The sequence below is a fragment of the Tamandua tetradactyla genome, chromosome 8 (assembly GCF_023851605.1).
Source record: "Tamandua tetradactyla isolate mTamTet1 chromosome 8, mTamTet1.pri, whole genome shotgun sequence".
Classification (NCBI taxonomy): Eukaryota; Metazoa; Chordata; class Mammalia; order Pilosa; family Myrmecophagidae; genus Tamandua; species Tamandua tetradactyla.
The window spans coordinates 19319711-19391799 of NC_135334.1; the positions used below are offsets into that span (position 1 = coordinate 19319711).

A 72089-nucleotide genomic window follows, 5' to 3' on the forward strand; every position below is an offset into this window, starting at 1 on the left:
TGCTATTGAGATGGCCTCCTGATGTTCTACAAGTCCTTTCCCAGAGGACAAGTGCAGCTTCTTCTTCTCAAAAATGATACTACAAAAAAGATCTCATCTTCATTTAGGAGGATTCACTCCTTATAGCTCAGAAAATTGAATTCTGCATAATGATGTTAAAACAAGGAAGCATCAAGTTTGTGTTGCCCCTCTCCCCATAGGAATGAAAGTATGACTTATTTATTCTATCTAATTTTTTCAAACATCATTGACTCTGTATATTCTTACTGGACCACAGAGATATTTAGCATACACTTAAAGTAGATATCAAGAAAATACTCGCTTATTGCCAATATTTAATATCAGTATCTAAGTTTATCATGTTAACTATCCTTCAGTTCAATAGTTTATTTGGCTATCTGATTTTAATATAGTCCTACTGCAATTAGTGACTACGTACTCATTCAATTGCTCACCTAAAAAAAAATTCAATCTAGATAGGTAAGGTGGATTGTTTCAATTCACCTAACCCATCATAATTGACCATAATTGTTTATTACAGTAATATGTACAATTTCAATGTTTTTTTTTTTTTTTTTGCCAAGGCAATAAAGGCATTTACCTAGGGTGTTAGAATTTCAATTTGGGGAGCACAGATCCAGGTAGCAACTCAAATTGTGTTCCTGTACAATTTCAGTTTGAATTGAGGTTTTTAGTGCACCGTCCTAAACTGTTACTGGCCGAATTTTCACAATGAGTATCTTATTTTCATCCTGACTTGACCATGAAATTACATTGGCCTAATTTTGTCTTTCAAAATACAACATTTTGAGAATTTTCTAGCCTGCTCTCAACTTCATGAATACCTTAAAACTTCCTTTTCAACAAGAATTTTAAGCTTTCACCATGGGTACGTAGAAAAAGGTATCTTTAGTACTCTTTCCCCCTCTCTTCAATAATCTTTTCCATCTCTCGCTCAGCTAATGACTACTTGTTAACCTCAGAGAGAAAATAAGACTCACCAGACAGGAAGGCCATGAACTTCTTGTCACTATATTCACAAACAGATCCACACCCATTCTTTCCTTCTTTCCTGTAAAAGCAGCATTTCTCCTCCCATCCAAAGCAATTTCTCTACTTGTCTCTGAATCTCAGTCTCTCCAGACTGCTTAAGAACCTCCATCTGTTCTACCTTCAACTTCTCGCATTCAGTTTGTCACTTCCTTCAGTTCTTACATATCCTTCCAATCTATTACATTTATAAAACTCTCTCCATCATGACCTAATCCCCTCCCACCCACCACTGGCTCTAGCTCTTGCCCATTTGGAGCTATACTTCTTGAATATTCACCTTCAGTTCCTCACCGTTCACTCATTGTACATCCCACTGCTGACTGGCTTCTGTCCCACTACTCTCCCAAAACTGCTCTTGTCAAGCTCAAACATGACCTCCATAGTTTGCTTGGTTTCTTGGCAACATTTGTCACCAGACAGTTGCTTCTTTTTTTTTTTTTTTTTGTTTACATGGGCAGGCACCGGGAACCGAACCCAGGTCTCTGGCATGGCAGGCCAGAATTCTGCCTGCTGAGCCACCACGGCCCACCTAATTGCTTCCTTTTAGAAGCAGTCTTATCTTGGTTTCTGCAAATCCCATTTATCTGGTTTACACCATTTCTCTGGCTCCTCAGTTTTTTTTTTTTAATTAGCGCCTCTTCTTCTGCTTGATCTTTAAATGTTCCTGAGGATTCAGTCCTTGAGCCTCTTCTCACTTGACTCTCTCTTGGGGCCATTTTTCTCATGGTTTTAGTTAAATCCATATGCTGCTAACTGCCAATATCCCCATCAGCCATCCATTAACATAGGAGCCAGGGGGATAGTTCTCATATATAAATCTGATCCTATGAACTCCCTGCATAAAGACTTCAGTGTTTACCTATTGCTCTTCAGATAAAACCAATCCCCTTCACAGAACTAACAAAGCCCTCCAGGATCTGGCTCTTCTCTCCTCTCCAATCTCCATCCCTTCCAATCTTCCCTAGCATTCTACATGACAGCCGTGCTGGACTTCCTTCAGATTCTTGACTGGTCCATGCTTTTTCAAGTCTGAGTCTTCCTCCCATTTCTACTTGGAACCCTCTTCAACTGGCTCATTTACCTATCTCCTTTAGAGTCCTGATAAAGTGTTGCATCCTTTGGGAAGAACTTTCTTCACCCCAGGCTAGGTTGGGCCCTACTGACTTATGATCCTATAACTCTTCTGTATATTCCGTCCAAATATTCCTTATACTTTATTGATATTCCTGTTGAATTGTTCCTTGCTGTATCCTACCTCCTAGCCCAATGCCTGATATATACTAGGTGCTCAAAAATATTTGTTGAACTAATTTATATAAATGATATTACATGAACATTTATTCATATTTAAGAATTTTCAAGTCTTTGCAGGGAGCTAGCCTATGCATTCTCCCATTTGTTCATCAACTGCTGCTTCCAAAGCAATCTGCTCATTCATAACAATTAGGTTCTTTTATAAAATTGCAGAATAGGTTGCAACACCCAAAGACAGCTGTGTGGTTCTGCTGTAGAATACCAGAGTTTAATCTAAAAGGTGTCCAACATCTGATTCAAACAACTCCTGGCTTTTTTCTTGAGACCTGCTGGGTAGTTTGCACCACACACACAGAACACAACCTGTCCTGAGTATTATAATCAGTAGCGTATCATGAATCCATTTCCTTTTTAACATTAAAAAAAATTTACTATGCCCCTAAATGTAATCTTACTAACTCTTAGGCTAGGTTTTTCCAAAGACAAAATCTCTATGATTTTAGATAGAAAAACAGGATTAGATATGCAAGCATTAACTTCACAGATAAAAGTTCAGGAATATACTTGTCTCATATAATCAAGGGAAATCTTTTCATATAACTCTTTTTGGGTGAGACACAAAGAACAAGAAAAGGGGGTCTTCCTGGGGCCTATGAGACATGGTATCTGCCCAAATCTTGCCCTGATTTTAGCACTGCCTCTAATACAGATATTTGCCTGTTTTAACCCAAGGTATATCAAGACTCAAAATACTGGGAAATCTCAATATAAGACAAACAAAATGTTTTACGAGAATCCAGAGACATTTACTAAACCATCAGAATATAGGGAACTACTCTGGCATCCAGCAACACAAAGAATGATATTTTGTTCCATGGGGAAGGAATGTGTGCATGTGCACTTGTTGGATTTTATTAGGGTTTGTTGTTTTGTTGTTGTTGGGTTTAAAAACAATGGCCTGGAATGGAAAAGTGGAGCTTCAGGTGCAGTGGAAAGGAAGTGGCAGCGAAGACACAACACCATCAGGCTGTTTCAGGAGTGATTTTCTGAAGAGCTCCCTCCAGTCTGAAGACGTTATAATTCCATGCACATCCTCTGTCTAGACATCAAGTGTGGATGCTCCTGGTGTTACTGCTACAATGTTGGGAGAAAAAAGTGTAACTGCTCCACCTACAGTCTGAGCCTAGAAACAGCTCAGCTTCAGCTAGGAAAAAAGAAAAACAAAACAAAATAGAGGAAAACCCACTAGAAAAAATGCAGTGCAATTTTCAGAGTTTATAACAAAGTATATGCTCCAGGAATCTATTATTTTTTAATGCAGTTTTATTGAGATATATTCACACAGCATACAAATCATCTTAAGTGTATAATCACTGGCTTGCAGTGTATTACCTAGCTGTGCATACAACCCCATGATCAACTTTAGAACATTTTCATTACTTGAGGAATCTATTTTAACTTTTAATCCAGCCTTTCAAAGTGACTATAACTTTAATATCTGGGTTTTGCACAATCATCAATTACTTGTTCAAATATTTAATATCTAATGTGTGAGAATATTCCAATGAGAAAGGAAAGAGAAAATTTCGACTCTTCCTTTGATGAGTGGTGAATAAAGATCTGGAGAGGTTAGTTAGCTGTCCATGATTACACAATGACTTAAGCCCGAACCAGATATTCTGAATACCAGTAGGACATAGGTGCGACGATTTCTATACTTCTGAGATTGGCCCACCAAAGTCTTCTAACACTATGACTCAAAATCCTTGCCCTTCTCTCCCACAGGTCCTATACTCACATCTCTGTCCCAGGCAATCTGAAAACACCTTTCCCCTTATGGTTTCCTCACCTTCCTCACCTTTGTAGTCACAAACTCCCTCCCATTTCTATTAACTTTCTAGCCTCTATCAGGATCAAGCCAGTGGCCTCCTTATTCTTCCTCAGACACACCAAAGGCTAGGGGCCTTTGCACTTGTCCTTTTTTTCTGCCTTGAAAGCTCTTCTCTCAGGTAACTACATGGCTTGCTCTTTCTCCTTATTCACGTCTCTGCACAAATGTCACCTACTTAGAGAGAGATCCTTATTTTATCTAAAACGGCATCCCATGAGTTCCTTAATTATTTATTGTGTTAAGTTCAATAAAGATGTATTTTAAACATTCACGTCTTCTGAAATTTAATACATATACTGAACAGTTTTTTCCTGGCTGAGCATAAAGCCCTTTTCAACCTGCTAGGGCTCTAGCTTCCATGCCAGCTTACCACTGATGAAGACATCTTCTTTGCTTGACCCCACGAATTACTGAGAATTTTCCATGTCATTTTGAGTCCTCATTCTTGGTACTAAGTTCTAAGGTTGGGCTCATGTAGGCCTTGCACTGTCAATAAGCACACTATTTTTAATTACCGGAAACATGGCACTCCTAAGGGAGTAAGGGTTTCCCACAACCAGCTCCCAACACAGAAGTCTGATAAACAAACTCCTTACTTATCCACTAGGATGATATTTGGAACAATGCAATTTTAGGTATTACCCTAACTCCCCAAGTATTTCATTCTCAAGTCAAGGGCCTACTTTTCCACAACTCCAGAACTACAGAAAAAGTTTACAATTGGAGCTGTTCTGCATATTATTAGCATATCTGCTTTAGAAGGAATTCAAATAAGACCTGCTTTAGTGATGCTTTGTGCTTCTCTTAACCTTCTCAACAGAGTTATCAATATAGCCTATGATTCAACATATGAAGCTGAGTAATTAATTCATTTTATCTCTTTGGACCTGTTTCTTTTACAATTAAAGGGTGGAATTCATGATTTCTATTGTCCTCCAAAAGTCTAATGTTTTGTGATTCCATAAAAGGTTCTTGAAGGACTAAGTTGCTAGTCATTCAGCCCTGTATGAATTAATCACGGGGGGTTTTACCTAGAGAAAGATACTGATAATACTGAGAGTTGCAGAATTTGGAGACTTTCGTCACCTGAGGGAAAGATAAAGGGAGAACGGCTTTGGTTAACAGAATAAATAATAATAATGACAACTAGTAACTAAATGCTAACCATCAGGCACAAACCTACAAATGGTTATTTCAATTCACCTTTACATTATAGCAGTGTATCCTATCCTAGTGCATAACCCAGAGCTGTGAAATTACACTGACCTGAGTTTAAATCCTGGCTTTGTCAAATACTAATTCTGTGGCTTTGGACAAAATTGCTCTAACCTTCCCAGTCACAGTTTATTCATCTGGAAAGTATAACATTTTCCCAGAAGTTTGTTGGGGAGATATAGAGATGCATTTAAAGGACTGCACAACGTAGTACATAATAGATGTTCAATAATGGCAGCTATTTACAATATTGGATATGTTTCATCCTTAATTTGTGGAGGGAAAAATACAGAGCAAGTATTTGAACCCGGGTTAGTTTTATGCCACAATTCTTTCTGCTACAGTGCTGCTTCAATACACTGCCTATTTCAATTTTCTGCTGCCAAAAGCTCACAGGATTTATGGATTTCAGGCCACCAGTTTCATGAATTTCTGCTTCTATGACCCCATCCCATTTTCAGAGTCCCTCTCCTTCTCAATCAATGCCATAACTTTAACATACAAAATTCGGTTGGGTTAGGAATTGTTTGCTATGTGCACAATTAATCTTTGAAGTAGATTTCAAAAATCTTACTCTTAGTTAAAGGAGACAAGGATTTATTATAGAACAGTCATAGAAGCCTTTTGGCTCCTTACTTAAACTAGGAATTTAAAGCCACCAGCTTTAAGAAGTTCTTTCTGCAAGTTCTTTAGACACTTAGAAGCTATCAACCAACTTCCATTATACTCATTTCCATTAAAATGTTCCATGTAGCAAATATGTGATCATCCAAAGCCTTCTACAGGCACTTGATTACAGGTATCTCTAGTGATAATTTAAGTTACTGGTTTGCTATTGCATAGTGGCTATATATGGACCTCCAATATCCCTTTTACTATTGGAAACAAGATCATTAATGACTTTAAATCTTACCAAGCCAGAGGACCAATTCCAGATGACACAGAGACCAATTCAGAAAACCCACTCTTAAGTTTCTGATCATTTGAACCACTTCCAATGCCAAATTTTTATCAGTGTTCCATCAAGAGAAGCAGGGATTTGACCTTAGGCAACTGTGAGAACTGGTTATACACTCTATGTGAGGCCACTGTTTCTGATGTTGGAACCTTAAGCTAACAGAAAAGGAAGTCAGGAAGGAAAAGATTAATGTGGGAGTGACAAGGTCACACCAGAATTTGTGAGGCTGAGGTGGAACTCATGATGTAGTCCAGCACCTCTATCATTCTCTCACTATCTCCAAGTCCCAACTTTGAGATGAGGTGATCTGCTTCATCGTGTAGCAAATCACGTACCTGGTCCAGGACATGGGAGAAGCAGAAGGATTAGGAAGGAGCTGCAATTGTGGGCCCAGCTACTGCCACAGGCCCAACCAGGTGAACCAGAAGATAAATGACAATGTGGGTGAACTGCAATAGTATTTTGTGGACTGCTGTATATCTCCAAGCATAAAAGGAAAGGCGGCAGCCACTCCACTTCCATCTTCCAAATCTCAAACCTCATATAAAATGACTTGAGTGGCCATGCTAGTCCAGAACTATGCAGGAAAATAGCTCTGGGAAACAGAATTCCAGCTCAGCTGGTCACCTCCGACACACACACACACACCATTGGTCGAAGAAGAAATCTCAAGGGAAATAGAAAATATTTTGAACTGAATAATAATGAAAACACAATATATCAAAATTTGTGGGATACAACAACAGTAGTTCTTAAGGGGAACTTTGTAGCTTTAAATGCTTACATATATGTAAAGAAAAAACCAATAATCTGCCCTTCCATCTTAAAAGAGGAATTGTTTTCAAACAAGTGAAAGAACAGAAATTAATGAAACTGAAGATAAGTGATAGAGAAAACTTAAAGCCAAAAGTTGTTTCTTTAAAAAGATTAATAAACTTGATATCCCAGTTAGTTTAGATCAAGATAAAGAGAAAACACAAGTTGCTGCCATAAGGAATGACAGACAAAACATCATTACAGATTCTACAACATTAAAAGTATATGTAAGGGTGCACGGGTAGTTCAGTGGTTAGAATGCTCCCCTTTCATGCGGGAGACCTGGGTTCGATTCCCAGGCCACGCACCAAAAAAAAAGAGAGTAGGTAACAAATAACTTTATGGCAACAAGTCTGATACAAATTTCTCGAAAAGTAGAGATTCAACAGTGAGAAGGAATGAAATGAAAAAACTTATATGAAGCAAAGAAAGTGGATTTATTATCAATAACTTCTCCACAAAGAAATTCCTCACTTGCCTTGGGGTAGGCAAAGATTTCTAAATACATAAACTGCAATAGCTATGGAAAAAAAAAAGATAAATTAGTATACATCAAAAGTTTTCAACTTATCCTCATCAGAAGACTCTATCAAGAAAATGTAAAAGACATAGACCTGGAGTAAAAATTTGTAATACATGTATCTGACAAAGGACTTGTGTATGTAATATATAAAGAACACCTTCAAATCTACAATAAAAAGAAAATATCCCAATTTTTTTAAAAGGTCAAAAGACTTGAACAGACACTTCACAAAAGATATAAAAACAGCCAAAAAGCATATGAAAGGTATTACCATCAGTAATCATAAGGAAAATGCTCTCATCATTGATGGTACAAATGTATTGGGAAAACAATTTTAGTGTCTCTTAAAATTAAACATATATCTACCTATTACCCAGCAATTCTACTGGCAAGTATTTATTAAAGAGAAATTAAAACACAAGTCCACATAAATAATTGATCACAGATGTTTGTAGCAGCTTTATTTATAATAACCTAAAATATCCATCAATAGCCACATGGATAACAAATTATGGTATACAACAATGGAATACTACTCAGCAACAAAAAGCAACAAACTACAGGTAATATGCAACAGCATTAATGAATCTCAAGACAAGCTGAACTAAAGAAACCAAACACAAAAGCACTCAGTAAGATTTTCATTATATGAAATTCTAAACAAGCAAAATTAATCTCCAGTAACAGCAGATCAGTGGTTACCTAGAGTTGGAGCTTGGGAGAGAATGACTGCAAAGGGTGACAATGAAAGTTTTTTTTGGTGAAGAAATGTTCTATATCTTGAAGGGGGTGGGAGAGGTGGAAGGAATTATGGTATATACATTTGTTAAAGCTCACCGAACTTTATAAAATGGGTGCATTTTATTATATGCAAATTATACCATCATTAAGTAGATTTAAAAAGAAAAAAAAAATCCTAATGAAGTGGCAAGCAAAAGTCATTACAATAGCTGCTATCTTGACATTGGAATGTGCACCAAGGTCCTAGGTTCCTATGTGGTAGCGGGTCAGTCCAAATTTTCATCTAAATAAATGGCTTTGGAATAAAACTGTAATCTAACAGAGAAAATATAAAGAAGATATAAAGAAATTATGCAATTAATATGAATACTTCCTTTTCCAATGACTAACAAACTTTGTCATTAGTATGGTATTCTGTGTGCATTTATTTGGATTATGACCCATCAAAGTGCTTAGGAAAGTCAAGTATGCAAATCTGCCTTTTTGGGAGTTGAAGTATTTGAGATAATGAGGAAATCAATACATTACTCTCTAATCAAATGTTTAAGAAAATGTGATTAATAAAATATGTAAATCATGTTAAATGTTTAGGAGAATTTGGTCTTTTAGACTTATGAGTTAACTAAGAAATGAGAATGTACTTGCTCTTATTTTTATACAAATTTTACTGCACTTATAATTTAATAACAAGATCTCCAAGTTGAGCTTAGAGATTTAAGAACTACATTTTAAGCATATTTTAATGAAGCAAATCTGGCAAAGCAAATATTAATAAACATTTATCTTTCCACACCAAAATCCTGCATTGACAGTAAAGCTTGCTAAGATGATTGGCCCAAGACTCCTTTCTTATATCTTAATAAATTTAGGTTATTCTACTTTTTAGGGAAACTATGTTTTTCTATTTGATCTCAATCTTATAGCCTGGTCTTGTGATTTATAGCAATGCATTTGTTTCCATAAAATTATATAACAACAAATAATCTAGATATCTTACAGCCCTTTAAAGACCATTTACAGTAAATAATCTATCAATTTAAATTTTACTTAATGATTTTAAGTAAATTTGCACATGTCCCCCTCTAGTTCACCTCGTGCCTTTCACCCTCCAATGTTAAGGTGAAAGCATCGAAGCTTTCTCCCCTGCAACTGATTTCTATTAAGTCCTACCTAGGTGTGATACAATCACTGACCCTAGAAAGACGAGGCATTAAGCACAATTAACAATAACAACCTGAGCTATCATTTAGTTGTGTGCTTCTAGTTTATTTAATCTTATTCGGTAAGCATTATTTTCATAAACTTACAGATGGAAAAACCAAGGTCATGCAATCTACAAGTGGTAGAGCAATGGCTCAAAATCATCTTAGTTAACTCCAAAGCTCTTTGCTACTACAATTTGAGATGGACAATATATTCCAACCGAAGTTATGGAGGTTCTCTTAGTTTGCTCTTACTTTATTCAATCGACCATTTTTTTTTGAGGGTTTTCTGTATCCAGAGCAGCGTGTTGAGTGCATCCATCTCTCTACTACTACTTGTTTTACTGATTCATATGTGGCCAGAATTCAGGGCACTGGTGGTTTTATTTTATTTTTTTATTTTTATTTTTTTTAACATGGGCAGGCACCAGGAATTGAACCCGGGTCCTCTGGCATGGTAGGCAAGCGTCCTTGCCTGCTGAGCCACCGTGGCCCGCCCGACACTGGTGGTTTTAAATTATTTTGTTCCCAGTGGAAGGTCATGAATTTGGGTGGGAAAAGGGCAGAGAGTCTATCTTTGATGCAGGGATTTTTGATTCCTCTTTATTTCCCCCTTTGACTACTCAAGGCATTCAACAAATAGTTACTAAGTGAATAAATGAGAAACAAGTTGTCTGTCAGAAAGACAGCATTCAAATTTGCAGATTAAATATTTGCAGTGTCTGGCACTTTAGTAAGGGTTCATTAAATATTTCATGAAAAGCATGATATTTCTGCCACCTCATTAATTCATTCAGCAAAAATATTTACTGAACCTCAAATCATTTTTTGGGCATTCTGTAACGATGCATAGCTTAAGACAATGGTAACTTTATGGTCTTTACTTTCAAAGAATTTAGGGTCTATAATAAATAGTATACACATAACTATAATGGATAATAGGAAGCAGTAAGTGCTGATCTAAGACTGTCAGGCATCTGTTGAGAGTCTGAAGAAGTTGGGAAAACTAGAAATGGAAGTTCTTTCCCCCCAACAATGGTTTGTTTCTTTGGATATCTTTTTTTTTTTATGCTCTCCTTGGCAATTTCATGGCTTTAAGCTTCTCTTCCATCTGGGTTAATCCCAAATATCTTTGTTCTGATTTTTCTCCCTAGTTTCCATCTTGCTCCCAGACATCATCTCTATATAAGTAAATTGTCTGCACCATAAACTCCTTCTATCACAAATGAACCCATAACTGTCTCTCCTAAATCCATCCCTGATTCTTGAGGCTAAGAGGAAAAATAATTATGATACAGGAGAATGAGAAGTAGGAAATTCACAACATTCGGTATTAAAGAGTCAGAAAGATGAGGACCCAGTAAAGGTCTTTGGGTTTTTGAAATGTGTTCACGCATGCTCTCCATTCACTTGCCAATTTCTACCATTACAGTGGAAAGCGTAACCTTGATTATCCCTCTCTGTGCTATCCTACAAAAGGTTTCAAAGCCAACAGGAAAAGTCTTTTTATTTTCTTCACTTGATATCCTTGTGGAAAGGAAAGTAAATCCTCACTTCTATGAATTTCCTCTGACTTCTCTAATGCAGAATAGGAGAATGTGGTAGTGTAGATAGGTTAGGACTATGCAGCTTAAAAAATCAAAATTTGAGGAGGTAGGAGGACAGAGACTCACTGATTTGATTATTCCTAACACCTTTGAGGGAACCTCCCTCTCACCATAAATCATATACCTTCTTCTCTATAAACTACAGAGGAATAAGAATCTGGAGGAAACTTTAACACTCATAATTGGGGTTATGGAATTAAAGACACTAAGATAACCAGCGTATGGATAACTTGAAATACATCTGAGCTCATTTACCTCTTCAATGCCTTTATTTCCCAAAGGACCCTCAAAAAGAAGGAACATTACATGGATATGGCAAATTGGCTAGTTCTTCAATAAACTGGTTTCCCTTTTCTCCCAGGCACACAGGTAAGATACATTTCCCACATCTCTCACGGTCAGGTGGGCCAAAAGACTGAATTTTATCTAAAGGAATATGGGAAGAAGTTCCAGGTGTTGCCCACTAAAATTTCCCACATGCAAACTTTGCTCTCTTTCCCTACATGCTTCTTAACAAAGAGGCCTCTGTGGACTGTGAAAAAGAGTCACAAGATGGGAGGAGACTGGGATTCAGAATGACTATGTGGAAAGTTGTACACTGACCAGGAACATCTACACTGGATTTTACATGAGACAGAAAAGTTGTTACTTAGAAAAATAACTTCTCTGGATCCCAGTGTCTTCATATGAAGGACTTGTAAGGGTGCCTGACTAATAATAAGAGCTCAATAAATATCACCTGTCATTATTTTTAGAAAAAGTTTACTTCTCTTTAATTTCCTTCTTTCTCTTAGGCAAAGTGGAACACTAGGGGAGGGAGAGCAGGAGTAATGAAAAGCTTTCAGCTGTGTTTACCAGTTACGAAATACCAAATGGTACTCTGGTAAATTGGCACATTTAAGTGAGAGGTCATTCTAACAGTAACTCAATGAGAAAAGACATTCTTTTAGGAATCCCAGGCATTACATTTTATGACTGATCTTTTTCCAAAACACTCAGATCTAATTAGCAGGAGAAATACAGAAAGAATGGAATACCCCCTTCTCTATTCCTCCCCTTGACACTGAGCATCTATAGACATTTTAAAACAGTCTTTTGACAATTCATATGGTTTCTGATTGACACAAAATTTATACAAAGAATTCTCTGTACTATCACAGTATTTAACTGATACAGCTTAATAGCAGTCATAATAAACTTTTGTTGATTTCACATAAGTAGCTTACAGAATGCCTTTGCAAACCATGCTTTTTTCAATATATTTACGTTATGACACACAACGTTTCTTTATGAAACTATTTGCTAAATCATTTGCAGAAGAAGGGGAGAAAAGAGATGGAGAAGAGGGAGAATAAGACCTCAAAGCTAAACTTCACTGACTGACCTAAATATTTGGTAATTATTTTCTTATAGAAAATTATAGGTTTGTAACTTTGAAACATATCAAAAGTGCAGTGCATCGATTTAATTTAAAAAATCAGTAGTGTCAAATATATTATTCAGGTATCAAATTTCCCTTTCAAATATATTTAGATTCATATATTTTTAGACTCATTAAATAATGGTTTTAAATAATAACCATCAAAATATTTAGTTAAATAATCCCATGGATTAAATCATGGTAGAATTGATTTCTTTAAACATTCCAATTTATTTATTCATCAGTAAAATGTAGTACTTGACAACGACCCTCAGAGAATGAGCTTCCTATGTATAAGATGATGGTAAACATATTACACTTGCTACTAAATAGGTCATTTACATAGCCACTAACAGAATTTTTTTTCACATTGATCTTTTCACTTGGAAATCAGTGGAGACAGCCATTCCTGAAACAAGGAGCCACTTTATATGAGTATTTCTTCATTACAGTGCTTAGTCATGGTATTTTTAAGCACAATGAATTTTTCATAATCAATGTCAGTAGAGTAAGGCAAAAGGACATAACCTGGTCGCCGTAATTATTTATTGTTTCATTTTTTTTAATTGTTGTTGAACCTGTATGAACTACAGATCTGTGGACTAGAAAAACACAAGTTGTCCCTTTTATCAACACCTGGCATTTTAAGCATGAGGTTAAAATCTTGGTGCTCACAGCATCTTCTCTTGACTTACCATGAGGATCATTCCTCAGAGGTACCGGTATCCACAATGCTGATTTTCAAATGATACCACTTATTTGCTGTCTCTTGACTGTATGTAGATTATTTTGCCTTATTAAAAATAGTTAAGATTAACTGGACAATAATCTACTCATTCTTTGAAAATTTTCCATTGAATAATTTTCCATTTTTACAATCATTTCCTGCATGGCTGTTGCAGTTTTCCTCTATCATCTTCTTCACATAGCTAAGCGGTCCTGTCCCTTCAAAAGATGAAGGATTTTTGAATGAGCCTCCAATCCTATCCCACAGAGTGAAATACTGTCCAAAGTTATAGTCAAAGAACATGTGGTGGTCTGTATGATGAGCTGAGCCATTAATAAATGGTTTTAAGATTTGGGGAACACGAAAATCACCATCATGAATGGAAATTGACCAGATATTGACCAAAACATATAAACCTAAATAAACCACCTTATGTAAAGGAAAGATAAAGGGGTATATATGGTAAGGTAGACTCTGAAGGAAACCATCCAAAGGGTGAAAAGCATGACTTGCAAATGGAGTGGGAATCTTCCAAATATGATGAGGTTTATGTATGCGCTACAGAAGAAAAGGACATCATTAGCACCACAAACTTTACCCAGTTCAACATTCTACTTAGCTTTTCATACTCATGTTGCCAAAATTGCCCAAGAGAAAAATCCCTTTGAAATTAGCAAAACCACTTTATAAAATGCTCCTCTTCTTTGTCCCAAAACAGTAGAATTTTAACACAGCCCATCCAGACCCAAGAAGAAGAATATAAATAAAAGGTAGCTGGTACCTGTCATGACTATAGCTACTTAGGTATATAATGTAGTTAGAGGAATTCCTTGGTCATATATGATTACACACAGAATTTATAATCATACACTGCTAATATGTGTAGTTTTTTTTCTCTTTCTCTGACAAATGACTCTACCTTATAGAAAAGCCTGTGATGAAGGCCTCTGTGAATCCAGTAGATCAGCATGTCAGTGAAAAAGAGGAAGGATATTACACTAACAATGATTCGAAACCAACCTAGAAGAGAAAGCAAGAAAGAGCACAATCAAGATTTAGCTTCCAGGATCAGAGTTCACCTTACATATGTCCATTCTAAATGTAAGCTGTGATTCTAGATTCAAATATTATAGATGGTTTTGGCTAATTCAATATATTATAAACTAATGTCCCTTAATTTCCTGGAATCTGCTCTAAAATATTTCATTTTCCTCTTGTAAGAACTTGTACTTATCTATAATACTTAACTTAAAACTATGAAAATATTTATGAGAGAGAAAAAGGAAACTTCTGAGGCATCTATATTTTTTAAAATCTGAGAATAATGCTACTGAATTATCTTCCTTTATATTAATCTCCCTAGGAAATCTCTACCTGCCTAGAATTTTATTTTCCACCAAATACCTTAAGCCTAGCATTTACTCCATAACCCAACACTTTCTGATCTTTCCAACATGATCCTTCTGCTACTTCTGCCCTAGCTAGGCTGATTATTCAGTCTCCTTCCTACCTGTCTTCAAAGTCTTACCTCCCTACATTTACTCACACTTTTACCACTTTCAAGTATATAATTCAGGGGTACCAATTACATTCACAATATCTCACTATCCTCACCACCATCCATTACCAAAGCTTTCTCATCACCCCATAGAGAAACTTTGTGTCCATTAAGGATTAACTTCTTTTTCCCCCTTCTCCCTCCCCTGGCAACCTGCAGTCTACTTTGTGTTTCCATGAATTTGCATATTCCAGGTATTTCATATAAATGAAATCCTAAAATATCTGTCCTTTTGTATGTAGGTTACTTCATTCAGCTTGATGTTTTCAAGGTTCATCCATGTTATAGCATGGATCAGAACTTCATTCCTTATTGGAACTGAATAATATAGTCCATTGCCTGTATATACCACCTTTTGTTTAATCCATTCACAGGTCCATGCACACTCGGATGGCTTTCACTTTTTGACTACTACGAATAATGCTTCTATGCCTCCCTTTGTCTTTTATCGTAATTCTATTTATTCATCAAGGCCCAGTCAACTTATCACTCCAGGGTGTAATTTTTGTTCTCTCCTCTAAATAAATAAGCTCTTACTAGAGAGAAAGGGTGCTGGTGCGAGCAAACCTAGGTTGAAGTCCCAGATCCACTGCTTATTTGTTGCACAACCTAGCCAAGTTACTTAAACTCTCTACACACCTAATTTCTTCAACTATACAATGAGCATAATATGTAGTACCTACCTCATAGAATTGCTGTGAGAATTAAATGGTTTACTACATGTCAAGAGCTTAGAACTATAGCTGGCACATACTAATCACTCAATAAATGTTAATTATTATTATTATTTTCTAAATACTAGATACTACAAATGTTCCTGATGAAATAATTTCAAAATTTCACAAAAGTTCTGTGACCAAAGGATTATTCATGATAGAGAAAAAAAGAAACAATCTAAAGGTCTAACTATTAGAGATCACTTAATAAACAATGACTATGTAATAATATAACACAAAGTGTCTCATTATTTATTGATACGAAAATACGGCCATGTAGGAGCTTCCACAATTGAGAAGACACATCACTGTGTTGAGAAGGTAATGCAATTGACTCCACATGGAGAGGACACTGGAAGCATTCATGTGAGAGCCTCCCAAACCTCACAATATGTATCTATTCTTTTAGCTTCTTCTTATTTGTATCCTTTTACTCTGATAAAACTATAATTGTAAGTATAATAAAACCTTACATCATATGTACAAAAATGTGTAAAAAAAAATAAAAAAAACAAACCTTAACTATATGGCCAAATATACTGCTAAGAGAAAAATGCAGGGTCCAAACCAGTATGCATAGCAGGATTTCAGTTTTGTAACATAAATAATGACGTATAACAAGCATAGAAAAATGGGAAGAACTATGCCAAAAGATTTACAGTTTCCAGGTAGCATGATAATGGATTTTTTTTTTCACATGGGCAGGTGCCAGAAATCAAACCCAGGTCTCCGACACGGCAGACAAGAACTCTGCCCCTGAGCCACCATTGCCTGCCCAATAATGGATTTTTAAAAACCTGTATTTTCTAATTTTTCAACAATTATTATGTGCTGTATTTTCAGATATTTTAGTTCAATAAAGATAAAAGGAACAAATGCAAGGGCCTATCTTTGATGATTTCAATCTTCCTCCAGACATAATCTAAAATACAACAAAACTTTAAAAAGTGACAGGCAACATTAAAGAAATGCATGTGTGTGGCAAGACATAAATCAAAGAAGTAGAACATTAAAAAAGATTGACAGATTACTTTGAAAAAGAAGAACAAAGTTGGAAAACTCATTTTAAATCTTACTACAAAAACTAGAGTAATGAAAACAGTTTGGTATAGGCACAAGGACAGATATGTAGGCCAATGGAATCAAATCGGGTGTTCAGAAATAAACCGCCGCTCTACGGCCAATGATTTTTTTTTCCCCTCATGCAAAAACGTTCCTTTTATTTGTACATTTACTCACTATCACTGTCCACTCTAGGCACTCCCAAATTACACCCTATCCTCCATCTTCCCCCCCCCCCCCCCCCGGTTCCACCACACTCACATTCAGCTTCACCCAGTACTCATATTACTGTGCTACAATTAGGTAATATTGTGCTATTCATTTCTGAATTTTCTACAGTCAGGTCTGTTGCACAATCTGTATTCCTTCAGCACCAACTGCCCACACTCTACCCTATTTCTTTCTCCTGATAACCTATGTTCTTAACTTCAATTCCCCAAGTTCGCTTATTAATGTTAGTTCATATTAGTGAGATATGCCCAATGATTTTTGACAAGGGTACCAAATCCATTCAATGGGGAAAGAACAGTCTCTTCAACAAATGATACTGAGAAAACTGAAAATCCATACACGAAAAAATGATGGTAGACCGCCTCCCTCATATCACCTACAAAAATCAAATCCAAATGGATTAAAGACCTAAATATAAAAACAAAACTAGGCCGGGGCAAGGGTAGCTCCATGGTAGAATTCTTGTCTGACAAATGGGAGACCCGGGTTTGATTCCTGGAGTCTGCTCATGCCAAATAAAAAAAAAAAGGCCTTCCTTTTGGGGCGGTGCGATGGTGGCTCAGTGGAAGAATTCTTGCCTGCCATGCCAGAAGATCTGGGTTTGATTCCCGGAGCCTGCCCATGCCAAAAAAAAAAAGGAAAAAAACCAAAATACAAAAAACCCACAACTATAAAACTTCTAGAAGTCATATAGGTAAGCATTTTCAGGACTTTGTATTAAGCAATGTTTTTTAGACCTGACATCAAGAGCATGAGCAAAAAAAAAAGAAAAAAATAGATAAATGGGACTTCATCAAAATTAAAAATTTTGTGCATCAAAGGACTTCATCATGAAAGTAAAAAAGATAATCTACTCAATGGGAGAAAATATTTAGAAGCAACATATCCAGTAAGGGCTTGCTACCCAGAACATATAGAGAAATTCTACAATTCAACAACAAAGAGATAACCTAATTAAAAAATGGGCAAAAGAGTTGAATAGACAATTCTTCAAAGAAAATAAACAGATAAATAATAAGCACATGAAAAGATGCTCAATATCACTAGCAATTAGGGAAATACAAACCAAAACCATTGCACACCCACGGGAATGGCTATTATTTTAAAAAATGGAAAATAATAAATGCTGACAAGGATGCAGAAAAATAGGAATCCCTGTACACTGGTGGTGGGAATGTAAAAATGGTATAACCACTGTAGAAAAGTTTGGCGGTTCCTCAAAAAGTTAAATATAGATCTACCATATGATCCCCAAATCCCACTTCTAGGTATAGCCAGGGGCCTCAACAGATAGTTGTATTCCAATGTACACAGTAGCATTAGTCACAATAGCCAAAAGGTGGTAGCAACCCAAGTGTACATCAACAGATGAATGGATAAACATATTGTGGCATATACACACAATGGAATATTATTCAGCTGTAAAAATGAATTAAGTTCTGATGCACACTAAAACAGAGATGAACCCTGAAAATATCATGTTGTATGAAATAAGCCAAACACATACAAAAGGGCAAATATTGTAAGATTGTACCTCCATGAATTAGCTACAATATGCACTTTCACAGAGACAAAAAGTAAAGCACAGGCTACCAGAGGTGGGTGGTGGTGGTGAGAAGGGGAATGAGGAGTTAAGGCATAATGGGTGTAAGATTTCCATTTGGAGTTGATGCATAATGGGCGTAAGGTTTCCATTTGGGGTGATAGGAAAGTTCTGGGAATGTAATGGTGGTGAGGGTAGTGTAACACTGTGAATGTGGCTAATCCCACTGAATGGTATGCTTCCAAGTGGTTGAGATAGGAAAGTTCATGTTGTATAAATGTTTTTACAATTAAAAAAAATAAATAAAAAGAGCTACTAGAGACAATGACAATTAAATACAGTACCTGAGCCTGGTCTGGAACTAATTACGGAGGAGAAAAGGCCCAAAAGGACATTACTGGAATATATGAGATGAGAATACTGGAACACTGACTGTAAGCTTTATATCAATGTTAAATTGCATGAACTTGATAACTGTATTTAAGGTGATTACATAAGTGAGTACCTTTGCCCTCAGGAAATTGTATACGGACGTATTAAGGTTCAAGGATCATGATATATACATGTTTAGAAAATAGACAGGTAGCTTAGATAGACAGGTGGATGGATGGACAGATATTATAAATGTGGCAAAATGTTAAAAGTTGGTAGATCTTCTAAACATTAGGTCTAAGACCATAAAACAGTTAGAGGAAAATGTTGGGAGATATCTTATGAATCTTACAACTGGAGGCGGTTTTATGGACCTTAAACCTAAAGCAAGAACACTGAAGAAGGAAATAAATAAATGGGAGCTCCTCAAAATTAAACACTTTTGTGCATCAAAGAACTTCATCAAGAAAGCAGAAAGACAGCCTACACAATGGGAGACAATATTTGGAAATGACATATCAGATAAAGGTCTAGTATCCAGAATTTATAAAGAGATTGTTCAACTCAACAACAAAAAGACAGCCAACCCAATTACAAAATGGGAAAAAGACTTGAACAGACACCTATCAGAAGAGGAAATACAAATGGCCAAAAGGCACATGAAGAGATGCTCAATGTCCCTGGCCATTAGAGAAATGCAAATCAAAACCACAATGAGATATCATCTCACACCCACCAGAATGGCCATTATCAACAAAACAGAAAATGACAAGTGCTGGAGAGGATGCGGAGAAAGAGGCACACTTATCCACTGTTGGTGGGAATGTCAAATGGTGCAACCACTGTGGAAGGCAGTTTGGCGGTTCCTCAAAAAGCTGAATATAGAATTGCCATACAACCCAGCAATACCATTGCTGGGAATCTACTCAAAGGACTTAAGGGCAAAGACACAAATGGACATTTGCACACCAATGTTTATAGCAGCGTTATTTACAATTGCAAAGAGATGGAAACAGCCGAAATCTCCATCAACAGAAGAGTGGCTAAACAAACTGTGGTATATACATACGATGGAATATTATGCAGCTTTAAGACAGGATAAACTTATGAAGCATGTAATAACATGGATGGACCTAGAGAACATTATGCTGAGTGAGTCTAGCCAAAAACTAAAGGACAAATACTGTATGGTCCCACTGATGTGAACGGACATTCGAGAATAAATTTGGAATATGTCATTGGTAACAGAGTCCAGCAGGAGGTAGAAACAGGGTAAGATAATGGGTAATTGGAGCTGAAGGGATACAGACTGTGCAACAGGACTAGATACAAAAACTCAAAAATGGACAGCACAATAATACCTAATTGTAAAGTAATCATGTTAAAACACTGAATGAAGCTGCATCTGAGCTATAGGTTCTTGTTTTGTTTTTACTATTATTACTTTTATTTTTTCTCTATATTAACATTCTATATCTTTTTCGGTTGTGTTGCTAGTTCTTCTAAACTGATGCAAATGTACTAAGAAACGATGATCATGCATCTATGTGATGATGTTAAGAATTACTGATTGCATATGTAGAATGGTATGATTTCTAAATGTTGGATTAATTTTTTTTTCCGTTAATTAAAAAAAAAAAAAAGAGAAGGGGTAATTGGAGCTGAAGGGATACAGACTGTGCAACAGGACTGGATATAAAAACTCAGAAATGGACAGCACAATACTACCTAATTGTAATGCAATTATGTTAAAACATTGAATGAAGCTGCATGTGAGGTATAGGTTTTTTTTTTCTCTCTATTAACGTTTTAATTCTTATTCTGTTGTCTTTTTATTTCTTTTTCTAAATCGATGCAAATGTACTAAGAAATGATGAATATGCAACTATGTGATGATATCAAGAATTACTGATTGTACATGTAGAATGGAATGATTTCTAAATGTTTTGTTAATTTTTTTTTAATTAATAAAAAAAAGGAAAAAAAGTGATAAAATAGCAAAAAAAAAAAATAAGTTGGTAGATCTTGGTATCTTGTGGTGATGGTGGTGGATACATTGGAGTTCTCTGTATAGAATTTATATTATTTTTGCAACTGTCCTGTAAGTTTGCAGTTATTGTAAAATTAAAGTTAAAAAAAACTGAGCAATTTGTAATTATTTTAAAAGAAAAGACAGGAAGATTTAGTTACTTAAAGAAACCAGTATATGCTTAAACCACCCTCCTCCAGAGACTCAAATGTTTTACTTACCAAATGGAAACTCTCCTATGTCGTCATATAATTTACTGTAACCTTTCACCTCTAACAGGAACAGTGATACAGTAGGAATACTCATCCATGGCAACGACTGGACAGTATACTTAATCTCTCGATAAACTTGATTCTGAAAATTAAATTTCTAATAGTTAAAACTAGAAAAAGTGACTTGTCAGTACATAATCCATTTCAAAGTTGTTTTGGGTTGAATTATCTTTTCTCTAAGTGGGGCGGGGGAGCTTATCTGACCATTATAATTTTAGTATGTGAGAAGCATGTGCAAGAAAAACACTCTTTTGTACTGGATAGATGCAGTAAACATTTTAAGCTTTGAATTTTTTCTCCTTCCCACCAAATCTGCATTCTAAATTTGTATTGCAGGAATAATAATTTCTTTCATAAATAACTTCTATCCCAAACCCAACTGTCTATTTTTTTCAGTCCCTACAGTAACTGACAAACACAAATAACTAAAAGAGAAAAATGATTGTAAACAATTTTAAAATCACCTAGTATGAATTCCCTATCAAGCAAAGAAAAACACCTACATAGAAAAACATTTCAGTTTGAAGAACTCATACTTTAAAATAATTACACAAATGTGTGTATTTGTTTGTTCATCATTATTAGCAAAGAAGTTCCTATGTAAGTACTCAGCAAGATACCAAGCTTATAGACTAAGAAAAAAAAAGCTGAAGACATTTATTTGTTTAAAGGGAAGGAGAAAGGGGATTAACCCTACCAAAAATATCTAACCTATCTGTTTTAAAAATATTTAATGGTTACATATAAAGTTTAATCTGAAAAATCTCACAAATATAGCACACTGTTATTTTACAGTAATGGTTGTTGGAAAATAAAAACACTTACCTTTAAAAACTGTGGATGTTTCATCAATGAATGATCATAGACAAAATAAAAGCTCAGTGTTGCAAAGAAGAAATAAAGGATATAAGCACCAAGATTTGTTATAATCAGGAGACTAATAGTTTGTCGAAAAATTTCATCCTCTGGCCAGGTAGCTGGATATATATAGGGTGTAAAAAAATAATAATCTGCAGCATTGAGTACAAGATCCATCTTAGCACCTAAAGGGTAAACATGTGCAACAATTACTTACCATGTTTAGATTTCTCTCAAATTTTTTTTAGAAAAGCAATATTTGAAGTTCCCGATTTAAATATACCTGCTGCTTTGAGAACTCCCTAAATACAGTCTCCATGGAGCCAGAAGCGATAATTATCACCTCTAGTCTAATCACTTCATATTATATATGGTGACACTGAAGCTTAGTTAGAGAAACTGAGGCCCAGGAAGGTTAAGTTTTATTTCCCCCCTCTATGGTCTTCAAGCTGATATGTGGCATAGTCTAGATCTAATTCCATTTTCATGTTTAATGTTCTTTTCTACTGAATCTGATGGCAACATGGTAAGCAGTAGGTACTCAGGCAAATGGTTTGCCCCTGAAGTTACAAGTTTCAGCAGCATCTCTCTACAAAAAGGACACATATCTCAGAATTATTATTTTTTTGCTTCACTGGTAAGACCTAAGATGAGTTCCCTAAAATGTAAATCTAAGCAGCCACCAGAACCATATAAGTCAGAGACTATCTGTTCCTGCGACAGAAGAAAAAGTCACTCCCATTGACAGAACAAAGGGAGAAGTATTCTTGTCATTAAAGAATGGAAAATATTTGTTTTTCTCCCCCTAATCAAAATTCCAGATCAGAGATTAGTAAATCATGGTATACCCAGAGCCCAGTTTTATAAAAACAGTTTTACTGGAACAGAACTATGCCCAGATGCTTATATACTGCCTAAGGTCGCTCTCCTACTCTAAATCAAGATTGAGTTACTGCAGCAGAGACAGTATAGTCCATAAAGCTTAAAATATCAGACCACTTACAGAAAATATTTGTCAACACCTGTAGATGCTTAAAACTAAAAAAACCCCCAATCAATGTTTTCTGTAAACAATCCTGTTATAATACAGTTCAATAACATTATGGTCAGCCATATGGAATCCATCATTTATGATCAACTCACTCATTCTTCATTGTCCTGTTTCTATAGGGAAATGTGTTTGACATTCTAAAACATCTCATTTTTAACAGAACTTTTTGAACATCTCATTTATAATTAAACTGTTTGAACAACAACAAAAACAACCTGCAAACTGCCTCCCATTAGATTTCAGGCATTCGAATGGTCTTTATCTGTTACAAACTGTGCCATGTAAAAAGCACCAATTTGTGAAATAGCCTGTAAAGAAAAAATACTTAAATATTAATTTATCTACAGCCTGCTTCCTCTAAGAATGCAAGCTCTACAAGAGCAGGATTATAGAAAGTCTTTTAAAAAATACATAAACATAGTTCAAAAAGGTCAAATTGATATATGAAAAGATATACAATGAGAAGTCTTGCTTCCGTCCATGTGCACAATAGGTGGCCTTTTGTGCCTGGTTTAACACGCTTTCAAGGTTCATCTATGTTGTGACATGTATCAATACTTCATTGCTTTTTATGGCCAAATATTCAATTGTATAGATATAGCTCAATTTGTTTATCCATTCATCAACTGATGGATGTTGGGTTGTCTCTATTTTTGGCTATTTTACAAAACACTGCCATGAATATCTGTGTACAAGTTTGTGTGGAGAAATATTTTCAATTCTCCAGCATATATAAGAGTGGAATTGCTGGGTGATATGGTAACTTTATTTTTATTGAGAAACTGCCAAACTGTGGTCCAAAGCAGCTGTATGATTTTACAATCCCACCAGCAATGCATGAGGGTACTAATTTATCCACATTCTTGACAATACAGGTCATTATGTCTTTTTTATTTAGCCAGAGTGGGTGTGAAATGGTATCTCATTGTGGCTTTCATTTGCATTTCCCTAATGACTCATATTGAGCACCTTTTCATGTGCTCATGACCATTTGTATACTTTCTTTAGAGAAATGTCTATTCCACTGGGTTACCTGTCCTTCTATTGTTGAGTTATGAGAATTCTTTATAGATCCTTAATAAAAGATGCTTATCAGATATATAATTTGCTAATATTATCTCCCATTTCATGGGCAATTGTTCACATACTTTAATTGTTAAAATTTGATTTTTTTTTTAGTTCTTTGAATATATCTATAATAGCTGATTTAAAGTCACTGTCTATTAAGTTCACTGTCTGGGTGTCCTCAGTTACTACTGACTACTTTTTTTTTTCCTGTATGGGCCATACTTTGCTGTTTTTTGCATGTCTTACATTTTTTTTGTGGAAAACAGGACATTTTAAATAATATAATGTGGTTATTTCACAATCAGATTTTGTACCCCAACACTAAGGTTTTACGGTTGCTGTTTAAGTGACTTCCATGAATTAATTCTGTTAATACATTTGTATTATTTTTTTGTCTGTAGCTACTGAATTACTACTTGGTTTAGCTTAGTGGTCAGCTAATGATTGGACAGAGTTCCCTAAATGCTTTGAACCAATACCTCTCTCAGCCTTTGTTGAGAGGTCATGTGTGTATGTTGGGCCATACTTACAAAACTTCTGCAGGCAATTTACAGCTCTCACGTAGCTTTCATTTTCTGTTTGCACAGACCCTCAAGTTCAGACAAAGGTGAAAAATTAGGGCCTTCTTTGTCTTTCTTGGGCACATGTGCAGCCCTGCTTGCACAAATCATTCTAGATTCCCCCCCAAATTTATCAGAGCTTTTCAAAATCTATGTATCTCATATCTGTGTTTCCTTTTGTTTTTTTGTCAGCCTCTTGTGAGCCCTAACTGGTAACAGGCAGTGACAATATTAAACAAATGCCACTTATGTTCTTGACAAACATGCTGGTGATAGGACTGAGATCTGAGTAAGGTCAAAGAAACACAGCCTTGGGAGTAAAGCTTTGCAGGGAGCTGCCAGAGAGGTCAAAGAGTGACAGTTCTCTGGGCTGGGATTTTTTGGGAAGCTGCAAACCTGTCCATTTCCCTACAAGCTGCTAGGATGTTGGTTTTCACAATTATGATAGTTGTGAGTTTACTGGTTTTCAGGGCTACCATTAAGATGGCGAAAAAGGGATGGAGATAAAACAAATTTAATAATCCTGTTAAAACACTGAATGAAGCTGCATCTGAGCTATAGGTTTTTGTTTTGTTTTGTTTTGTTTTGTTTTGATTTTACTATTATTACTTTTATTTTTTTCTCTATATTAACATTCTATATCTTTTTCGGTTATGTTGCTAGTTCTTCTAAACCAATGCAAATGTACTAAGAAATGATGATCATGCATCTATGTGATGATGTTAAGAATTAATGATTGCATGTGTAGAATGGTATGATCTCTAAATGTTGGGTTAATTTCTTTTTTTTCCGTTAATTAAAAAAAAAAAAAAAGAGAAGGGATAATTGGAGATGAAGGGATACAGACTGTACAACGGGACTGGATATAAAAACTCAGAAATGGACAGCACAATACTACCCAATTGTAATGCAATTATGTTAAAACACTGAATGAAGCTGCATGTGAGGTATAGGTTTTTTGTTTTTGTTTTTTTTGTTTTTTTTTCTTTCTATTATTGTTTTAATTCTTATTCTGTTGTCTTTTTATTTCTTTTTCTAAATCGATGCAAATGTACTAAGAAATGATGAATATGCAACTATGTGATGTTATTAAGAATTACTGATTGTACATGTAGATTGGAATGATTTCTAATTGTTTTGTTAATTCTTTTTTTAATTAATAATAAAAAAAAAAACAAATTTAAATGCTACAAAGCTCACTAATCTTACTGAGATTCAACCATTTTTCTCAAATAAATACTCCGAGGAGTGCTGCCAGCTTTGGGTTTACTTCCAAGATTCTAAAAAAGCTTATTTTGACAACTTTTGTCAGCAATCTTGTTGTTCTCCTACAGGACTGCTGTTCTGGAGGTCACCACCACGTCCTTTTTCATAGTACAGGTCCACTATTCTTAACATATTTGGCATCAGATGTATTCCAGAATTCAGAATATTTAGATTTTACGACAGTTGGGACAACACCCTGTCATTAAACACATTAATCTTTGTTTAGGAAATGTATGAATATTAATACTGAATGGAATAAATACACAGTGTAAGTAGCATTATAGTTCTTTTGCATGGTAACAATTAATGTAGTAAGTATATATGTGATAATAAACTGATAGACAAAACAGTGGAATTGACACAGAATATAAACAATCTACTTCTTCTATTTTTAAAGGATTAAACATATTTAAATACCTAAATATATACATGCAATAAGTATTCATCACATCTGCTTGCTTGATGATCTTAGACAGAAGTGTTCATTAGGATTGGGATTTGGCATTGATGATGAGTCAGGACCAGGATACTCAAGGGATGAAGCCAGACTTTTGAAAAGGTATTGAGCAAATGTTATGTCTCATTAAGATATACTTCTCCCTAAACAATTCCTGGTAAATTACTTACCATACTCTCTTGCCTACCCTATTGTCTTTCAGGGACTTTTCTATTTGTTCTCACAATGTAGCCACTGTTGTCATCATTAATGTCATCAACACTTTTTTAATGCTTATGTATATTTATGTATATTTAATAACCTTTTGCAATTTCCCCATTACTCAAGGAATGTGTAACAGAAGCATCATGGTCAGCATTTCTTCAGTTTTAGCTCTTCCCTAACATTTATGCTTTTGGTTGCTAAATAGGTGGTGTAGTTAATGAGCTTGGATATCATCTTCTCATGAGTGACATGAAATCCTTCAAAATCTCTGAGGTTCATTTTCAAATCTCATTGTTAGCTAAAATTTTGATAAGCATTTATTAATTCTGATTTTCCAACTTCATTTTAAGTGTCAGCAATTCTGAAAACAAGATCTTTATGACTGAACTCTTTACAGGAAATTCTGACACCTGGGCCTCTGTTAACTGCTACATAAACACTTGTTTTTCCCAGAGCTTAACACTCCTCAGTCAAAAGGCTGTATTTATTCCAGTCAAACTCAGGGGAAAGTAAATAACACTATTTTTCACGAGAAATCAAGGAAGACAATGCATGGAAGAATTATTTAAGAACAGTAAACATTTTCAAAACAGTCTATACTGCCTGTCAAGGGTTTATATTTGCAAGCATAGATGGTCACTGCTCCAGCCTGTAGATTTCTGCATATTGATGCTCAGGTATATTGTGAACTCTGTTCAGGTAGTTTAGATGCTGGCTTCTTCTAATCACTGCCAACTTTATCTTTGTGTGACTAAAACACTACTGCCCACTATAATAGTTAACATTTGCTTAATATTAAAATCTGGTGGCTCTCTTCCAGTTTGATCCATGTTTTTTTAGGAATGAAGAACAGGTATAGGGCTATTTCACACCACAGCAAATTTATTCATTTGCAGGTTTTCACCAGATATTATCTTTAGCAAATTTGTCAGGGTAATTTTCAGAGTATCAGTTTTATAATCAGCAGTATACATTTTGGTACACATTCAGATATTTTTCACCATGCTTCCTAAATTTCTAAAGTCTCCCTTCTTAATGCTAATACGCATCTTGAGTAGCAATTCTTCATTGTATGTTCTAGCTTGTTTCATGATCAACAAACCAATCACTGCATTTGTTTACATCCTTATTTTTCATTAGATTTTGGTCATCACTGTCATCTTAAACTTCAACAATCTGTATTTTTTTAAAGTAATATAGGGGGGAAATTCTCACAGTGTCTTCTTAGGTAGAATGCCTAACAGACACACCACGTGCAAATTGCTAAAATAACTCCACATTCCATACTATTATTATAGACAGATCTTTTCATTGATTCTATTATCTTTAATGCCCTCTTTAACTATCTTTAATATTTTCACATGCAATTACCACCCAAATAACAAAACAACAAAAAAGCTAAACAGCAGCAGCAAACAGCAGAGGTAGGAGTATCTCATAGGTGCATTAAGACACAATGAGTACATTAAAAAACTTCAAAAATAACTAAAACAAAAATGAAAAAATATAACTTTTGGTTTTCAGGACTTTCCAGGCTTTGATCTATGGATCTATGTTCCTCTGTGTGACCCACTGTTGTTTATTTAACCAAACACCCACGTACAGACATTTTTAATCTTTAGCAATTACAAATAATGCCACAATTAATGAACAGGATTGGGTAACTTTCCAAAAACTTTGGTAGACATTGCTAAACTGTTCTCCATAAGGGATGTAATACCTTGCACGTCTGTGAGCAATATAAGATAATACCTAATTCCCTACAACCTCACCAACAGAAGGTATTATCAAACTTTTGGATATTTGTCAATTTGATAGGAAAGACTAACTCAGTATAGATTAATCTACATTTACATTTTAGAATAAATTTGAGTATCATTTCATATGTTCAGATTAATTTATATTTTCTTTTCTGTGAGGCTTTTTTTTTATCTTTTGCTATTTTTCCTACTAAGTTTTTAGTCTTGTTTTAAAAATCAACTTTTTATTTATGAAGGAGTTTAGCTTTTGGTTTGTGATATGAGGTGTAAGCAGTTTTTTTTCCTCATTTTGTCAGGAAAAGAAAAATTTAATTAATGCCAAATGGCAAATATTAACACATGTCCGTCATATATGTCATTTTTTATATCTCAATTGTATTTTTATACTCCTCAGTTCATTTTGAAAACAACCTTTTATGATATATAGCCAAATGAATTTGAAATTTCAGTTATCTCAAAGTACATAGAAATGACCTATAAATGAAACACTCATAAAAGAACACTTAAAATATTATTTAAGGACTTCAACATAATAGAATCCTCTTTGTCCAGATTTTTAAACTATTTTTTTCCTAAGTCACTATACAATATTTGACATTTGCATTATATATGCATATAAAGCAGAAACATTTGTCAAAGTGAGCATAAGATGAAACAGCATATAGTGTCCTTTTCTGGATATAATCAAATTTTCAGAGGCAAAATGGTTCAAATGGGAGCAAAAAGCTGACTTCTTCATGAACTAAACTAGATAAACAATAATTAAGAATAATGCTAAATATTTATACCATAAATCATTCTCTTTACTGTCCTTTTAACATAGAGGGTACACTCTGGGTATGTCTGAATCAAAATATTTCCAATCAAAATTGTGACCTCCTATAACTAGGGGGTAAGTAATTCAATAAAAGACCCTAGGGTAAAAAGAGAGGCAGTATAGATGAATAGAGGGCATCTGTCCATCAAGTTATACATATCGACTTAATAAAGAGGTAGATTATTTAAAAGTCTCAGTGGGCTCAGATATTGATTTGGGCCTGAAAGCGATGTTTTAATTATTTATTAAGATGATAACTAAAAATATGAGAAGGCTAGCCATCACTGTATAGTACCCTAAGGTTAAACACTGGAAAGAAATTATTGTTACAAACCACACACAACACATCATATTTTGTGGTTCTACCTTTTTCGTTCCACTATTTTTGTAATTGGGGCAAGATGTTTAAGAACATATAATGTACCTCTAAGCTGCCTGAATCAAAGATATTTATTAAATCTTCTGCCAAACACAACATTGATTTCCATATACAATTATTTTTTAAGATAAAAAAGTTAATTAAAAAAAAGTTGTGGCCTTGAGCTACGAAATATTACACTTTTAACACACTGATTGAAAAACCTAGAACATCATTGTAAAGATGATAATCGTTGTTGGCCTTCAGTAATGAATGGACGCAGCTTTACTGTGTCTTCTCCAAAAATGCTTTGCAGCACCGAACAAATTGCTGGTATACAGTCTCAAAGTGGAGTCATTCTCATTAAAGGGATCTTCTATAACAAGTTTTTTTGTGGCTCATAGCTCCCAAGTAGTTCAATTTTTTGCTTTGCTACCTTTTCTGTTTAAGTCTCTCAGATTGTTTTCATGCATATACAATATATTATCAAATGTGGCAAAGTCTTCTTTGGTAACCTGCTAGGCCACATTATTCATAGGAATATCATGCTTCCTCATGCAGTGTTACCCTTGATAATCAAGAGGGTTTTCTAGCTTATAATTGGATGTTGTGGCATTGTCTATCCTCCAATTATCTGAAATATTTTGATCAACTGCAAGTTTTCTGAAAACTGCTTTTGTGATGGGTGACCAAAAATGTTACACAGATATACAAACAGCACCACCTTAGGTGGCTGTGCTGCCATCTTCTCAGGCACAAAGAGAGACAGAAAGTGAGCATATCTGTCACTTTTAATTCATTCAAATAACAATACGTTGTCAAGTACTACACTAGGTAATGAGCCTACAAAAATAAAAGATAAAGTCAAGTTAGTCTTAAAGGTAAGCTGACTAGAGAAACAAATAATTGTATCAATGTGACAACTGCTAGTATAATAAAGGTATTTATACAAATTCTATGAAACCAGAAAAGATGACACAACTACCTTAGCTTAGAAAAAAAGCCTTCATTGTGAACATGACATATGACTTGGGTTCTGAAAGACAGAAAGTAAAGGTTAGGTATAGTCATTTCAAATTGAAGAAATAATGGCTGCAAAGGTATGAAAGAGTCATGGTATACTCATGGCTCATGGAGGGTCACTGGGAGGTGCCAAGAGGTGTGATGGAGTGAGGGAGAAGAAAAATGTCAGGTGATGAACCTAGTGAAAGAAGGTTAGTGTTAGATTGTGATTTGTTGCCTCCTAGGGAATATGGATTTTCTTATACACAATAGGGAGATACTAAAGGTTTTCAAGCAGGAAAGAGGTATTATCAGCCCCACCTTTCATAAACATCATTCCATCAGGAATATGGAATATTGATTAGAAGCAGGGTCACTAGCTTGGTTGCACCTGTGGTGGACTAACCTAGGGAAGACAACAGCCTGACCTCAGGCAGTAGCTATGAGAATACAGACATACTCATGGAAGATTATTTAGCAACTAAAACCACAGGACTGGGTAACTGATTAGATACTGAGAGACCTCTAGGATGACTGAGATTTTAGACTGACTGAGTTGATGGTTGGATGGTGGTGTCATCATAAACAAAACAGGGAACACTGGGAGAGCCAGTAATTTGGGTGGGGTACCAGTACGAGGTTGGTGAGGAATTATGGATTTAGTTTGGGAGCTAACTAGTTTGGGAGCCTGTGGCTCATCTGGGCTTCTGGATATAAGCAGGAAACTACATGCAAATATGAAACTGAAGTTCAAAAGTATGCCTAGTTGAAATTATAAGGATGGAGATTGTTAAAGGAGATAGTTTAGCAGTAAAAGGTGATTAAATAACCCCAGGAAATATAAACATTTAAGAAAAATCTAAGAATTGAAAAGGACACTGCTATACCACTAAAGACTGGTAAGAACTGAAAGACTAATCTATAGCTTATCAATAGTGCTACATAGCTCTAGTTCAATACAGTAGTTGGAATAGCATACCACAGCTGAAAGGAATCAACTATTAAGTAATAATCTGTATTTAGTCTTTCAAATCAGATGAAAGCAAATACATTAAAAAAATTCAGTACCCGAAAAAAAAAAGTTTTAAAAACTTTTTTTGGGGGGTGTGCGGTGTCCATGATCTGGGAATCGAACCCAGGATTACTAGGTGTCCCACATGGAAGGGGAATTTTACCACTGTTTAAAAACTTTTTAATCCTGCTTTTACCTGAAGACCATGCTAATTGTATGGATTTGTATATGCCCTGCCTCTAAGAGCTCTAACAGTAAACACCAGTTCCTGGGACAGAGGAAGGACTGTACCTCTCTCGATTTGGAGGCTGTTCAGATACTGTGAAATTAACTTGTTCTCAATGTCTTCAGAATTTTAGTCTGAATTAAGTGTATTTGTTGAGTGTAGTAACTAGGCATCCATATATATATCCATATATATATGTTGCTCTAATTTCTGACATCTAACATTAAATCTAAAATCTGTTATAATAGGATCTCAAAATTGCAACTCAATTTTTTTGGGGGGTGGTGCATGGTCTGGGAATCGAACCCGGGTCTCCTGCATAGAATGCCAGCATTCTACCACTGAGCAATTCAATTTTAAAGTTGTTTATATTCAAACCTGCATCTGTAAAATGGAGAGAATATATGTTGTCAAATTGTTGCAAGGTTTAGCAAGACTAAGTATATAAAGCAACTGATACACTGGAGAAGTGCTCAATAAAAGGATTCAGTTTGGGCAGCCAAAGGCTGAGTCAAAATTAAGTCAAGCTAAAGCTGAAACAGGTGTCACCCACTCGATTTTTCATTGAAAAGTAATTAATAAAAACGAATATTTACTATGTACAAGATACTGTAAATGCTTTACATATAACTCATTTAACTCTCTCAACAAACCCCAAGAATTTTGTATTAGCATTATGCTTATTTTACAGATAAAGAAGCTGGGAAAGAAAATTCAAGTAACTTGACCAAGGTTACATAGTAAATAATCCTGGGATTATTTAATCATCGTCCTGAGCTCGATTCAAACACATGTAGTCTGGTTGCTCAATCCATGGATTTTAAACCAGTTTCTATTACTTCTTCACTACTCTCTCAACTCTCCCATCCTTAATCTATAAAGTTCTCAGCAACTCTACAAACTCACATAATTTTGCATATAATATTAAGGGGTTCATTGGCCCCTGAAGTCAGAGGGTCCACAGATGCTAAGTATCTCCGCTTAAAAGAAAAGCTGACAATGAACATTACCTTTGTAGAAACAAAGAAACCTTTTCTTAAAACACAGTTATCCATATAACACTATTAGGCTTAGGCTGACTGATTCCACTATTATCTTTTCCCTTTACTTAAAAAGTACACATAACAATAGCTAACATTCACAGAGAGCCAGGTATAATCTTAAACACTTTTTTAATGTCTTACCTTGTTTAATTCCCAAAACAACCACACGAGATGGGTACTTTAATAATTCCCATTTTGTAGATGGGGGAGACTGAGGTCAGGAGTGTTTAATTTTTTTCAAAAACTAGTACAACCAGGCTGCCACAAACTTTCCAGTTTGGAAACTATATCTTCTAAAGTAATGTTTCCTTTCCTGTACCACCTCCAAATTTACTCTGGTATAACACAGGAATGCTAATACACATAGTTTATCTTTTTTTACAATGCTAAAATAATTGCCCATTCCCTTCTAGCCAATTCGAACTGCGGACTGTTGTCCCTTCATCCTAATTACGTTGCAGTAACTCGGGCTGGTACTGCAATCTAGTGCTAAGGTCACAGATACCGACCTGTTCTTTGTCCTAATTCCTTGGTCCCTGTAATAAATGCCTCCAAGAACAGAGGGAAATACGTCGCAAAGTAGAGCGCTAGTCTGTGCAGTGAAAAAGCAAACATCCCAATACTCCATTTTCTTCAAGTCCATTCGTAGACCTGTTTCTTTCACGTCCAGGCTTTCTCATCCTTCCCGAACCAACTGCTCCCGTCGGGCAAAGGAACCCCAAACCAGAGATCTCCGTTTGGAAACAATCCTCTTCCCTCCCGCCCCGGGCTGCGGGTATCCCTTGCGCCCCGCTTCGGCCCCTCACCCGCCGGTCAGCGCAGCAGTCCCCGGGGCAGTGTCACTGCGATGCGCCCGGCATTCACCGAGCGCCTGCGGCAGACTGAAAATGAAGATTTTCCCATCTTCCTCCACCTCGGCCCTACTGGCTGATTTTTCCCCGTTCCCTCTCCTGCCTCTCCTCTTCCATCCCGCTCCGGTGGATTCCGCCTCCCGCCCTCGCCCTCCAGCCGTTCCTACCTGGCGAGAGTCCACAGTCCTGGACGCTCCCGTCTGTAGGTTGTGGCTACAGGTCCGCGGCCTCAGCCGGTGGGGGCGCGGCCTACAGGGGAGCAAACACGGCCTACGCGTCTAGCGGCAGGCGGCGCAGCCAATCAGGGGCCGGCGGCATAACCTGATATGACGGCGGATCGCGCGATTTAGCGGCGTGCGGCCTTGGCGGTCACGTGGGCGCCGCGCGTTCCGCGGCTACCCGGCTTTGTCCAACCTGATGAAAGGGGCGGAAGGTGGGTGCGGCAGGGAACCCGACTCAGGTACCGGGTGAGGTCGGGGTTGAGTTTCAGCTTTGTTTTTGTCTGCCTTTTAAAGGTTTCTGACGTATGTACCTCAGAGTCCAGTACGTTGCAAATTTACCTTTTTTTTTTAAATGCAAATACGAACTGCGGCGGTCATGCTTGAAGTCGACCTACCGGGGAGCCTCTAGTGTAGTGGTTCTCAAAATGCGGTCTTCCAAGGAGCAGCACCAGCATCATCTGGGAACTTCTTAGAAATGCACCATTTTGGAAGCCGACCTAGCCCTGCTGAATAAGAAATTCTGAGTCGGGACCAGTAATTATTGTTGTAACATGCCCTGTGCTGACCGTGATGTTTGGTAAAGTTTGAGAATCTCTGCTCTAGTAAACCTGACCAATCAGATGAAAATCTGACTAATCGTTTAATGTTGCTCCCTCCAGAATGATAAATAGAAATTTTGAAATAGTTGGTTCTGACAGTTTCTGCTTTATTTTTTATTTTTATTTATTTATTTATTTTTAATGTTGGTAGCGCTGAAAGCGAGTTACTGGAGCTGAAACTGCCGACTCCACCATCTTCCCTTCATCCCTTTGCTAGCTACTTTTGCAGGCTATAGTGAAAAGCTTGCAAGGGGTAGGGGAATAAAAATAGCTTTATTTATAGAGAGTCTGACTAAGCATGTAGACTACAAAGTTATATACTAGCGGTACAAGTATATAACTTTGTTAAAGATAGGTCTTTCTATTAGTGATCTGAGGCTGCTAGCTGAGTTTCAGAAAATCATGAACCTTGCTGAATTTCAGCAGCCATATTCTTTGGGACACCCTAAAGTTAGCTTGCTGGTTAGGATGTTATGTAATATTAGTAAACTGGAATGGAATATTAATGTGTATCTGTTTCCTATTGCTGCATAGCACATTACCCCCCAAATTAGCAGCTAAAACAGCATGTGGCTGTGTGTGTGTGTGTGTGTGTGTGTGTGTGTGTGTGTGTGTGTGTTTTAGCATGGAGAGGCTCTGGAAGTCTCTGGTCAGGAAGAAAGTCATGACTTAGCTGGGTTACTGCTTTAGGGTCTGTTACAAAACTGCTATCAAGTTATTGGCCAGAGCTGTGGTCTCATCTGATGGCTTGAATGGGGTAAGGATCAGCTTTCAAGCTCAGGTACATGGGCTGTTGACAAGATTCAGCTCCTTAGGGGTTATTGAACTGAGGGGCTCAGTTACTCACTGGTGGTTGACCAGAGGCCACCGTTAGTTCTTTGCTGTATGGGCCTCTCTACTTACTTAATCAGAGCATGCACATGAGATGAGTCAGATGGAGAACATAAACAAATGAGAAACAAAGACTTTCATAATCTATTATCAGAAGTGACATCCGTCACCTTGGCCATATATTATTTGTTAGAAGCAAGTCACTAGGGCCAGCCTACACATAAGGGCGTGAATACCAGGGAGTAGGGAGCAGTGGTAGCATATTAGAAGCCACCTACCACACGGAAAGACTAGAGCTTCTCTTCATATCCCCACTGCTCTCCACTATATGTATATGTCTGTGTGTGTGTGTGTGTGTGTGTGTGTGTGTGTGTGTGTCCATGCTAAAAGTGATGACACTTCCTATTATAAGGTGCATTCAAATGGGGAAACTATAGGTGAATATTAGGAAGATGGCAGCAACCTATCCATACCCGTAAGTGAGAGCTTTGAGCTGAGATCTGAGAGCTTAAGGAATTAGCAGAACCCATAAACATTTGTTTTCCCCCAACAAATAAATGTGCCACTAACTATGGATTTAAAGAAGTTGTAGTGGGCGGACCATGGTGGCTCAGCAGGCAAGAATGCTCGCCTGCCATACCAGAGGACCCGGGTCCGATTCCCGGTGCCTGCCCATGTAAAAAATAAAAAAATAAAGAAGTTGTAATGCTAGAAAAGCCCCAAGTCTGGCAAATAATGCTTACTCAACCCCTAAGGCATTATTCAAGCTCAAATACCAATATCCATAGAAAGTGGATGACTGAAGTAGTACAATCTCCTGTAAGAAATTCCTTTCTAGGCCCTGCTCAGTTACAGACCTGAAGGACACTAGTTGACTGAAGAGTTTATTTCACTGTCACAAAGTTGAGTTAACAGATCGTAGGTCATGAGTTTCATTAGCCTTGTTATTTTATTTAGTATCCCTGTCCTGATGAAGATGGTATATGCCTTGGACTGGTGTCCATAGATACTTACTATTTACATATTTTCCTTCCAACAGTTATATATGTGCTTGGAGTATTTAGGGGATTTTTCACATTTTTCTTAGGCTATGTAACTGTAAGAGGCTGTGTGGTAAAAAGATCCAGAAGATGGATTTAGAGAATCTGAATTTATGGATTGTTAGTAGTGACCTTAAGGACTGTTTCTCTCTTTATGTGCACATTATGCAGTTACCAGGGCGACTGGAATGGACACCTTTGGGTTTTTCTGCACAGCACCCCATGCCAACTCGTTGTATGTAATATGACCCTGGCCACAGTTGATTGGCTTTGTACTAATCCCAATGAGGCAAGTTCTAAAATATTTTCGCTTGGAGAAAAATCCTTTATGCCTGCAGACCTATTATGTTTCAGTCTTTTCCTGAGCCTCTGTAAAGTTGTCCTGTATGCTTGTTTTTATTTCATTGGCCTGAATTTTTATACAGCCATAGCCTCAAAGAGCCAAGCAGAGATTGTTTTAGATTAGGTTGGCCCTTGTAGCTAATTGAAAAACTATTCCAAAGGGAAAATAATTATTTTTTTCTGCTTTTTAAAAAAGCATCTTTATTGAGGTATAATTTGCATACCATAAAAGTTATTCGTTTTAGGTGTACAATTCAGTGATTTTTTGTAAATTTAGAGTTGTACAGTCATCACCATAATCCAGTTTTAGAATATTTCTTTGACCCCCAAAAGTTCCTTGTGCTCATTCGCAGTCACACATCTATGGCCTTTTTTTTTTTTAGGATATTAATTTTTTTATTTTTAACTTTTTTATTGTATGGTATAACATATATACAAAGCAAAGAAATAAAGCAATAGTTTTGTTTTTTTTTTTCATTTTAAACAAGAATTTTATTTAAACAACAAAGACACTTGACTTGAAGGGAAAACTACCTAGGATTCATTTCTTTTAGAGTAATTTATCCCTACTTAAAGACAGATTGCCCTACATGTAACAGCTACGTACAAAAAAGTTATAAAATTGTCCTTGGTTTTACAATGATAAATGAAAAACATTAAAATTCTCCAATCAAACAAGATATGCAAGGATTTTTTTTTATGTTGTTGGTTTTTGTTAAACAGTGAGAGCAAAATAACTTACTGGGATATAAAGATAAGAGTTGAATGAGCATGCCACTAATGGAGAAAGGGGGTATTTTCACAGAACCAGTATTTTTCCCCATCCCATCTCCATTTGATGTCGATTAAAACATACCATTGGCCATTTAGTTAAAAAAAAAAAGCAATATGCTTGTGCACATACACCAGTTACTTTATGTACAATAAAGGAACAGGGAAGGGTAAAATGAAAGAATAGAGAAAACTATACTGTAGTAGTCAGGATGTGGTGGAACCAAATTGCGGTTTTTCTAATTGAGAATGTATTCTTGGTCTGTAAGAACAGAGTTCTGGAGTAAAGTAGCAGGCTCCCTTTTTAATAGACACCTCCTGTCTGCTGCTGGAACACATCAATTGTATCTTCAGCCTCCATTTCCAACTGAGTAGGTGTGTCTGTTTCATTGATTGGCTGCCCATCAAATCGGAATCTGATCTGCCTCATTGACAAACCCTGTCGTTCACGATAGGCTTTCGTTAGTTTACTAAGTGGTGTATGCCTCTTAATCTTAAACTGCACCACAGAACCATCCTGCCCCGCCACCTTCAAGTTAATATGATCGTTGTTCTCAGTCTTGACTCCTTCCTTGGGCTTTTCGTCTGCCATAGCGAGAGCCGGAGTCTCCTCAGCTACCGCTTCACAAAAGAGGTACCAGGTCCACACCGAACGAGCACACAAGCAGCACCAGGAGCGGCAAAGCAATAGTTTTCAAAGCACTCTTCGACAAGTAGTTACAGGACAGATCCCAGAGTTTGTCACAGACTACCATACAATCCTCTCATATTTTTCCTTCTCGCTACTCCAGAATATAGGAAGTTAGATAGCTTAAATATTTTTTTATCATCACAATCGACTTTTTTTCCTTCTTTTTTTTGTGAAAAGTATACAAAAAAGCTATAAATTTCAAAGCACAGCACCACAATTAATTGTAGAACATATTTCAGAGTTTAGCATGGGTTACAATTCCACAATTTTAGGTTTTTACTTCTAGCTCCTCTAAAATACTGGAGACTAAAGGAGATATCAGTTTAATGATTCAGCATTTATAGTCATTGTTAAAGCCTATCTTCTCTTTATAACTCCACCATCACCTTTGATCTTTTCATCCTTCTCTTTAGGGATGTTTGCACTATGGCAGTTCTAAATTTTTCATATTGAAAGGTCTGTCACTAATATAGGGTAGGGAGATGCAACTATCTGATGTTCTGGAGAGACTGGGCTAGGTTTTAGGACTTATCTGGACCAGGGACCCATTTGGAGGTTGTATGTTTCTAGAAAGTTACTCTAGTGCATGGAACCCTTATATATTGGAATCTTATTGATTGCCCTGGGTGTTCTTTAGGATTGGCTGGAATGGTCCTGGTTGGGGGTTGGCAGGTTATGATAGGTAGCAAAGTCTAACTGAAGCTTGCATAAGAGCAACCTCCAGAGTAGCCTCCCAACTCTGAACTCTCTCTGCCACTGATACTTAATTAATTATACATCTTTTCCCCCTTTTGGTCAGGATGGAATTGTTGATCTCACAGTGCCAGGTCTGGATTCATCCCTGGGAGTCACCTTCCACATCTCCGGGAGACTTTCACCCATGAATGTCTATGACCTTTTTTTAAAGAAAAAATTTTAATTAGAGAAATTGTAGCTTTATGAAAAAATCATGTAAAAAACCCACTGTTCCCACGTATCCCCATGCCCATTATTAACACTTTTCATTAGTGTGGTACCTTTGTTACAATTGAAAGAATATTATAATTGTAGTATTCATTAAAGTCCATGGTTTACATTAAGGTATTTTATTCCAAGATACCACCCTTTTATTAACACCTTACATAAATGTGGTACATTTGTTATAATTCAAACCATTGCTTTTTTAGCATTTTTAAATTGTGAAATATAATGTATACAAAAAATTAGTACATTTAAAAGTACATTGTAACAAGTAGTTATAGAAAAGATTTCAGAATTTGCTATGGGATACAGTTACACAATTTTATGTTTTTCCTTCTAGTTGCTGCAAGACAGTGGAGACTGAAAGCAGTATCAATATAATGATTCAGCAATCATACTCATTTGTAAGAGCCCATCTTCTCTGTTACAATGCCTCTTTCTCTTTTGATCAGTCTTCCAATCTGTAGGGGCATTTAGGCCATGCCCGTTCTAAACTTTTCATGTTGAAAAGGGTTGTAGAATTAACTGATATTCTGGAGAGGCTAGCCCCTCTGGATTTCAGGATTTATCTAGCCGAGAAGCCCATTTGGAGGTTGCAAGTTTCTAGAAAGTAATCTTTAGTGCGTGAAACTTCTGTAGAATCTCAGATAAAGCCCTAGGTGTTCTTTAGAGTTGGCATTAATGGTTTGGTTGGGGGTTGGCAAACCCTGGTAATTAGCAATATCTAACTGAAGCTAGCACAAAAATAGCTTCCAGAATAGCCTCTTGACTCTATTTGAACTCTCTTAGCCACTAATACCTTATTTTATTACATTTCTTTTCCCACATTTTGTCAGGAAGGCATTGTTGATCCCAAGGTGCCAAGGCCAGGCTCACGTCTAGGAATCATGTCCCATATTGCCAGGGAGATTTTCGCCCCTGGATGCCATGTCCCACTAAGAGGGGAGGGTAATGTTTTACTTGCTGAGTTGGGCTTGAAGAGAAAGAGACCACATCTGAGCAACAAAAGTTTTCTGGAAGCAACTCTTAGGTATAACTATAGGTAGGCTTAGCACCGCTACATGAATAAACTTCACCAGAGTAAGCCTCAAGGTCAAGAACTTGGCCTATTGACTTGGGAGTCTCTAATATTTGAGAAAGTATCAGGGGTTTCCGTGGTGGTAAAGCTTAATAGTTCCATATTTTCTCTGTCATCCCTCAAGGGACTTTACCAGTACTTTTTTATTATCTGTTCCACACACTCTGAGATATATTCAGGTATTACATTAAGCTTTACTGAATTACAAGCCCTCATTCCCATTCTGGGCGCCATGTGTTTGGGTTGTTTAAATGAGCTGTCCCAACAGGTTGAGTTAGATTATGTGCTACAGAAAATTTAGATTTTGAAAAACATAAACCTCTCTTCCTTTGGTCTCATACAGTAGATGAAGTTATGAAATACAGACGGTGTCATCCTTACCCCTGTATTCTGGTTTACCTTAGTCCCAACCTCATCAGAATCATTCTTATCTCTAATTGAGCCTAATCTCTCTCTCTCTCTCTCTCTCTCTTTTTTTAACAGTTGTTGTAAGTAGCAATGCTGACTTTCAGAGCTGCAGAACTCCAATTCTGAGTTCTAGATGTCACACAGGTAGCCAAAGTTCCAGGGAGATGCCAGATTTTACATATATAGCACAACATCTCAAAATCTAGAAATAATGTTTATGTCTCTGGACTAAATTATAGTATTCCATAATTCCATAATATTCCACTGAATTTATATATCATATTTTGCTTATCCACTCGTCTATTGATGAGTATTTGGATTGTTTCTGTCTTTTGGCAATTGTGAAGAATGCTGCTATGAACATCAGTGTGTAAAGTCTATCTGTGACACTGCTTTCAGCTCTTCTGGGTGTATACAGGTAGTAGTATTGCTGGGTTATGGGGCAGCTCAACATTTAGTTTTCTAAGAAACTGCTGAACTGTCTTCCAAAAATCATTACTTTTTAAACTTCATGTGTCCCCAACAAAATTCCATAAAATCTATTATCAACAAATAAATCCCTTGGCTACGTTACTCTATGATTTTATACACTGTTGGATAATTAGTAGTGAATAATAGAATAACTAAAAAAAAATTTATTGAATGAGAGAATGAAGAGTACTCTAGTTATCTGTTTTAACAGATTCATTGATTGCAATTCTGTCTCATTCCTTCTCTTAGTGGATATAGCATTAAATAAATAATTACAATAGAATGGTGTGTACTAATTTAATTCATGTGATCCTACATAACTCTCAGCTCTCTGATCAAAGGGCTTACCCATGGGCATTGATGGGAGACTTTCTTTAACATCTTCACTGTGTGACTCACAGAAAGAGAAGAGGAGAGAGGAGAAAAGAGGAGAGGGAAAAGGGAAGAAAGAATATTTGAAAAAAAAACAAAATTAAAACTTCCCAAATTTGATGTAAAGCATTAATCTAAATAGCAAAGAAGCTCAAACAACTGCATATATGATAAACTCAAAGAAATCCACACCTTGTCACATCACAATCAAGCTGTTGAAACCCAAAGACAGAGAAGCTTCGATTCTTTGACAAAGAGATAAGAAATTCATCATTTACAGGGGATTCACAATATGATTAACAGCTGATTCTTCATCAAAACCAATCAAGGCCAGAAAGTATATTCAAAGTGCTAGAAAAGAAAAACAAAAAGTATTAGCCAAGAATTCTATATTCAGTGAAACTATCCTTTTAAAAATGAAGAAGTTAAAACATTCCCAGATAAACAAAAATTGAAATTGTTGCTAGCAGACCTGCCCCACCAAAGAGAATCCTTCATACAAAAATGAAAGGACATTAAAGAGCAATTCAAATCCACTTGAAGAAATGAAGAGCACTGATAAAGCTAGCTACATAGGTAAATATAAAAAGTTTGAGGTTCTTTTATTTCCTTTGAGATTTTAAAGACAACTGAAAGAAGCAAAATTACAAGTCTGATTTAACGGGCATGCAGAGCACAGAAAAGTAATTTATATGACAATAATAGCAAAAATGAGGGAGTAGGAAATTCAAAAATCTTATACTATTGAAATTAAATTGGTATTAATATGAACAAGATAGTGATAAGATGTTAATTATTATCTCCAATGCCACCTAAAAAGATAATCAAAGAATGACAAGGTAGTTTAGAATTGCATACTGCAAAGTATCTGTTCAATGTAAAAGAAGGTAGTAATGGAGAAATAGAGGAATAAAAAGACACATGAGATGTAGAAAATAAATAGCAAAAATATTTTCAAATAATTCATGTCATAAGAAGTTTGTATCAAGAATATAGGAAGAACTCTTACAACTTAACAACAGAGGAACATGTTGGTTGGGTAGCAGAATGGAACAGCCCCTCTGGAAGCTAATGTAGCAGATCCACAGGAGGCTAAATATAGGGTCACCATGTGATTAGGCAATCCCATTGCTGGGAATATAGGAACTAAAGCAGGGACTTGAATAGACATTTGCACACTGTTGTTTATGGTGGAATGGTTTACAATGGCCAATGAATATAGGTGGCCAAAGGGTACGTCAACTAAGAAGCAGAAGGGCAATCTGTGGTGTATACGTACGATGGAATATTGTGTGGCTCCAGAAAAAAATGAAGTCATGTGGTATGCAACAAGTAGATTGAATCGTGAAGACACTGTATTGAACAAAATAAGCCAGAAACAAAAGAATAAATATTGTATGATCTCATTTAGAAAATACTTATAAGAAAATTAGGGCTTAGATTGTAAGCTCTCATAGCAGTCACGTTTATTCCTGGATTTTAAATGTTATTTCTAAATTCTGAAATACTCTGCTTTATGTGTTTAACGTAGAATCTCCCTGGAACTTTGGGTTCCTATGTGACACCTAAGACTCAGAGTTGGAGTTCTGCAGTGATGAAAATACAGTATGTACTCCATACAGCAACTGTTAAAGAAGCCAAAAAAGAGATCAGTTTTCAGTTAGAGTTATGAATGAAGTTGATCTGGTTGGGACTACAGTATATCATCAAAATACAGGGTAAAGGATGATACTTTTGTATTTTAAAACTTCATCTTCTGTGTAAGACCAAAGGAAAAGATGTGTATTTTTGTACAAAATTTAAGTTATTTGTAGCACACAATCTAAATTAATCTGTCCAGCTCATTTAAACAACCTAAACATATGTTGCCTAGAATAAGGAATGAGATCTTGTAATTCTGCATAGCTTAATATAATACTCTAATACATTCCAGAATATGTTGGACAGAAAATAAAAAAGCATTTGCAAAGTCCCTTGAGGGACTGGAAAAAAATATGAAACTATTAAACTTTCCCACCTGGGAAATTCCTGATACCCTCTCAAGCATTAGGGACTCCCAATTTAATAAGCCAAACCCTCAATCTTGAGGCTAGCTTATATGAAACTTATTTCTGTAAGGGGAAGCTAAGCCTACCTATAATTATGCCTGAGTCACTTCCAGAGAACTTCTTTTGTTCAGATGTGGCCTCTCTCCTCTAAGCCCAACTCTGCAAATATACTCTTTATGTACCCTCCTACCTGGGACATAATTTCCAGGAGTGTAAGGCTCCTTGGTGATGTGGCATATGATTCCCAGGAATGAGACTGGTTCAGGCAATGTGAAATTGACAATGCCTTCTTGACCAAAAGAGGGAAAAGACATGTAACAAAATGAGATTTCAGTGGCTAAGAGATGTCAAATAGAGTCAATAAGCTATTCTGCGGGTTATTCTTATACAAACACAGCTAGATTTTGCAAATTGCCCCAGTGTGCCAAGTCCCCAACCAAAAGTATTCCTGAAAACCCTAAAGAATACCCAGGACTCTATCTGAGACTCTATAAAAGTTTCACTCACTAAGTTTATTTTTTTTCTGCTTTTTATTTTTTTCATTCTTTTTCCATGTAAGTATCACATTATTGCAGCACCATTTGTTGAATTTTCTTTTTGGTTGTTTTGTTTTGTTTGTTTGTTTGTTTCCTTTGTTTGAGAAGTGCATGGGCCAGGAATCAAACCCAGGTCTCCTGCATGGCAGGTGACAATTCTACTACTGAACTCCCTTGACACCCCCTCGCTAAGTTTATTTTTCAGAAACTTAAAACCTCCAGATTGTTCCCATGTAGTATGTGCTGGTTTGAATCTGTGGTGGACTCCAGAAAAGCCATGTCCCTTAATCCTCATTCAATATTGCTGGCTGGGAGCTTTTTGATTGTTCACATGGAGACATGACTCACCCGATTGTGGGTATTAACTTTTGATTAGAGGGACATGTGCTTCCACCCATTCCTGGTGGGTCTTGATTCATTTACTGGAATCCTTTAAAAGTCAAAGCCATTTTGGACAGAGAGAGATAGCGGTAGAGACATGAGAACTACATGAGTCTGTGTAGCCAGAGACCCTTGGAAATAAAGAAGGAAATGCCCCTCCAGGGAGCTTCGTGAAGCAAGAGGCCTGGAGAGAAAGCCAGAAGATGTTGCCAGTTCACTATGTTCCTTTCCAGTTGAAAAATAAACCCTGAACGTTGTTGGCATTCTTGAACCAAGGTATCTTTCCCTGATGCCTTAGATTGGACATTTTTATAGCCTTGCTTTAATTGGAACATTTTTGTGTGCTTAGAACTGTAAACTTACAACTTATTAAATTCCTCCTTTGTAAAAGCCATTCCATTTCTGGTGTATCACATTCCGGCAGCTAGCAAACTAGAACACTGGATAGGACCTGAAATCCAGAGATCCCAGCTTTTCCAAAAACATCAATCATTTTGCATCCCCCTATGCCATAATGTACCGCTTTTCAACATCAAGAAGTTAGACTGGTCATTGCCCAAATATCTCTGATGATTGAGAGAATGACCAAAAGAGAGGGAAGAGTTGTAACAAAGAAGTTATGATTTTAAAAGTGATAAAGACTGTCGAATCATTATATAGGTAGATCTTTCTAGTCTCCATTGTATTAGAACAGCTAAAAGAAAATACCTGAAATTGTGGAAATATATTGCGTACCATCTTTTGAAATTTCCTCTATAACTACTTGTTAAATTGTACATTGAAATTTATCACTTTTCTGCATGTATGTTATATTTCACAATAAGAATGTTAAAAATAGAAGGACTGATACCTAAACTTTTAAAAACAGGCAGGATTTGACTAGACATTTCTTTAAATGTCTATTCATGGCCCATAAGCACATGAAAAGGTGCTCAACATGATCGGTCATTAGGGAAATGCAAATCAAAACCTCATGAAATACCTCTCCATAGCCACTAGGACAGCTGAGAAAAAAACAGACAATAGGAAGTTGTTGGTGAGGAAGTGGAGAAATTAGAACCCTCATACATTGCTGGTGCAATTTTAAAATGGTGCAGCTTCTTTGAACACAATTTGGCAGTTCTTCAAAATGTTAAAAATAGAGTTATCATATTACCCAGCAATTCTACTCTTAATATATCCAAGGCAATTAAAACTTTATCTCCACACACAGATTTGTACAATGATTTTCATTGCCACATTATTCAAATTAGCCCAAATGTAGAAACAACCCAATATCCATAAATTGATGAATGAATAAACAATTTGAGATAACTTATATGACAGTGTGTTGTTTGGCCATAAAAAGTAACAAAGTACTAATACATGATACAACATAGAAGAATTTTGAAAACATGCTAAATTAGAGAAGCCAGACATCAAACCCAAGATCAAATCACAGAAGGTTTTGAACCCTTTTAAAGAGCTTGGCTTTAATTCTGTAAACCATGAGAAGCTGTTCAAGATTTTTAAGGAAAGGGGAGAAACAAATAGATTTGCATATTAGAAAAATATTTTTAGCAGCAATGTGAAGGGCAAATTGTAGGATGGCAAAAGTGCAAGTACGGAGACCAAGCAGGACACAATTCCAAGTAAGAGGTAATGAGTAATAAAGAAGTAGAGGCATTTAGATCTGGAGGTATTTCAGACATACATTTAATAAAATTGAGTAGTTATTTTATCTATGACTGACATCTAAAGTCAAGAGTAACTCCTAGCCCTCAGGCTTGGGGTTTGTTCATGTGAAACTTAACCCCACAAAGGATAGGTCAAGCCTACTTAAAATTAGGCCTAAGAGTCACCCCCCAAAAAACCTCTTTTGTTGCTCAGATCTGGTCTCTTTCTCCAGCCAACACAGCAAGCAAACTCACCACCTCCCCCTGCCTAGGTGGGACATAACTCCCAGGGGTGTGGATCTTCCTGGCAACGTGGGACAGAAATCCCAGAATGAGCTGAGATTCAGCATCAAGGGATTGAGAAAAACTCTAGAATGAGCTGAAACCCAGCATCAAGGGATTGAAGAATCTTCTCGACCAAAAGGGGGAAGAGTGAAATGAGACAAAGTGTCAATGACTGAGAGATTCCAAACAGAGTCAAGAGGTTATCCTGGAGGTTATTCTTATGCATTAAGTAGATATCACCTTGTTATTCAAGATGTAATGGAGAGACTGGAGAGAACTGCCTGAAAATGTAGAGCTGTATTCCAGTAGCCATGTTTCTTGATAATGATTGTGTAATGATAAAGCTTTCACAATATGACTGTGTGATTGTGAAAACCTTGTGTCTGATGCTCCTTTTATCTACCTTGTCAATAGACGAGTAGAACATATGGAATAAAAATAAATAATAGGGGGAACAAATGTTAAAATAAATTTAGTTTGAAGTGCTAGTGATCAATGAAAGGGAGGGGTAAGGGGTATGGTATGTAAATTTTTTTTTTTCAGTTTTCATTTTATTTTTCTGTTGTCTTTTTATTTCTTTTTCTGAATTGGTGCAAATGTTCTAAGAAATGATCATGATGATGAATATGCAACTATGTGATGATATTGTGAATTACTGATTATATATGTAGAATGGAATGAGCATATATTAAAAATGTTTGTGTTTCTTTCCTGTAATTTTTTTAATTAATAAAAAATTAAAAAAAGAAAAGAGTAACTCCTAGGTCTAAGTTTGGGTTCTTGGGTTAATCATGAGAGTCACTATTCAACAAAGGGATAGTAGCAGGAAAAGAAGGTTTCTCATGGAAGGTTGTGAGTTCAATTTTGGACATATTCTTGAAGGGCATCTCAGGGTGGAATATCTACTAAGCAATTGGATTTATTATTCTGAGACCAAAGGAAGAAGTTAGGACTAGACATGTAAATTCAGGAGCCATAAACATATGTAAAGTGATGGGGACTGTGGCAAACTAGAAATGCAAGCCATATTTAAAATATTGCATTTAAAGTAAAAAATCTATATTGTAGGTATTGTGCTTGGCCTGTAGCCATCAGTTTTGTGACTTCTGTTGGAAGTGATAGTTAAAAACAAAAAAAGTAGATAGGATACTGCAGGGCAGTATCGAGTGTGAAGAAAAGATATCTTTAATAGAAACTTAGGGAGACACTGGAATTTAAGGGTTGAGTTGAGGAAAAAGGCCCAGTGAATGAGATTTAGAAGGAGAAATCAGTGATAGGAAGAACAACCAGTAAAGTATGGTTTCAAAGAAACCAAGGTTGGAGAGTGTTTTTAAAAAATGAAGTTGTGATCATTCATGTCAAATGTGGTAGAGAGATCAATTAAGAAGAGACCCAAAAAGTTGCTGTTGAAATAGTTGAGTTATTAAATAGCTTGAGAGGTAGGAAGAGGGAAATGGCATGATTGAGATTGAAGTATATTGTGGAATGCCTGGAAGATAAGGAAGCAGAATTAATTGATTAGTGTAGATAATTCTTTAGAGGAACTCTAGAGAGAAAGAGAGGGAGAGAGAAAGGAAGAGAGAAAAAGATTAAAGGAGGAAGAAGGAAGGTGGGAAGAATGTATGTGTGTGTGTGTGTGTGTGTGTGTGTGTGTGTGTGTGTGCTCATGTGCACCCAACCAAATTTAGGTCAAGAAAAAATTTTTAAATATAATTAGAGTTATGCCATTTTTAGCAGTATGGCAAAACATAAAAAATATCTGGATAAAATATGAAAAACATTTTAAAGCATTAGCAAGTATCACAAAATAGGGAATACAATAAGAGGCCAGAATATTTTTTAAAAGAATTCCCTCAAGAGAAAAGGAGCCTTGGAACTGGGCTTTTTGCTCTGAGCTGATGTTTGCCAATCTCAAATTTGGATTTTGGTCCATTTACATTTAATGTAATTACATATTATCAGGTTGAAGTATTTCTTTCAGAATTTGTTTTCATTTGTACCTGTCTTCTATTTCTTCTTTCCTTTTTTTTTAAAAAAAAAAGTTTTCATAAGGGCTTTTTTAAAAAATTGAAAACATTTTTATTAGAGAAGTTGTGGGTTTATAGAACTATCATGCATAAAATACAGGATTCCCATGTATCACTCCACCACCAATACCTGCATTGGTGTAGAAATCTGTTATAACTGGTAACACTTTTTTTTTTGTAATTCTTCTGTTTTTTAACAGTAGTTACATTTTTTACAATTGATGAAAGATTATTAAAGTAGTATATAACTATTGTCCATAGTTTATGCAGGAGTATTTTTCCCCATATTCTCGACTTATTTTTTGGGGGGTCATGCCTTTATTTTATTACTCATCTACCCATACGCTGGATAAAAGGAGTGTCAGTCACAGTTTTTACAATCACATGGTCACACCATAAAAGCTGTACAGTTATGCAATCATCATCAAAGATCAAGACTACTCGATTATAGTTCGACAATTTCAGGTATTTCCTTCTGGCTAATCTAATATACTAGAAACTGAAAAGAAATATCTATCTCCATAATCCAATAGTCATAATCATTTGTTAAATCCACATTTCTTAGTTACATCTCCTCCCTCTCATTTGATCAGTCTCTCTATGTTCTTGGAGAGACTGGTACCTCTGGGTTTCAGGGCTTATCTGGCAAAGGAACAATCTGGAGGCCTTAAGTTTCTGAAAAAGATAAACTTACTGAGTAAAACTTTTATGGAGTCTCAGATAGAGCCCAGAGCATTCTTTATGGTTTCCAGGAATATTGTAGGTTGGGGTTTGGCATACTGTGACAATTTGCAATATCTGGCTAAAACTTGCATGAGAGTAACCTACAGAATGACCTCTTGACTCTATTTGAAATCTCTTAGCCACTGAATTTTTATTTTGTTTCATTTCTTTTCCCTGCTTTGGTCGAGAAGGCATTCTCATTCCCGCAATGCCAGGGCTATCCTCATCCCTGGAATCATAAAGTATTTTAGTAACTATATTAAGGTTTGAGGTAGTCTTTGTTTTGATTTGCTTTCAAGGATTCTAATTCATATTCAGAATTTTTAGAGACAAAAATTTACCATCTTACAATGCATGATACAAAGCATTATCTTGCCCCTGTTTTATTTCCATTTAACATATCTTCATATTATCTTCCTTCCATCTATATCTGATGGACAAAAATGGTATAAAGTTTTTGATATATTGAAAAAATAATTTTATTGGTACAATCTGAAATGTTTACTTTTTCAGTAAAAAGCTTTCAGTGAGTCATCTGGGCAGTTAGTAATGCAGATTACAAATAAATAAAGCTTAACCAAGAGATCTAAAGTCCCATCTATATAGCAAACAAAGCCACAGAATGTATTGAAGAAGGGGAATGTTTTAATACACCACAAACTTGAGGCAAGACCCCTACAACAAAAAGGATGTAAATTATCTGCCATCTGTAAGGAAGTAACTAACAGTCATCTAACACAAAATACCCATGGCTAGTACAATGCCCACTAAGGTATTTTACAGGGCTCCTCTCATAGTATCATTATAAATCTTCAGCAGAAGGGCCTCATTACAAGGATGCCAAGGATATTGCTAAGGAACACTGGGTCTATCTAAGCAGAAACTCCAGCCATCAAAATAGCCTGCCATTTGAATTCCGGTGCCTGCCCATATTAAAAAAACAAAACAAAACATAGACTGCCAACATGTACCAGTGGAGAACTCACTGCCTGCAGATTAAATAGGCATTCATCCCACATGCCAAAGGACTCTCTGCAATGGCATAGCAGATGTGCTTTGTTGAATGGAGCATTTCCAAGAGAAGAAGCAAATTCTGATATTCTGTCTAGTAGCAAGGGTTTCCCAAAAGCCACGTTCCTCCTGAGGCCATCTAGATGGATTCCAGAATTCAGAAACTACCAGAAATGGGAGAGACAGGCACCAACAGGTTGTTTCCTCCCATTGTGAAGGGACCTCTGCTCCTGGAAATATTTCTTCTCCTCATCAAAGAAACTGTTTTACAGAGCATCAGTATAGTCTGGGCTCAAGGCTGCCTGGCAAGCTCCCATATATTCCTGAATCAACTTGTAGAAGCCGTACAGTAGACAGCAAGGACATGTCCCATTGTTGGACACCAACAGTTTCCTTGCAGAGCAGCATGGCTTCTGGGTTGGAAGGTTTGGGGTAACCTCGTGGCCTGGCCCCTGCTGCTCATATGCCCTACTCCAATATCCTCTATAACTCAGTGTCCTGGATGAGAACTCTTCCAGGTGGCGCCAGCCCACACTCCTGCCTGACGATGAATTGAGCAAACTGCTGAGTCTCGTGGGAGGAGGTGGCATGCAGCCCATCCACCTGCAGCTCCCAAACCCTGTCTTGGCTGCCAGTACCTGCCACCTCCAGGGGCACAGATGTGCTCATCAAGCAGTAACTCAAACTTCCCTGTCTTCTTTTGAGTGAATTAGTTTTTTAGAATTTAATTTTATCTTCTCTTGTTATACTTGTTTGATTAATTTTGGGGGTGATCTGAAGATTACAATATATGTCTTAAAGTATCATAGTCTATCCAGGTAATATTGTGCTACTTTGTAAGTAAGGACAATATAAGAATCTTAGAAGAGTATAGTTCTCTTCCACACTCTGTGCTACTGTCATATGTTTTCCTTCTACATATGCTATAAACCCCACAAAAGATGGCTATTATTTTTTCTTTAGTTATCCAGTAATCTTTTAGAGAAATGTGCATATGCAATATGTAATGGCTGCTTTTATGATTTTCTCCTTATCTTGACTTTCACCAGTTAGAGTCTGATGTGCCTAGGTGTTTTTTGTATTTTTGAATTTATCTTGCTGGAGTTTGCTAAGATTCCTGTATCTGTGGATGGATATCTTCCAATAATTTTGGAAAAATTTTAAGTATTATGTCTTTATTTCTTCTGTCCTATTCTTTCTCTTTTTTCTTCTTCTGGAACTCTAATTACATATAAATGTTTCATAGATCTCAGATACTTTGTTGTGTTTTCTTACTATTTTTATGTTTATTTTGTGTAATTTCCATTCACTTCAAGTTGGTAGCTTTTTTTCTCTTCTGTGTGTAGGCTGCTGTTAAACTTACTGAATTAATTCTTAGTTTATTATATCATATTTTTTCATTTCTAACACTTCCATTTGGTCCATTCTTATAGTTTCCATCTCTCTGCCAAAATTCCCCATATGCTCATGAATGTTGGCTGCTTTTCCACTGTATCCTTCAACACATTTTCATAGCTATTAAAGTCCCTGTCTGATAATTCCAACACCTATCTCTAGGCCTGCTTCTACTGATTCTTTCCTATTGTGATTATAGGTTCCATTTTCTTGTTTCCTTGTGTCTCGAAGCTTTTAATTGTATGTTGGGCAAGACTAATAGCAACTAATAAATAATATTTACTGCATAGAATTACTCAGTCCTTCTTCTGCCTGAATACTAAGAGTATCTAGCCCTGCAGAAGTACCAGGTAAGTACCAGTAAAACATCAGAAATTTCTTTGTTAATTTACAACCCAGACACTAACTTTGTGAAACAAGAAAGACTTATCTTTGCTTTACAGTCTGGTTTTCAGCTTTTTTAATCTCTGGGAAAGTTATCTTTGTTCTCCAATCCTATTCTCCTTACATACCTTAGGAGATCTCTCTAAGCCTTGCTGCCTTGCTTCCAGCCCCGGAAGTTTGCTGCTTTGCACTTAGCTATAAACCCAGAGTTCCTTGGAGGGATTTCTCTCACCTCTTCTGCTCAACTTCCAGCCTTTGAAAATTTGTTGCCTTGCACTCAATGAAAGCCCTGTGTGTCTGGGAGAGATTTCTCTCCTTTTTCTGCCCAGCTCCCAGCCTTCATTTGTGTCATTGTCTTAATGTACAAAGGTTCAGGCACCTTATATAGGATCTCTGTAAGCTTTTCGGCTCTCTCCCAGCCTTTGGCATACTATCCATGTGCCCTTGGTGAAGGCCTGTAGGGAATAGTTGACAGATAGGTTCATACTCATTCTGTGGTTGAGACTCCTTGGGATTTTATTTACCATGCCAGTTCACATGCAGTCATTAAAAATTCATTGAAAACAAGACTGGTTTCTCCTTACCATCTACTGTGATGTATTCCTTCCTCTTTCAACTGCTCTGCTAAGGATGAAAACAGCTATGGGTCTCTCCTCTTAAAGGAACAGCTCTTTACTTTCTAGATTTTCATTGTAGATTTTAATATAGTTAGATTTCTTTGTATCCTTAGGGCTCTAGTTTTTTTTTTTTTTTAATTATGGTTTTGTAGCTTATCTGGTTTATTATTACCAGGGTAGTAGCAACAATCTCCTGTGACTCTAAAGTGGAAGACCTAGAATTTGGTCTTGAAAGGCCTCTGATGGACAGGAGCCAAAGCATGGATCCCAAGCAGGATGAGAAGTAGAATTCAAGATCCTGGCATAATGCCAGAACTCTAGAAAGCAATGTAGAACCTAACCACTCAAAAGGAGATATCTGTTTGTGCTTGGCTTTAGGATGAGCAAAGCTAAGAAAAAAGAAAGAAAGAAAAAGAAGAGTAAAGAATCTTCTTTGAGAATTCTGAACCACAAACTTCCACTGATGATCTGAATATCACCAAACCAAGATTTCATTTTAAACTAGCTTTGGGTTGATAGTGTCCCAATATACCTGGCAGAAGCAAAGTAAATCCTCCCTGCAGAATTAATTTAAAACATTAATTCATCTCTTTCTGGGCACAGAACCTCCTTTACTCATGGTCCTAAAGAACGTCTGAAATATGTAGCAATTCTAAAGCATGGAATGCTGAACAAGCTGACTGTTATGTTTGCCCCTTATCCATCCACTAGTCCCAACAAGCTACTCCTTCTTGTCATTTTCCTAAGGAACAGGATCAATTAAGTGCTGACAGGAGATAAGGTAAAGAAGATTTGCTTACAGTGGTTCATTAAGATTGACAGCAAGTTCCACACTGATATAATCCACCCTGCCAGTTTTATGAATGTCATCCACCTTGACAAGGCCAGTGAGAATTTCTGTCATCTATGACCCAAAGGTCACTTGGCTGTTCATCAAATTATGCCTAAGGAAGCCAGGTATAAGTTGTATAAAATAAAAATGATATCTGTTGGCACCACCCAAATTGACTTCCATATTGATTTGGAGCTTGGCCAAATCAATTAGCTGTTTCATCAAGTCTGATAACCTATGTATGGTGAATGAAAGTACTAACCTGGGACAGATTAGTATGATCACCAACAGAGAAAACCTGCCTCTATGAGGATCATAAGAAAGATACTGCATAGATTCCTAGGGCTGCTGAAACAAGGTACCCCAAACTGGGTGGCTCAATGCAGCATAAGTGTTCTCTCACAGTTTTTGAGGCCAGAGGACCAAAATCAAGGTGTTGCCGAGGCTGTGCTCCCTCTGAAGTTGCTGGGGAAGACTCTGCTCCATGCCTTTCTCTTAACTTCTGGTGATGGCAGTAATCCTTGGCATCCCTTGACTCATGGCAAGTAACTCCAGTCTTTGTGTCTGTGTTCACATGGCTTTACACTCCCATGTCTTCTCTGTCAAGGATATTCTTACAAGGATAGTGGTCATATTGGATTAAGGGCCTGCCCTACTCCAATATGACCTCATCTTAACAAATTCCACCTGCAATGACCATATTTCCAAAATGATGTCACATTTCAAGGTACTGGGGGCCAAAAAATCAACATGTTTTAGGGGAGACATAGTATAACCCATAACAGATGCTAATGGCAATAGCTTTACCACTAGGCTTTCTGATCTATTCTTGAAGAACAAATAAAACCGTGTGTTTCTGCCAGGCCAAGATGGCGGCTTAGCAATATGCGCATTTTAGTTCATCCTCCAGAAAAACTAAATAACCAGAAACAGTACAGAACAGCTCCTGGGGCCACATCACTGACTGGACACATAGCATACCCCAGTCTGGACCAGCTGGAACAGCTGTGAGCCCCTGCCCCAACCATAGGTTCCCCAAGTTGTGGTGCCTGGCGCCCCTCCCACACAGGCTGCTTCCCAGAGGGGAAAGAAAAGAGACTTTATCAGCAACAGGGGCTGAGCCCAACCAAATGCCAATTGTGGAATTAATTCACAAATTCTGACTACTAAAAATAGGCCCCCAGCCCAGGTGAACCTGGTCAAAGCGGAGGTCCCTCATTTTTGCCCCAGTGCCAAGGGGGCAGGGCTGATGGAAAAAGAAAAAAAAAAGGAAACAGAGGTTTTTGTGGCTGTGTTTCTACAAAGGCTTGACTGCCTTTGGATACAGCGGCAGGGCTTCTCAGGCTGCAACTGCTCCAGGCATAGGTAGAAACAAGCTCATTTGAGGGTTTGTCTGGAGCCTGTGTCTTCCCCAGGGGAGGGGCGAAGCCCAACCCAGGTGGAATCCCTCCCTCAAGGAATTCAGACCCCAGGACTTGGTAATTTGAAGCCATTAAAACCAGCCTACAACCTCTCCTCTGTCTCCACCACGCCCCCAGCAGGGAGAGTCTGCTGAAGTTATAGGTACCACATCACCTTATGCTGGTGGGACCTGAAGGTAGACAAGCGCCACATACTGGGCAGGATAAGAAAAACAGAGTCCAGAGACTTCACAGGAAAGTCTTTCAACCTGCTGGGTCTACCCTCAGGGAAAACCGATGCAGGTGACTCTTTCTTCCTGATAGGAGTCCAGCTTTGTCTGGGAAAATTCGGCAGAGATCTATAATACCTAAGTAGACCCTCTTAAGGGTGGAAGGAAAAAGATGTCATACAAGAAGGGCAAGAAACAAAAAAACAAGAACTGAAAAATTATCCTCTGTTAAACAAAACCTAAGCTAGAGGTCCAGAAAAAGCTGAACTGAATGTCAAAGAACAGACAGATAACAAATTCATCCAGCAAGAAAACCCTAGGTAAAAGAAGTGAAAGCAATCTCCGGAATAAACTAGTTAAGGTGATTGAATGTCTAGATGCCAGCAAAAAATAACAAATCATACTAGGAAAATTGAAGATATGGTCCAGTCAAAGGAACAAACCAACAATTCAAATGATATACAGGAGCTGAAACAATTAATTCAGAATATACGAACAGACATGGAAAACCTCATCAAAAACTAAATCAATGAACTGAGGGAGGATATAAAGAAGGCAAGGAATGAACAAAAAGAGGAAATAAAAAGTCTGAAAAAACAAATCACAGAACTTATGGGAATGAAAGCACAGTAGAAGAGATGAAAAACCAGTGGAAAACTACAATAGTAGATTTCGAGAGACAGAACATAAGATTAGTGAACTGGAGGACGGAACATCTGAAATCCCGCAAGAAAAAGAAAATACAGGGAAAAAATGGAAAAATATGAGCAGGGACTCAGGGAATTGAAAGACAATATGAAGGACACGAATATGTGTTGTGGGTGTCCCAGAAGGAGAAGAGGAGGGAAAAGGAGGAGAAAAACTAATGGAGGAAATTATCACTGAAAATTTCCCAACTCTTATGAAAGACTTAAAATTACAGATCCAAGAAGTGCAGCATACCCAAAAGAGAATAGATCCAAATAGACGTACTCCAAGACATTTACTAATCAGAATGTCAGAGGTCAAAGAGAAAGAGAGAATCTTGAAAGCAGCAAGAGAAAAGCAATTCATCACATATGAGGGAAGCCCAATAAGACTATGCGTAGATTTCTCAGCAGAAACCATGGGACGAGAAGACAGTGGGATGATATATTTAAATTATTATAAGAGAAAACTGCCAACCAAGAATTCTATATCGAGCAAAATTGTCCTTCAAAAGTGAGGGAGAAATTAAAAATTTTTCAGAAAAAAAATCACAAAGAATTTTTAACCAAGAGACCAGCTCTGCAAGAAGTAGTAAAGGGAGCACTAGAGACAGATACAAAAAGACAGAAGAAAGAGGTGTGGAGAAGAGTATAGAAAGGAAGACTATGAGTAAAGGTAAAAAGAAGGAAAATTAGATATGACATATAAAATCCAAAAGGCAAAATGGTAGAAGAAAGTACTGCCCGTGCAGTAATAACACTAAATGTTAATGGATTAAACTTCCCAGTCAAAAGACATAGACTGGCAGAATGGATTAAAAAACAGGACCCATCTATATGCTGTCTCTACTCAAAGGACATGAGGGCAAGGACATAAATGGACATTTGCACACCAATGTTTATAGCAGCATTATTTACAAATACCAAGAGATGGAAACAGCCAAAATGTCAATCAACAGACAGGTGGCTAAACAAACTGTGGCATATACATACGATGAAATATTATGCAGCTATAAGACAGAATAAAGTTATGAAGTATGTAACAACATGGATGGACCTTAAGGACATTATACTGAATAAGATTAGCCAAAAACAGAACAAATACTGTGTGGTCCCACTGATATGAACTGACATTAGTGAATAAACTTGGAATATTTCATTGGTAACAGAGACCATCAGGAGATAGAAATGGGGTAAGATATTGGGTAATTGGAGCTGAAGGAATACAGATTGTGCAATAGGACTGAATATAAAAACTCAGAAATGGACAGCACAATACTACCTAACTGTAATACAATTATGTTAAAACACTGAATGAAGCTGAATGTGAGAATGATAGAGGGAGGAGGGTTGGGGGCATAAATGAAATCACAAAGAAAGATAGACAATAAAGACTGAGATAGTATAATCTAGTAATGCCTAGAGTGTATAATGATAGTGACCAAATGTACAAATTTATAAAATGTTTTTGCATGAGGAAGAACAAAGGAATGTCATTACTGCAGGGTGCTGAAAATAAATGGTAATTAATATTTTAAAATTTCAACTTATGTGTGAGACTAAAGCAAAAAATGTTTATTTGGTGCAAAATTTATATTTTGACTAGTGCATTTCCTCGTATAACTTATGTAGATAGCTTGATTGAACACCATAAGTACATGGAACCTTGGGAAAGACATGAGATTTTGTTGATCTGTCCAGAGTGATGCCCCGATGAATCCCAGAGTGATTTGATCAGTAAGTGGAAAAGTATTTGTAAAGTCTCCTTTGGGGAATGGTGAGAAAGGGGGAAAATTCAACCTCCCCAAGTTGAATTCTTGATATTCTCACAAGCAGTGTGAACAACCAAAGCTATAGGCTGAGCCCCCAGTCTTGGATTTTGTTATATGAAACTTAACCCCACAAAGGATAGGTCAAGCCTACTTAAAATTAGGCCTATGAGTCACCCCCCAGATATCCTCTTTTGTTGCTCAGATGTGGCCTCTCTCTCCAGCCAACACAACAAGTAAACTTACCACCTCCCCCTGTCTACGTGGGATATGACTCCCAGGGGTGTGGATCTTCCTGGCAATGTGTGACAGAAATCCTAGAATGAGCTGAGACTCAGCATCAAGGGATTGAGAAAAACTCTAGAGTGAACTGAGACCCAGCATCAAGGGATTGAGAAAACCTTCTTGACAAAAAGTGGGAAGAGTGAAATGAGACAAAGTGTTAATGGCTGAGAGATTCCAGACAGAGTCGAGAGGTTATCCTCGAGGTTATTCTTACACATTAAGTAGATATCACCTTGTTATCTAAGATGTAATGGAGAGGCTGGAGGGAACTGCCTGAAAATGTAGAGCTGTGTTTCAGTAGCCATGTTTCTTGATGATGATTGTATAATGATAAAGCTTTCACAATGTGGCTATGTGATTGTGAAAACCTTGTGTCTGATGCTCTTTTTATCTACCTTGTCAACAGACAAGTAGAACATGTGGAATAAAAATAAATAATAGGGGGAACAAATATTAAAATAAATTTAGTTTGAAATGCTAGTGATCAATGAAAGGGAGGGGTGAGGAGTATGATATGTATAATTTTCTTTCTGTTTTCATTTTACTTTCCTGTTGTCTTTTTATTTCTTTTTCTGAATTGATGCAAATGTTCTAAGAAATGATCATGATTATGAATATACAATTAAGTGATGATATTGTGAATTACTGATTATATATGTAGAATGGAATGATCATATGTTAAGAATGTTTCTGTTTCTTTCTTTTTTGTAAAAAACAAAAAACCACATGTTTCTATGTCCAAAAGAAAGGATATTTGCTTTAGCATTTCTGAAAACAGAGACAAGAGACTAGTAGCCAAACAGAGCAATGGGTGAGATGAGGAGAGGGGTGGAGAGCTCCTGGTGGATAAAGACATAATAGCATGAGGAGATAACCAAACAAAACACTGATTTTAGAGAATTTGCTAAAATACATGAGGAAACAAGTCCAAATGAACAAAAGTGAGGAATTAAAAAAAAAAAAAGAACTAGAATCCCGAGATAGGTATGATAATTATTAAATACAGACTATGTATCCAAAATGTTTACTCTATCTAAATTTTAGCTTCATGGATGAAAATAAAAATCTTACAATCTGAATGAAAAAAGCAAATCTAAAATCAGTAAAATGGATAAATGAATTTTAGTGTGTTTATACAACACAATACCATTGATAGTTTAAAAAAAATGCACTAGAGCTATATATGTCAGCATGGATAGGCTCTCTTTCTGCTTTGGCCAGCAAGCTTCTCCTGTGGAGTTCATCCAGAACCTCCATCGGAATCATCGACTTCACAGCCCACCCAGCGGATTTTGGACTCTGCATTCCCATGGTTTTGTGAGACACTTTTATAAATTTTATATTTGCAAGTGTTTCCTGTTGATTCAGTTTCTCTAGAGAACCCTAACTAATAAAATTTGGTACCAGGAGTGGTTCTTAAGAAACAGAATCTTAAAAATGGGTTTTTATGTATGGTTTTGTACTCTGACTAGACTCAAAGGCATGAAAGACTCTGATTCCCATAATCAGAATGACACTGCCAATCCATGGAGTGAGTTGATAAAAGAGATCGTCAAAATATCACCATTCGATTCTCCTAATGCTTCGCTTGTACGAAGACAGGCTCTGGGGGGTAATGTTTTTGATACCTTTCCAGAGTTTTGTGGAAATAAGAGGTATAGAGATGTTGGCTGGTTGTTTAGGATACACTGGATACATTAAGGAGTGAAAGGGACGGGCTTAAGGCTTCAAATGAGAAGCTTAAGCACTGTCTGACAGATATAGAAGTTTCTATGAGTATCCTGAAGGAAAGTCTTATTTCCTGTAACTGTAGACTTGAGATCTCTGAAAATCAGACTCAGAATCTTATTGTTAGAGTAGCAACTTTACAATGTAAACTGAAATCTCAATGTTGTATGCTGTCTGCTGTTAAAGTGAGGGCATTGATTGGAAAGGAGTGGGGCCCTGAAAAATGGAATGATGACATATGGATTGATAATGATGTTGGGGGTGAGGTTGAAACCCTAGGTCATGTTGAGTCTTCTCTAGATAACTCTGAAATAGTCTGCCCTGAGGACATAGCCACCCCATCTCCAGCCTGCCTTGAGGAGTTGGCCATCCAACCTCCTCCTGAAGGGATTAACCTTAGAGTGATTGATCCTGTTTCACCAGATGAAACTGCAAATAAAGGCCCTGAAGCAAATAGCTTGGAAGATATTTCTAATTCTTATCATGACCCACCCCCATCACCCCTCATTCCTTCCAAACCTATAACTAGACTAAAGTCCCAACAGACTCCTAAAGGTGAGGTACAAAGTATCATACATGAGGAGGTATGTTATACTCCAAAAGAACTGTGTGAGTTTTCCAATTTATATAGAGAGAAATCAGGGGAATATGTGTGGCAATGGATTTTAAGGGTGTAGGATAAAGGTGGGAGGAATATAAGGCTGGATCAGGCTGAATTTATTGATGTGGGCCCACTAAGCAGAGATTCTGCATTCAATGTTATAGCTTGAAGAGTTAGAAAAGGTATTAACAGTTTGGATGGTTGGTTGAAATATGGATGAAAAAGTGGCCGACAGTACCTGAGGTTGAAATACCAGAACTGCCCTGGTATAATGTAGATGAGGGGATCCAGAGGCTTAGAGAGATTGGAATGTTAGAGTGCATTTATCATGCAAAGCCTGTTCTTACACCCCAGGAATGTCCAGAGGATGCACCTTTTACCAGAACAGTGAGCAATAAATTTCCATGGTTAGTGCCATCATTCTTGAAGACCTCTGTAGTTGCACTTCTCTGTAGGTCAGATATTACTGTAGGAACTGCTGTCACTGAGCTGGAATCCTTAAACATAATGGGGATGACTGGATCCTGAGTTGGCAGAAGCCAGGTGGCAGCACTTAATCACCAAAGACAGGGTGGACGTGGCTATTATAACAGACAGCAGACTCAAAGCAGGAGTCAAAATTATATGACTCACAGATATTTGTGGCACTGGCTAGTAAATCATGGGGTACCTAGAAATATAATAGATGGGCAGTCTACTAAATTCTTGTTTGAGCTGCATAAGTGAAAGGGTTCTAGGTCAAGTGAACAGAAGTCTAACCTGAATTACAAAAACATAGAGTCACGGCCCCTTAATCAATTTCCAGACTTGAGACAGTTTACAGACCCAGAACCCCTTGAATGAAGGGGAAGCCAGGTCCCTTTGGGGGAGAACACTGTAACACTGCCAAAAATTTATGCTGTTAATCTTCCTCCACGCCTTCCCCAAGGAGACCGATGGCCTTTTACCAAGGTAACTGTACTTTGGGGAAAACGAAATGATCAAATATTTTGGGGATTATTAGACACTGGTTCAGAAGTGATATTAATTATGAGGGACCAAAAACATCACTCTGTTCCACCAGTCAGAGTGGGGGCTTATGGAGGCCAGGAGATCAATGGAGTTTTAGCTCAGGTCCACCTCACAGTGGGTCCAATGGGCCCCCGGGCCCATCCTGTAGTTATTTCCTCAGTTCCAGAATGTATAATTGAAATAGACATATTGAGCAACTGGCAGAATCCCCACATTGGCTCTCTAACTCATGCAGTGAGGGCTATAATGGTGGGAAAGGCCAAGTGGAAGCCACTGGAACTGCCCCTACCTATAAAAATAGTAAATCAGAAGCAATACCGGATTCCTGGAGGGAATGCAGAGATTATTGCCACTCTTAAGGACTTGAAGGATGCAGGGTGGGTAATTCTCACCACATCCCCAATTCTCTTATTTGGTCCCCACTCAATTCTCTTATTTGGTCTGTGCAGAAAACAGATGGGTCTTGGAGGATGATAGGAGATTATTGTAAGCTTAACTAGGTAGTAAATCCAATTGCAGCTGCTGTTCCAGATGTGGTATCATTGCTTAAGCAAATCAGTACATCCCCTGGTACCTGGTGTGCAGCTGTTGATCTGGCAAATGCTTTTTTCTCAATAGCTGTTAGTAAGGACCACCAGAAACAGTTTGCTTTCAGATGGCAAGGTCAGCAATATACTTTCACTGTCCTACCTCAGAGGTATATCAACTCTCCAGCCCTATGTCATAATATTGTCCACAGGGACCTCGATCATTTCTCCCTCCCACAAAACATCACACTGGTTCATTATATTGATGATATCACTTTGATTGGACCTAATGAGCAAGAAGTAGCAACTACTCTAGACTTAATGGTAAGGCATTTGCGTGTCAGAGGATGGGAGATAAATCCAATAAAAATACAGGGGCCTTCCACCTCAGTGAAATTTTTAGGTGTCCAGTGGTGTGGGGCATGTCGAGATATCCCTTCTAAGGTGAAGGATAAGTTGCTGCATCTGGCCCCTCCTATGACCAAAAAAGAGGCACAATGCCTAGTTGGTTTCTTTGGATTTTGGCGACAACATATTCATGATTTGGGTGTACTACTCCAGCCCATTTATCAATTGACCAGAAAAGCTGCTAATTTTGAATGGAGACCTGAACAAGGGGAGGCTCTGCGACAGATCCAGGCTGCTGTACAAGCTCCTCTGCCACTTGAGCCATATGATCCAATAGATCCAATGGTGCTGGAAGTGTCAGTGGCAAATAGAGATGCTGTTTGGAGCCTTTGGCAGGCCCCTATAGGAGAATCACCATGCAGATCCTTAGGATTTTGGAGCAAAGCCTTACCATCTGCTGCTGATAACTACTCTTGTTTTGAGAAACAGCTTTTGGCCTTCTACTGGGCCTTGGTAGAGACTGAATGCTTAACCATGGGCCACCAAGTTACCATGAGACCTGAGCTGCCTATCATGAGTTGGGTGTTGTCTGACCCACCAAGCCATAAAGTTGGGCGTGCACAGCAGAACTCTATTGTAAAATGGAAATGGTATATATAAGATAGGGTCAGAGCAGATCATGAAGGCACAAATAAGTCATGTGAGAAAGTGGCTGAAATACCCATGGTCTCTGCTCCTGCCACATTACCTTCTCTTTCCCAGGCCAGAGCTATGGCCTCTTGGGGAGTTCCTTACAGTGAATTGACTGAGGAAGAGAAAACTCAGGCCTGGTTTACAGATGGTTCAGCATGATATGTAGGTACCACCCAAAAGTGGACAGCTGCAGCACTACAACCCCTTTCTGGGGTGTCCTTGAAGGACAGTGGTGAGGAGAAATCCTCCCAGTGGGCAGAACTTCGAGCAGTGCACTTGGTTGTTCATTTTGATTGGAAGGAGAACTGGCCAGAGGTGCATTTGTATACTGACTCATGGGCTGTTGCTAATGATTTGGCTGGATGGGCAGGGACTTGGAAAGATCATAACTGAAAAATTGGTGACAAAGTGGTCTTGGGAAGAAGTATGTGGATAGACCTTTCTGAGTGGGCTAAAAACATGAACATATTTGTGTCCCATATGAATGCACACAAGAGGAAGGTTTTAATAATCAAGTGGATAAGATGACTAGTTCTGTGGATACAAGTCAGCCTCTTTCCCCAGCAACTCCTGTCATTGCCCAGTGGGCTCATGAAAAAAGTGGTCATGGTGGTAGGGATGGAGGTTATGCCTGGGCTCAACAACATGAACTTCCAGTTGGCTACAGTCACTGCTGAGTGCCCAATCTGCCAGCAGCAGAGACCCACACTCAGTCCCCAATATGGCACCAGTCCCTGAGGTGACCAGCCAGCTACATGGTGGCAGGTTGATTACATTGGACCACTCCCTTCATGGAAGGGGTGGCAATTTGTTCTAACTGGGATAGACACATACTCTGGATATGGGTTTGCTTTCCCTGCATGCAATGCTTCTGCCAAAACTACCATCTGTGAGCTTACAGAATGCCTTATTCACCGTCATGGTATTCCACGCAGCATTGCTTCTGATCAAGACACACTTCACAGCAAATGAAGTGGAAGAATGGGCACATGCTCATGAAATTCTCTGGTCTTACCATGTTCCCCATCATCCAGAAGTAACTGGATTGATAGAACAGTGGAATGGCCTTTTGAAAACTCAATTACGGTGCCAACTAGGTGGCAATACCTTGAAGGGCTGTGGTAACATTCTCCAGGAAGCTGTATATGCTCTGAATCAGCATCCGCTGTATGATGTTGTTTCTCCCATAGCCAGGATCCATGGGTCCAGGAACCAAGGGGGTGGAAATGGGAGTGGTACCACTCACTATTACCCTTAGGATCCACTAGGAAAATTTTTGCTTCCTGTCCCTGCTACCCTGAGCTCTCCTGGTCTACAGGTTTTAGTTCAAAAAGGGGGAGTGCTTCCACCATGAGAAACAACAATGATTCCATTGAACTGAAATCTAAGACTGCCACCTGGTCACTTTGGGGTACTCATGCCCCTGGATCGACAAGCCAAGAAGGGGATTACATTACTGGCTGGGTGATTGACTGTGACTATCAGGGGGAAATAGGACTGCAACTGCTTTACACAATGGAGGTAAAGAAGAATTTTCTTGGAATATAGGAGACCCCCTAGGGCATCTTTTAGTACTACCATGCCCCGTGGTTAAAATCAATGGAAAACTGCAACAACCCAATCCAGGCAGGACTACCAATGGCTCTGAAACTTCAGTAATGAAGGTTTGGGTCACCCCACCAGGCTAAGAAATATGGCCAGCTGAATTGCTTGATGAGGGTAAAGGGAACGTGGAATGGGTAGTGGAAGAAGGTAGTGACAAATATGAACTATGACCACATGATCAGTTACAGAAATGAGGACTGTAATGCTGTTTTGTTCCTGTTATACTATTTAAGTTGTAAGATATCAAGTTTAAGAATGAATATTACCCCAGGACTTGCACCCTATTCTGGAGAGATACAGTGTGTTTCCAGTTATATGCAATTTTATTTTTTTACTTCTAGATGCTCTAAAATACTGGAGACTAAAAGAGATATCAATTTAATGATTCAGCATTCATATTCATTTGTTACGTCCTATCTTCTATCACCTTTGATCTTTCCATACCTCTCTGTGGGGTTGTTTGGGATATGGCAATTCTAAATTAATATTGGAAGGGTCTGTCACAAATATGGGGTAGGGAGATGGAACTATCTGATGTTCTGGAGAGGCTGGGCTAGGTTTCAGGACTTATCTGGACAAGGGACCCATCTGGAGGTTGTAGGTTTCTGGAAAGTCACTCTGATGCCTGAAACCCTTGTTGGAATCTTATATATTGTCCTAGGTGTTCTTTAGGATTGGCTGTAATGATCCTGGTTGGGGGTTGGCAGGTTATGACAGGTAGCAAAGTCTAACTGAAGCTTGCATAAGAGCAACCTCCAGAGTAGCCTCTCAACTCTATTTGAACTCTCTCTGCCACTGATACTTTATTAATTACACTTCTTTTCCCCATTTTAGTCAGAATGTAATTGTTGATCCCATAGTGCCAGGTCTGGATTCATCCATGGGAGTTCTTTCATCCCTGGGTGAAAGCCAGGGATACTTTCACCCCTGGATGTCATGTCCCATATAGGGGGGAGGGCAATGATTTCACTTGCAGAGTTGAGCTTAGAGAGACTGAGGTCACATCTGAGCAACAAAAGAGGTCTTCCAGAAGTAACTCTTAGGCATACCTATAGGTAGTCTAAGCTTCTCCATTACCTATGTAAGCTTCACAAGAGTAAGCCTCATGATTGAGGCATGGCTTACTGATTTGGATATCCCTAAAGTATGACACAGTATCAGGGGATTCCCTGATGGTAAGGTTTAATAGTTCCATAGTCTTTCTCCCCTCCCTCTAGGGACTTTGCCAATACTTTTTGATTATCTGGTTAATATACTCTAGGATGTTTCCAGGCATTACAATAATCTATAGGGGATTAAAGGACCTCTTTCTTATTCTGTGCTTCTTGTGTTTCAGTTGTTCAAATGAGTTATACAAATAGGTTGAATTAGATTATGCACTACAGAAAATTTCCATTCCAGACCAAATAAATCTTTCTTTTACTGGTCTCAAAGAGTATGTGTGGTTCTAAAATATAGACACTGTCTTCATTACCCCTATGTTCTCAATTACTTTAACCCCAATCTGTTTGGTTTCATTCTTATCTCTAAATATCCCTCTCAAAATACAGAAATAATAATCACCACTCAGGATTTAATGTGTCTTCTCTAAAAGCTTGTAATCTAGGCCCCTATATTTTTGTAAGCATTTTCTAAAGGTGACCACACCATTGTTGTTCTTTTGTTTCTGGCTTATTTTGTCAGATCAAATGTCCCACATGTTCATTCACATAGTTTCATGCCTCATGACATTGTTCCTTTTTGTAGCAGCCTTCTTTGTTTCTTATGATGTCTTTACATTTAACGTCTATTTTGTCTGATATTAGTATAGCTACTCCAGCTTCCTTTTGGTTACAACTTGTGTGGAAAATATTCTTCCATTCTTTCACTTTCAATCTATTTGTATTCTTCTGTCTAAAATGATTCTCTTGTAAGCAGCATATAGCTAGATTATGTTTCTTAATCCATTCTGCCAAACTATATCTTTTAATTGGTAAGTTTAGTCTGTTAACATTCCTCTCTTCTCCTTCTGGAACACCAGTGATTCTTATATCTGTGTGCTTTGTTTTGTCTATCATTTCCCTGAGTTCCCATTAAATTTTTTTCCATATTCTTTACCATTTGTTGTTTTGAGTCTTTGAAGTCAGTTATCCTGTCCTCCATATCACTTATTCTTTCTTCTGTCTCTTCATACCTGGTGCTGTGTGCCTGTAGTATGTTGTTTATTTTGTCAACAGAGTCTTTAATCTCTGTGGTTCCCACTATTTTTCTATTTATTCTTTCAAGTTCCTCTTTATGCTCTTCTACTGTCTTTTTGATCTCCTTCATGTCATTTGCTATCCCACTTATTTTATTAAATACAATTGTATGAACATCTTTGACTAGTTGTTCCACCATCTGTGTCTCCTCTGGTGTTTTAATTTGGTCACTAGGCAGGGCTATTATCTGTCTGCACTGTGATATGCTTAGTGATCTTCTGCTGTCTTTGTTGCATGTAAATATCTTGATTAATTTAGTTTGGGAGTTGATTCCTTTCAGTAGTCAAAGGCCTTGTGTTTGCAGAATGGTTATATAGCAGGGAGCAGGGCATGAGGTACAGCACTCAGAATGGTGTTTTGTGTCAGAGCAGGTATGGGTGCAGTTGGAGGTGTTAAGCTGATGCTTGTGAATGTGGGTGCCCAGAAGTCAGGGAGGATGTAGCTGTGTGGGTGCATCAGTCTGGGGGCCATAACCTTAGTGTGAGCTGGTCTAAGACTCTGGGCCATTTGTGAGCATCCATAGAGCTATGGCAGGTCGGTGTCCGGCGCCGTCTCGCTCAGCTTCTGGTCCCCGGCTGGCGGAGGGAACAGGAGGGAGAGAGAGACAGACGCAGACAAACCGACTCAAGTGACAGACACGGGTTCGAGACACGCTGCAGTTGTGAGCACAGACCTTTACTGGAGCTAAGCTTGCAAGCTCTGTTACAAATTCCGCGCGGGACAGAATACCCCGCGGGGGAACAACCTCTATGCGGCCGTCAGGTACGGCTCCCTATGGGTCGTCTCCCCCCACCCTGTCCGGGTAACCTCTTATATACTGTGCCCAAACCCAATAGGTTAGTGCCACGTATACAGAGGTGATTGGAAGATAGGGTTGGTGGGCGCGTGCGTCATACGCGGAAACAGGATGCGGGCGCCATCTTGACTCACTCGATGGGCGGGGGGGAACTCTAGAGCAGGCCGCAGCGTGTCCACTAGGCCAGACCCGGGAGGCGGCTCTCCACATCTCCCCTTTTTTTATTTATTTTGACCCAGTGTCTCCATTGATGAGTGTGCTCCCGTGGGCCTGAGTGGCCCACTACATGTTTTGGTGCTTTGGGGAGTCTGGACTAGGCTTGCTAGGCACCAACCAGAATGCCACCTCATATAGAGACCGGAGAGCCCGTGAGCTGGAAACCACGTGACTCTCCCTGCAGTGCTTCGCCTCGCAACTGGGTTATGAGGGGGGGCAGGAGAGCGGCAACCAGAATCGAGAGTGTCGCTAGGTGTCTCTGTGCAATGGCTGGAGTCTAGTCTGGCCAGGACTGCGACTTCGCCTAAGAGATCAGCCTACGACCAAAATTATGACTGCTGGTGCCGCCTTTTATACCCGGGACACAGCCATGGGCCTTGCAGCGGGTCTTGCTTTCGAGCGTCCCGCCCTGAGTGGCCGGGATGGGTCATACGGTGAAATGGGGGACTGGGCAGCAGGGCGGTCGTTGTCAGGAGCACCAGGGGCGAGTGACATAGCCAACATGGTAGTAACACGCAATTGCTGCTGTGTCTGGAACAAGCGTTCTAACAAGCATTTAACAGTGACTAATCCCACTAATAGTCCCACCGCTACGAGAATCCAAGTAGTCAAATTGGGCCAAGAGAACCAAGAGGTGACTCGGTTCCACAGACTTTGTACAGTCTCACCCAGTTTGGAAAGGTCGAAGGCAACGGGGGTTAACTTGATCTTCCCAAGCACTTTAAGGTCTGATTCCACCTGTTGGGAGAGCGGGGGGTATTAAAACTGGTCCCCCCTTCTAAACAGTCGAAGGGTGACCGGCGTTTTCGTTGCCATCTCGTCAGTCGCCGCCGTCATCAGCAGAGTTGGAGGCCTGATCTGATGGTTCAGGTTGAAGGCTTGTTGGTTTTTTGGGCAACAGCTCCGTGGCCTCCTCGGGCGATGTCACGGTTCTCACCAGTCTTTCCGGAACCCACACTGGTTGACGTCCTGGCTCCTGGGGAAAAACACAAACAGAGCCTCTGGCCCAGCTGAGCACGGGGTCAGGGCCTTGCCACTGTCCCGACAGGACATCCTTCCATCGGACTAGACCTCTATGTGGAGGACTCGGAGTGGTGTGTTGAAGGGCAGGTGTCATTCCCTGTGAATTTTCATTTAAAAAATTGTACGTAAACAAGGCTATAGACAGTTGAGCCTTTGGGGACAGGCCGTGACCTATTCCCCCTTTCTGTTTCTTTAGTAAGTCTTTGAGAGACCTGTGAGCTCTCTCAATGACTCCTTGTCCTTGAGGGTTGTAAGGGATGCCATGTTTTAATTGTACTTCCATATTATCACAAAATTTTTGGAAGGTTCTACTGGTGTAAGCAGGTCCATTATCTGTCTTTAATATTTTTGGCTTACCCCACGCTGCCCAAGCGGCAAGGCAGTGTGCAATGACTTGGTGGACTTTTTCTCCTGTCTCAGCAGAGGCAAATAATATCTGAGAACATGTGTCTACTGACACATGCAGGTATTTAATTTTACCATACTCTGAATGATGAGTGACATCCATTTGCCAAATGTCTCCTGGGATGAGGCCCTTAGGGTTAACTCCAACCGAAGGGACTGCTCTTTGTTCTGCACAATCCCTGCAGGCTCGGACTATATCTCTAGCCGCTGCACGCGGAATACTAAACCGCTTAGCTAGGGTACCTGCATTGATATGAAATTTGGCATGGAACTCTCGGGCTTGCTGATATGGTGTCAGCGTGGGGAAGACGTGTGGCTGTCGAGTGGCCACATCTACTATGTGATTTCCTTGTGTCATGGGACCAGGCAGGCCTGTATGGGCCCTAATATGAGTTGTGTAAAAGGGATGTTGTCTAGCACGTATTGTCTCTTGAAGCTCGAGAAAGAATGTGCTCACTGTGGAGGAACATTTTATAATGCCCACAGTTTCTAAAATTTGTAGAGAATTTACGACATAAATGGAATCAGAGATAATATTCAGGGGGCCAGGAAACTCTTTCAGGACTGTAATAATGACTTGCAATTCAACCCACTGAGGTTTTTGTGGTTGAAAAAATACTGTTTTGGGAGTGGAGAATGAACAAAGTAATCTGTAACTGACTGTAATCAATTAGTTGTAACTTCCACTGCACTCGGACCAGCCTGCAGGGGGCTCCGGATCTCGCAATGGAGGGCAGACGGAATTACCTGATGCTGCCACTCGAGGGAGCCCTTGCCTACCATCCACCGGAAGGCGCCGCGTCTCTAGGGGCGCAGCGGTAGGCGCGGGCGGGGCGGAGGGCAGCGGGGGCGAGACCGGGAGCCCCCCCAGATCGATCAGCAGAGGTGCGCCTGCACTCTCGGCCTCGTCACCATCTGACTCTGAGTCAGAGTCGTCTGAACTAGCGCCAGACTCTGGTGGCTTACAAGTGGGCGGCTCACTTTCACAGGAGCCGTCCGCTAAAAGGGTCTTTAAGGGAGCTAACAAAGGTGAGCTTCCGGACTGCCCCATGTTTGCAGTCGGCACTGTACTTTAATCACTCGGAGAGCTCTTCCGAGTCCCCGGGGCTACCTGAAAGCCCGCGGGCCTTAACTCTCACGTAATAAGAAGTACTCACCTTCTCGCGGTGATCAGGCGCGGGAAGTCCGCTGCGAGCTCAGGATGCACGTCCTTCTCAGTTCAAGAAGAGACAGTACGGCTCTCCTTGCAGAAGAGGTGTCGAGAGAGGAGGGTCCCCGTACGGGCCACCACTTGTCCGGCGCCGTCTCGCTCAGCTTCTGGTCCCCAGCCGGCGGAGGGAACAGGAGGGAGAGAGAGACAGATGCAGACAAACCGACTCAAGTGACAGAAACGGGTTCGAGACACGCTGCAGTTGTGAGCACAGACCTTTACTGGAGCTAAGCTTGCATACTCTCAGGCAGATTCCGCGCGGGACAGAATACCCCGCGGGGGAACAACCTCTATGCGGCCGTCAGGTACGGCTCCCTATGGGTCGTCTCCCCCCACCCTGTCCGGGTAACCTCTTATATACTGTGCCCAAACCCAATAGGTTAGTGCCACGTATACAGAGGTGATTGGAAGATAGGGTTGGTGGGCGCGTGCGTCATACGCGGAAACAGGATGCGGGCGCCATCTTGACTCACTCGATGGGCGGGGGGGAACTCTAGAGCAGGCCGCAGCGTGTCCACTAGGCCAGACCCGGGAGGCGGCTCTCCACAGGTCGGCATTATGCATTCATGGATTGGGGACAGATGTGACCCAGCTGTTCAGGTTGGCACTTTCTCAGAGCTGGGAAATGAGGCTGAGGGCCGTGTGCCTGTGTGGTTCCAGGCCTGCGGTAAAGTGCAGTTCCCAGAGCTAAATGATGTGATTGGGGGCCCATGCATATGCATGGGCCTGAGAGTGCCTAAATGGATGCACTGAGTGCAGGGAGGGTGGGGTAAGGCTGTGCAACACTATGGTTGGGTTTGGAGGGTATCCTAGGTATGGAGGTTAGTGCCTGCAGCCTTTATGTGCTGGCAACAGCCTGCAGGGAACAGGGAGAGGGAGGTAGTGTGTGGGAGGGGTGCAGGAGAAGTGGGTTGGGCTGCACTTTGGGTAGGGGTGTGGGGCAGGCATGTGCAGTGGGGGCTGGTGGGGTGGCAGTGCCTGGAGTGGGTGACAGGGTTCAGGTGCATGGGGTGTGGGGTGAGTCGCTGATCATGGGGCTGTGCTGGTGAGGGTAGTGTGCCCAAAGAAGGAGGCCTGGCTTACTACCTAGTCCCATGCTCCCTTTCGTAGAGTACTGCGGGCTCTGCACCAGGCTCCAGTTTTCTGCTTCTCAGTTCCTTGGCCTCTGCAGCCAGGGCTGCTGCGTGTGGTGCAGAAGACTCTCCCAGGTCAGCCACACCTCTGAATTCCCTCCTATTCCTTCTCTAAATTTTCCATGAAACAGGACTAATCTGGAGCCACTCTAGTTGGCTGTCTTCCCAGAATTCTCTCCATAATATGCTTTTAAGTCAGGTAGTGTGAGACCATCCACTTCATTTTTCTCTCTCAATATATTTTTAGCTATGTGGGGCACCCTGCTTCCAAATAAATTTGGTTATTGGTTTTTCTATTTCTTCAGGGTAAGTTTTTGTGATTTTAATTGGTATTGCATTGAATCTATGAATCAATTTGGGTAGAATTGGCATCTTAACTATATTTAGTCTTCCAGTCCATGAACATGGTATACATTTCTATTCATTTAGGTCTTCCATGATTTCTTTTAACAATTTCAGTAGTTTTCTGTGTACAGATCTTTTGTATCCTTAGTTAAATTTATTCCTAAATATTTGACTTTTTTGGTTGGTATTATAAATGGAATTTTTTTCTTGATTTCTTTCTCAGATTGCTCATTACGATTGTATAGAAACACTACTGATTTTGGGGGGAAAACTTTCAGTCTTTCCCCATTGAGAATGATATTAGCTGTGGGTTTTTCATATATTCCCTTTATCATGTTGAGGAAGTTTCTCTTCGTTCCTATCCTTTGAGGTATTCTCATCAATAAAGGATGTTGAATTTTGTAAAATGCCTTTTCTGCATCAATCAAGATCATCATGTG

At 38.3% G+C, this 72089-nt stretch overlaps 1 protein-coding gene and 2 pseudogenes across 3 annotated transcripts; all 3 read right to left on the reverse strand.

Moving 5' to 3' along the window:
* Positions 1-3187: 3187 nt before the first annotated feature.
* Positions 3188-34003, reverse strand: SC5D (sterol-C5-desaturase). 3 transcript variants are annotated; one of them, XM_077112641.1, is made up of 6 exons: positions 33891-34003; positions 30575-30625; positions 22016-22233; positions 21140-21272; positions 14327-14427; positions 13212-13965 (listed from the first exon to the last, which is right to left on the reverse strand). In XM_077112641.1, exons 3-6 carry the CDS (start codon positions 22223-22225, stop codon positions 13510-13512), a joined length of 900 nt encoding a protein of 299 aa, XP_076968756.1. In that variant the 5' UTR covers positions 22226-22233; positions 30575-30625; positions 33891-34003; the 3' UTR covers positions 13212-13509. The 3 variants fall into 3 exon arrangements, with proteins under 3 accessions (XP_076968757.1, XP_076968756.1, XP_076968755.1); XM_077112642.1 differs by lacking the exons at positions 13212-13965; positions 30575-30625 and adding an exon at positions 3188-3441; XM_077112640.1 differs by lacking the exon at positions 30575-30625.
* A 3655-nt stretch (positions 34004-37658) lies between these two features.
* Positions 37659-38203, reverse strand: LOC143643278 (small ubiquitin-related modifier 2 pseudogene; annotated as a pseudogene).
* A 12109-nt stretch (positions 38204-50312) lies between these two features.
* Positions 50313-50842, reverse strand: LOC143645037 (protein FAM89A pseudogene; annotated as a pseudogene).
* Between the last annotated feature and the right edge of the window lie 21247 nt (positions 50843-72089).

Coding starts and splice junctions, on each gene's coding strand:
- SC5D (XM_077112640.1), bottom strand. CDS start 22,225: ATGGATCTTGTACTCAATGCTGCAGATTATTATTTTTTTACACCCTAT. Junction 21,273..22,015: donor AACATCCACAGTTTTTAAAG/GTAAGTGTTTTT, acceptor TTTAATTTTCAG/AATCAAGTTTATCGAGAGAT. Junction 13,966..14,326: donor ATCACAGGCTTTTCTATAAG/GTAGAGTCATTT, acceptor TTTCTTCTGTAG/CGCATACATAAACCTCATCA.